We start from the raw sequence: 67,887 nt of genomic DNA, 5'->3' as shown, positions 1-67,887 counted from the left end.
CAGATGTCTCATTGGACAGCTCATATCCTACGTCAGTGGCTCGCTCTTGGTTTTACCTCTTTCAGCCACCATTAACCAGAAACTGCAGCGCCCCCTGTACTTTATTTGAATTGGGAATATTGCTTTAAGGAAAAAAAAGCGCCATAGATAACATAGCAATGCACTTTACTTCTCTCTTTCGCTTTTTCATTTTCCCTAAGATTTTAAAGATAGTAATATTCGACATAGTTGTGCTGCATTTCCCTCATAAAGCTATCTTCAAATTATCAAAGCTATCTCATAAAGCATAAAGCTATTGCGTGTCTAATAGAAGTTCACAGAAATCTCAAGAAAAATATGAGTTTAACAGACTTGAATGTCCTACTGATGATCTTTCCTCCTTACTTAAAAAAGAACTGAATGAAAAATCTTTAAAAAGAGCATTATATATTTTGACTTAATGTTGGCAATAAATATCGATTAAATATTACTTATGTTGGTGAGTTTAAACTTCATTGAGATAAATGTAGTATCTTATGCATACTTATATATTGGCTTGTTTCGTATTTATCAGTATTTTTGTTTTAGAGCTTACTTTAACTTTACACAGAGTAAAGTTAAAAAAATTATACAATTCATTGCTGCATAGTTTTAGCCAAAAATATATCACTTATGTAGTATTTTCACTGTTTTTAATGTACATATATATGCGTCAATAAATTATTTTTCTTTAAACAGGTATCAGTTTATTTATTGCATTTTAAAGATAATTACTGATTTGTAATCAAAGCAGAAATTAAAATTTTCTGAATGATTGAAGTTTAACCAAGATCTGAAGATCCAAGATCATATTCTGGAGGAAAAAAACAGGTCTGATAATTTAAAAAAAAAAAAAAATACAATGGGTTATTTTGCATAGATCATTACAGATGTGCCTATGTATATGCTCTATGGAGTTAACAAACTTGTACTGCTTACAAATATTCCGATTAAGGTTCATATTTTTTTTTCTCCTGAACCCCTAGAATGATGCTTATAGATATAGTGCAATGCATAAATATGCATACCCCTTAAAATGTGTGTTACATATATGTATAATTTTATATTACTCGCAGCATATAACGTATACAGTTTGCATAAATATATACGTTCCGGACAGAAAATAAAATTTTAGCACCGGAGTTAAGCACCATGTTGCTTTCTTGTAGATTGATAGCTTTCTGAGCTTAGTGGTGATTAAATGGCTCTAATTCCTTTAATTCAAAATTAAATTCAAAAATACTAACTTATTCAACTTTTTATGCTTATTTACACATTCTTTGGACGTTGAGCGTCAATATTTTGTTCAGAAAAAAATTAAAAAATGTTTGAAAAATTTAGTAATGGTAATGGATTGTTTCTTTATTGTTCTGGAAGAACTTGCCACCAAGTTATTCTTTTTAGCCCCAGGGCTACCTATCGCATGGCATTTGTCAGACCCTGAATACATATGTATATATGGAGTAAGACATTTGCATCCAACTCCCACCTTTCGGAAGAAAATTGAAATGCCTTTGTGATAAATTTATGCTATAAGTGTATTTTACTGCTAAAATTTTACCAAGACAAGTAAACAAAACACTTATAACAATAGATACATTTAATTTTATTATACAATTTTCTCTAACTCGCTCACACACACTCACTTTACAAAGTCACATTTAAAGGAATAAATTAAAAAAAAAAAAAAAAAGAAAAGAAAAAATGATCATCACAATAAATCATTGGAAGATGCTGGAACAAACTAAACGCGTATGAAACTTAATCGAGCAAATACTTGCATAACACCAAAACTAGTAATCCTTGTGCTTGGTAAAACTCGGTATAAAAATATAGCAATCAAATTTTCATGGCTGGAATATAAAACCATTGTAAAAAGCAACATTAACAACAACAATACATAAAATTAATGAAACTTTCTCAGTACTCACACTTAATTACTCTTAATGCCATTTACAAATGTTACCAAATGTTTAGAAAATTACTTTTGATCATTGATTTCATCAAGAACACAAAATATAATTAGAAGGAGGAGGTACATTCAACCTGGCTCAGATTTATACATTTTGGGCCCTTCCCCCCTGCAGTTCAATCTGTAGGGCCACTCCCCAGAGGCCAGCAGTGTACATTTGCAACGTTAATAAGTCTTAGTGCTAGGTTTTTTTTTTCAATTTCTTGGGGCGTTGGGATCCTTAAGGACGTACCCCACCGCCACCCCCACTGCTGTGTCTGCGGGTACACTGATCCGGGCCTGCTTTTAACAGTTTTGGGGCAGGTTGTTCCTTAAAAAAATGTAACAAACTCTTTGTAAATAACGTTTGTTACTGAAAACTGACTACAAATTAGCGCATGCATTTAATATATATATATATATAAAACGTGTTTTTTCTTAATAATCAAATTTTTAGCTGTCTAACGAATGTTTTCTTTCTACTGGACTGAGAGCACTTTCACCTCACAAGGAGGGAATCCACGCTGTGAAATGCTTTGGGAAATTTTTGTTTTTAACTCAAATAGAGATCTTAAAAGACAAATAAAAGGCAAGCTAGTGCAATATATACAAAAAGCCTGAAAATACGCAAAAAGGGAAAGAATAATTAAAATAAATAAGTAAAAAAATAAATAAATGAAAAATGTGTGAAAACATATTTTGCACTAAAACCATATATGTATATATATATATATATATTTAATTAAATGAATGACGCAGAATGTTTCCAAAAGTATACATAACTGCCTGCTCAAGTAATTTTTCTATAAGGAAATGTTGATCGTTCATCATCATTCTATGAACTCAGCAGTATCTCATTAAAGTTTATCTTCAAGAAGCTGTCAGAACATAAACTTCGTTACATTAAGAGTACAATGTTGGCTTGCTTGCATGTTGCAATTTTGCTTTTAAAAATGGAAGAAAGTAAAATATTTTTAAACTGTTAAAAGTGAAATTGTTTCCAAAAATTTTAGAAGAGGCTGAAATTCAAACTAAAGTCTGATGAATCCATTTCTGAGCTATAAAAAATTGCAGAATCAATGTTAGGTTGATTGAGTCCAAGTCGCTCCAGAAAAATAAAGTTTCATACTTGCAGAAGAAACAAAATGAACATTAAATGTATAAGAAATTTGATAAACTTCATTAAAAACCATGGGAGAATGAATCGAAAAGAATAAAATCTTAGAAATTTAGAATGGCCTCTAACAGGGATTTAGTGATATTTTTGTGTCTCAAATGAGTGTACATTAAACATTGTGCGATCGTCTGTCTATCAAGAATATTTAGTAGGAGAAGTATCTTAATGGCTACCTAAAGAAAATCTCCATACTACTAGCCTATACTTTAAGTCCAGAAGGATATATTTTCTTTATTTTTCAAAAGGGGGGAAACCAGTTTAGACCGGCCAAAAAATCCACTTTTTAATGTCATAACATGTTATTAAAACTATATTCAAGAATATGTTGCCAAAATTTGAGTGAAAAATTCCTATCAGTTTCGACGCTATGAGCACTTTAAGTGACTGTGGAGATTCGAAAACTTTCACAGCATTTTTTTTCAAAACGCGTTTTTCTCTAAACAACTTTTCTTTAAAATTGGTGTGCATTGGAGTTCAAAGCGTTTCTGACCAATCGTTCTGAAAATTTGTGTGAATATTCTTTATTCAATTATACTTTATATGCACATAACTTTTTGATTATATTATTAATAAAAATATTTTTCTTAATGCAAGAAGTGTGAAAAAAATGGTAGAAAAAACATACCATTGTAATCAAACACCTCAACAACTTTTTAAATCACAATCAGGTTTATATTCTTTGGAAATATGTTGTTTATGAGAAAGAAAAATTGTAATAATTACAGGCAAAACTTGTGGCTTCTGTAATGCACACCAGTAACAAGCTCTGATGGTGACCAACCATGGACAACAGCTTCTAACTCTACTAATTCTGGCGGAAGTGAGTTCAAAAAATTAAAAGGTGTTCTTCAAAAGATGAATAAAATATCCTCAAAATTTAAAGAAATTCTGATTTTTTTCTTGTTAAAGAAAATCACGAAAAACACTAAAATTTCGTCCTCTTAAACTGGTTTCCTCCCTCAAATTTAACAAAATTCAACTATAATGTGTTGCACATAAAGCTGTAACCATTTCACTAAATATATTTTTACTGTGCAATAATAATGAAAAAACATAAATCTAGTAAAAAGGCAAGCCAAACTTCTGATACAGCCATTCCATGGATACTTAAGAATCTTATGTATTAGTATTCTGTGCATCCTCCCTTTTAATTCTAAATACCTAAATACTGCTGCAGAATTGAACTGCAACCTTTTTTCTTTACTCTCCAAGATAAAAAAAAAATCCACCAACTTTAAATTAAGCAGTCAGTGAAGATGAAAGTTTTTTAAAAAAGATTATACTTCTTTTGTTTTCGATTACATCTGTTTATCTGAAAGAATATTTGTCAAGTATTCAACCATGAAAGAATTTGTATGCATTAGGTCGTAACTGAAAAAGTATTGATGCAAATTTACCATGTAGGTAGTAACAGTATCAATGTAAACTCCTTATACTTAAACTAGTAATTGAAAGTATGTGATTGATTTTAGATTAATATTTATGAGCAACAACAATGTAGTATACCAAATTGTTGTGCTTTATCTAGAATGCACAACACATACTGAACACAAATTATAACTCAAGTTTTCATTCGCCCTACTTTTTGTTTTGTACCAGTTTATTTCACTGAATAAAGACTTAATACTTCTTCATGCAGAATTAAGAATTAAAAGTGCAGATTACACTTCTAATTCAGGGGTACCCATCTTCTTTCCATGGGCAATGGTGCACTCCTCCCCCTCCCCCCAAATACCATAAAGACTCCCCAGATTGAGAGCGTCCAGAAACAGACAAGAAAAAAAAATCATGAAAACCCCCCTAAAAATTTTAATGGCTCAGTCTGCACCATGACCCCCCCCCCCCCCCCCCCCCAGTTAGGCACCCCTGTCAAATGTCAGGAAAAGAGAATTACTAATACTTAAATTGAACAGCCAAACTGATGAACATAAGTGATATTTTTGAAGATTGGTCATTTTTATGAGAATGAAAATGCTACGGTCTCTTTAAAATAGAATCTTTCCCCAAGTTTGAGTAAAATAATTTCATGGATGTTAAGAAAACGGACTAAATTGGACAGAATCATCCACACTATAAAAATACAAAAAGTTGTAAATTAAAAAAAAAAGAAAGAACATGCATTAATGCTGAACAAATGTATTTTGTTAACCAGTATAGTCGAATAATTACTGCAAATTAAAATACCCCCAGTTCCAATAAATTATTATATTTTACAATGCTTAATTATTTACACCAGTAACACAATCATTCCTCAATATTTAAAAAATGTTTTTGACCTTACTTTTTTCACTCATAATTTTGGAATTTGAAAAAAAAAAAAAAAAACTATCTTGTAGGAAAAGAAGGAATTTTCCTTTCAATTTTGCAAATGAATGATTCAAAATTAAGTGTTACAACTTAGATTTTAATGCTTAGAAAATGAATGCTTAGTCCCAAACTATTTCTTCACAATTTACCTATTCTACTTCTTTTGAATTCCTGCACACGCATATTAACCATTATTTCATCCGATTTCTTTGATATAAATGCATATTAATGTATAAACATAGCAAACTTTGAAAATATATGCATATTCAAGTTTTTTTTTTTTTTAACTTTAAGAAATCTAAAAACATATTTTATTTTTTACAAATATATATATATATATATATATATATATATATATATATATATATATATATATATATATATATATATATATATATATATATATATATATTTGATGGGAATGAGTCATTCTTTTGAGTTGCAAAACTATAAGGCCATTCTTCAGAATAGTTATTCGAATGTTTCTTTGTAAATATTTTTAAGGCAATGAAAGTATACTCAAGAAGATTTCAATTTCCGATCATGGACAAGATTTGACTACAGATAAAAAAATTAAAATAAAAAAAGTCGCCACACAACGAATTTAAATGCTTCAAATATTGTTCAATAACATCTAAAGTTCAAAGGATATTAAGTAACAAGTGGTAATGTCTTACTGAAGAATACTTTGAAGAATGTATTGTGATTCATTAGAATAAAAGTAATTAATGTGCATACACCATTTTGTGGGCAAATAATTGTTTTAATATTTTATCCGTAAGAACAAAGTGCGAAAATAGAAAGCTCAATTGTCTCTCTTTCAGAGATGAAAAACTTTTCTCTATGCAAATTTTAAAAAAAATGAGTGCATGTTTTAGGAATTTTTTGCATATTTGCATGCATATTTCAATGATTTTTTATCTTATATAATCCAGTTTTTCTTTTTTTTTTCATAACAATATAAAGGTTACATCGATAGTGTTACTAAGTTGAAGTTTTAGACTTAGTGATTTTGACCTGAGGACAATGACATGCGATGGATTTAAGTTATTTTTTAGCTCTTTGATGGTACAAATGCTATTTGATTTAAAAAAAACTTCACACCTAGTGTCCAAAATAACTTTTACAGGTAGGATTTGAATCTGTTGAAAAATTAAAAGTAATAATAATTAGTTTTTAAAAAGGCAGCTTTGTCTTTTGTTATAGCAAGGCAATTTCAAGTTTCAAACAGATATTTTGAATCTATGGATACTTGCAAACATAACAGTGTGTTATATAACATAAAAGCATTGCAAAAAATTGGTGTATATATGTGTGTGTGTATTATAAGCACACTGTATAAATATAGATCCATTTGTCAACAGGAGAAAAAAGTTTAGAAGTTTATACATTTAGACTTTAGTTAACTATACAGTTTATAGACCTTTAATAATTTTTAGAAAGTCCCAATTCATAGAATTTAGAATTATAGTTAAAGGTTTTAGTGTTGGTATCCATACAATGTTTGAATGGTAAATACTAATCCCAAACCTACCAACAATACGATATCAAAGAAAGGAGAAAAAAAGATATTGCATACCAATTAAAGGTATATTGGCATAGTCAGTGGTGTCACTACGGGGCATGGGGGGGGTGGGGTGGCAGGGGTGGTCCGCCCGGGTATCACCTGTCTAGGGGGTGACACCTTATGTGGAATTGCAGGTTTTGAAAAAATATGAAGCTAAAATGCATTTTCAAGACTACAAATTTAAAAATTTTCTGGGGGTAACCCCCCAAACCCTCCATTTTTATTTATTTATTTACTTTTTTTTGTACATTAGCCCACTAAAAATTTTGTTATAACACAAATAAAGTTGTTTCTGAAGAATTTCACGTTTACATTTTTTTTTTTTTTTTTGTGTTTATTGGGGGGGAGGGGGGGGTGACACCAAAAATTACCGCAATGGGTGTCACCCATGCTAGGTATGCCACTGGCATAGTTAATTGGAGATTTTAATGTAAGGGCAATTGGTGAACAATAATCATTCACTTAGCAGAGGGTTGCAAATACTTCCATTATTTATTTCAGATTTTAACAATGCTTCTCATTCAGGCAAAAGAAAGCCGAGGACAACAAGAGTTACAAAAATACTTCTCAAAACATTAACCTTGAAACACAGCTAACTGCACACACTAACGTTACATTTAAAGAACAAAAAGTTGGTTTTGTAAAAATAACTTTTTAATGAAAGTGTTCTTTGAAGTACACACAGAAACAAGATTTGATCATAAAACAGCATTTACACATGCAGATGGTTTCAATGTCAATTTTGGTACAACTGATTCAATTACATAATGATGTTACATTAAACAGATTGAATAATTAAAATTATATAAGTGATTGTCTCTGAGGCATTTTAAATTAGAATATGCAAGTGCTAAGTTAAGTCCACATATTATTTTGATACCACTAATTACAGAAACATACATTACGTACTCCAAGCAACTCCCACCCTCCTCCTGTTCAATTCTGCAAAAGAAGTGGAAAAGCATTAAAGTCATAAGAATTTTCTCATACCATATACCACATCACTCCATTATACGTGGAAAACTGATGCACAAGGTTTTAATAAATTAATTAATAATATTTAATTTTAAAATGTATTTCATAAAAAATTTAAAAATGATGTTTTTGTTTGAACCTTTAAATGGCATCATTTGTTTGATTTTGTCATAGAAAAGGCTTCGTCATAAAATGTAACTAAAAGTTTAAATGCAACTTTTGCAAAATAAACCACATGCCGAAGAGTACAACATTTAAATATTTTGACAATATTTTAATGCATTTACAACCGGATGTATAAAGGCTGCACCTTTCTCTTACTAGTGATTTGAAAATAAGATTCTATGTGGACTTCATTTTGCATATCATAAACATGTAAAAGCAACATACAATCATAACTTTTTCCATCTCAATTTGATAAAAGAAAATAATATTAATAGTAATTGTTCAAAATACATGAATAGATTATATGCATAAAACATCATACTAGGAAAGCGTCAGATTCAAAAAGTTTTTGATATGTTAAAATTTTCTATTGATGCATTTCCATCTTACACCTAAATAGATACAACTAATTAATATTAAACATTAAATACTAATTACAGAGCTAAACATTAATATGTAATTCATAAAATTATTTACAAAACAAAATATTTATAGTTGAAACATATAAAAAATAATTTCTCCGTTAGTAACAAAAATTTTGATTGAAATTTAAAAATTGCACAGTTATTAACCCAATGGCTCACAAAAGAGTATTTTACAATTTTATTTAATAGACATACCCATGGGTGTAGCCAGAGGGGGGGGCAGGGAGGGACAACTGCCCCTCCCTAGAAGAGGGGCTTATCCTCATGTTCGTCCCTAATGTCACAAAAGATAATTTAAAAATACGTTTTTAGGACTTGAATTTCAAAAAATTTCTGGTGCAACTGCGTTTTCCCTTTTATCTGGCCATTAATAGCATTTTTTTTGGGGGGGGGGGGGGGGTGGCTTTAATTTCAAGCTATTTCCCTGGTCCAGTCCTAGAGGGGGAAAAGAGAGCAAACTAAAAACCATTGCCTTAGTGTGCTTGCCCCTCTCAAACAGGAATCCTGGCTATGCCCATGGACATGCCTTTAATAGAAGCAGCTGAATAAATATTTCTACAGCTACAAATGGATATTTTTTAAAGAAAATATTTCTTTTGCTTTTAACCTTGTAATCACTCTGCTCACAATTCATATTTTATGAGCCATTTGAATCTTTTATACATCAGTTACAGGCTATTGGATGAAGATACTTGTCAATATCCAGAGTTTCTGTTTCAACACTAGTTCTGTATCTTGTAAGTTAGGTCATAATTTTGAAATTTGTCAGCCAGAAGTATAAAACAGAAAAAAAGTTGTAACATGCATTTTAGCAAACTCTTTGATTTATATGATAAGTAAAAAAATATTACTTTTACAAGATTAGTGACTAGAAAATACACAGTCATTCATGAATACATACCATATAAATGACAAAAACACTTTCTAATTTAAAATTTGGTCGCTAATTTTTAATTTTTCTAAAAACTTATAACTTTTAGATGAATATTCAACATCAAAATTTACTCCTTTTTAATAGTTCCTAAAAGGAAACCTACTTGAGATAATGTTAATTGTTTGAAAAATAACATAATCTTGGAAACACAAATTTGAGCATAATTAAACAAAGTTTAAGCATAATTAAACTTTCAGATTTTTTGCATAAAATCTGTAGCAATTACGTGAGTGAAAAGTTATGAGAATTCAGTCCTAGTTGTAAAATGATTAGCAGATGGATAATAGCACTGTCCATTAGGAGTTAGAAAAACAAGTTGTGCTAAAATTTAAATAAATTTCAAAAACATTAGAAATCACCTGAATGTTGTTTTCTTAATTGCAAACATATTTTGCAAAACAATATGAGAACATGTTCATACTTTTACTCAAAGAATTTCATCGGCAAAATATTAGTTCAAAGTGGCAAGTTATTGGGCTAATACTTATACCGATAATGTTTTTAAAAAAAAAGAACAAACAGAAAACATTACAAAATCAAAACACTATTTTAAATTATTTGGATTTTAATGTATAACATTTCTTAAACCGTCTTTTGATGAATTAGAGAAATAGTTTTGTACAAATTCTACATTTTAAATTAAAATTTTATTTAGGAACAGAAAAAATGGCAAAAACTTTTCAACAAGCTATATTCTACACCAGTTGTTAGAAGCATTATTCATTTTTTGATCATATATTTCTAACAACAAGTTCTGAAAAGCAATTGAAATGAGTTAAATAAGCTGAACACTTCATAAACAAGCAAATTTATCCATTTGCCTTTGATAGCCCAAAGGAAATTTATAAAATAGTTGCATGAAAAGATAATACTTTCAATCACATCAAAACCCTTTTATACTATACCCAGCCATGATTGTTCACAAAGAAAAAAAAATGCCACACAGCATTTTTGAACAAAACCTTGATAGATTCTTTACACACATCTTTTATACAAGGACAAAAGTTTTCCTTTTATATAGTTTTTTTCCACACATAACAACACAGAGTTTCTAGGCACTCGAAAAGGTGTGCATAAAACCAAAGCTGATGCTTCAGTCAAAAGTTTTGGAAATGTGATGTATAACCAGTCACAACATCAAAGGTCCAAGGGGGAAAGACATTTTTTCACCTTTACTTAGGAGCTACAACAACGCCCTCTACTTCCTTAGCATTGTCAGCATTGTCTTGATTTTCCTGGAGGAAAAAAAAAATGAGAATACATTTCAGTTACACAAAAAAAAAAAAAAAGATATTCTAAGTAAAATAAGTATTTAACATACTATATCCAACATTTATCCATAACTAAAAACCTAAACTCGGAACACAGTTTTTTTTTTTTTTTTTGAACCTCAAAGCAGAAAGTGATTACCGTCAAATATTATACAAACCCGGACTTAAAAAAAGAAAAACTGAGAAAATTCCTTGGTTGCCAGTGGCTGGCGTTATAAATTTCAGAAGTTGTCACTTTTTTTTTTGAAATAGTGGTCATTTTTGGCACCCTCAGACCCAAACAATATTTTTAAAAATTTATTGAAGTTAACATGGATAAAAACTTTATTTAATGTATACAATATATATTGATAAGTTGAAATATTAAGACTGCATCTTGATTTTGGGGATAAATGTTTTTCCAATAACTTGATGCCTTTTGCACATTTTAAGGGTTGTTCCTTTATTTTTTGAGGTGGGGACTGCTGAAGCCAAGCAATGATATTCATAAAGATTTTTGACATTCATAAAGAACACGGAATTTTGCTTAAAAACTTTGAATAAATAAAAATAGGGAGAAATCTCATTTACTTGCCTATTAACAAAGCTTGGTAAGCATTAAAAATAAGAAAAATTCTACTTTCACATTGAATGTAAAAAAATCTCGCTTTTCAAATTGAAAGCATCAGAGGTATAAAAATGGCAAATAAAACACTTTATTAAAGTACAAGAATTATAGAATTGCATTTTAACAAATCTACATGATGAACATTACTAATTATTGCCAAATGATAAAATGTAGGTAAAAATGTGGAATTAGGAAAATAAAAGCGGAGATGAGGAAATAAAGCCTAATAAAAAATAACAAATTTTCAGTAATAACACGCAAAAAAAAACAGAATTCCAGCATATAGATAAAACACAATGCCCGCTGTCAGTAATCACTGAATAACAATTGAATAAACTTGATTGCACTCACTTGGTCATCAAAATCATTGTCTTGCAAAACATTTATATTCTTCATACCACCACCAGCAGCAACATTTAGTGGTTCATCATCATTATCACGGTCATCATCTTCTGTTAAAAGAAGTGAAAAGAAGGTAATTACAATACTTTTATTTAAAAAACAACTTTTTTTTTAACTTGGTAAACTGAACTCAACTTCAGAAAGTTCCAAAAACAGTTGTAAAATGGAAAAAAAGGAAACTTTTCAACAGAAAACACTAAAAGGACTAGTATATTGTGCTCCTCATGATACTTTATTTTAGATCTTTCAAAAAAAAAAGTTAAAATTAATCTGCACCAGTATCAACCAGGATACATAGTATAGAAGGAAACTTGCGTCATACCCTTTTGAGTAACCCAGGAGCCAAATGACACTCAGCACCAGTTCCAAGTCAAGTGGATTAAGTGTACCACTGTTCGTTCAATTCCTTTTTACTGCTTTCAATATTACTTTTCAATAATCATACTTACTGAATAAAATTTTATGATTGTGTGTCACTTCTGGAGTAATTCATGTCAAAAACAAATTAATATCAATTCTGAATGGGTTCCATAGCTACAGATATATTTCTATACATTTTTGGTTCATTTTCGGAAATATACCAGTCAGACTCAGAACGCAAAATGTTCTTTTTACAAAACCCCTCATGAAGCAACTGGAAACAAAACATAATCTCCCATTGGGATTAATTTGCATACCAATTATTCTTTCAATCCTTGAACTATTTTTTTAGATAGTGGTAAATGAATTTCAACAAGAAAAATGTTAACGTCGAACCACCTCTATGGAGAGTGGCAGCAAGACGTAAATGCTAACAGTTCCCATTTGGATCTAATCAGACACTAAGTTTTGTATGAATCACTGCATTGCTTTTAAGATGTATGGCAGTCACCCAAAAGGAGAAAAACATTCCTTTTTGTTACCCTGTTTTGAGCAACAGGTGTCAAAAACAAATCAGCCCTATTTTCTACCGAGTTTATCTATATACCTTTTTTGCTTAAACAGTTACACTATTTTTTGGACATAGCAGTCATACCTAACATAGAAGAAAGTTTCAGTGTAACATCATTTGGAATGATTTGCACCAAAAACTAAACTACCAGTTTCTGTACAGATCAACTAGTATAACAAACATCGTTCATCACAAGCATTACTTTTTAAGTTTCAAGGTCAACAAAAATATGTTCATCCCCAAATGAAAATACATACAAACAGAAACCTTTTTCAAAATTCAAAATGTGTTCAGTATACCTTGAAAATTTGCCATTATTCGAAAAATTTCCTGTTTTCAATACCTTTTTTCATTACCAAGGACATAAAAGAAAACGATGCAAAAATTCTGTAAAAGTTGTTTCTTTACTAGTATAGTGTTAATGCAGGGAAAGCACCCAGTTATGTTCCATTACATAGAAACGAAACTTAGGAGCAATGGCAAACTTACAGGTCCAAGAATCACTGGCAGCTGTTCAGAGGTGCAGCAAGCAATTTATTTTAGTATTTGCAAAAATTACTGATATAACTCAATATTGTCACACTTTTAAAAAGTGCAGGAAAATATACATACTTTAAGTACAACCGAGTCCCAAATTAAGCGAGGGATGCTTTCCAAGACCCCTCGTTAAAGTCAAAATTTCACGTTGTGGAAAAGGGTATGTGTAAAAAGTTTTATAAACATACCCAATTATTTCAGACACTTGTAAACACCACCTCAAACTGTTAAAACCATTTCTTAACTATATACATTACTGTTTCTTACATAAAAAAAAAATAATTTTTATGTGTATTTTAAATTAAAAAAAAAAAAACATTATTCAACATGAAATACTGCTACAATGCACAAAATCAATGATCAATGGGAAAGAAAGACATAAAATAAACCAGTAAGGTACATAAGAAAAACAAATGCATTATAGTTTTAATGTACAGTAGATCCAGTAATGATATCTGTAAGTTAAAAAAGTGAAGTGGAAGATGATTTATGCTGTGTGGCCCAAACCGTTATTCTTATATATTATTTACTACTTATTTATTTTATATTTACTTATTTATTACATACCAGTTCTTTCATAACGTTTTCATCTATGGCAACACCCCTCTTTCTGGTTTTTTAAATTCACAATACAAGAGCAACTTCCATTTTTCTAATTTTTGCATTTCCCTTAGATACTAATCAGTGAATTTTTACGGATTTCCTTTTCCTGACTTTTAATTTCACATATGGAAGATTCACTCATACTTAATTGTTGTGCTACCTTTGACGCATTTTATGGTCGTTAAAGTGCTTAATCTTTAGCTTTTCTTTAATTGTCATGAACTTCCTCTTTTTCTTTATATCTTCACAAGATGATACAGCGCTCTTAGGTGTCATTATCTTTCAACAAATTTCACATTTAGATTGATAAAACAAAAAGGAAAATGAGTAGTTATTTGAGCGATGCATCAGACTAGTACGGTGTGGGAACTTCCGCTCTCAGTGATGCTAAAGGGATGAAGGTCCATTCACGAAAAAAAAAATTAGTAGCCAATAACATAGCCGATACTTACACACCGCGATTCCCTCCCGAAACTTTTCGTGTTGCAGGTGAAGAATTCACGTTATGTCTAAAATTCATTACTGGTGAAAAAATTGCGTTACAGCCATTTTGCGTGAGTCAGATCGCGTTGTAGCGGGAGTCGACTGTACACTAAAGAAAAAGTCATAGCTGCCAACCTCAAGATACAAAAAATAGGAGCACTTAAGGGAAAAAATAGGAGCACTGAGGGCTAAAATAGGAGCATGAAATCGTGGGCTGCGCTAAACCTTCCTTCTGTACCATAAGTTTCCATAAATTCTAAGCACTTATAAAATGCTTTTCTAAATTTTCATGTTAGATTTTCAACAAAACTACAACCAAGTTTAAAACAAAATTATTTTACATTAAAAAAGCAACATTACATAGATACATATTGAAAAGTTTAAAAAAAACATGATTACTGTTTGATTTAATAAAACTGCAATCCTTTTTAAAAAATATGCTTTTATACATATCCTACATGCATAAGAACATATTGAAGATTTAAAAAAAAAACAATTATTTCTTATACTTGGAAGTAAAGCAACTTCATAGTAAAGGTCAAGACTCTGAAATTTTGAAAGTGGCCAGTGGCACTCGACTCCAAAAACTTAGTGGCCACCAATGTCATTAAGTTTTGAAATATAAACTGGAGTGGGGGAGGCAATTTTTACAACTTCCCTTAAAAAAAAAAAAAAAAAAAAAAAATAGATGAATAGGATTTAAAGAGAGATATTAAATACTTTTTTTTGCACATGGAAAATTTAAGTTAAAATAGGTTTCTGATTTATTTAAAAAAATAAAAAATAAATGAATGAATGAGAAGTTAGCAGGAACCTTAAATAAGATGAAATAGTTTCAGTTTATAGCAAAGCCTACAAGGCACTAAGGATCAAATAGATAAAATTTCCCCTTCAAGAAAATTATTTAAAAAAAAACATAACTTTTTGCCTTCTGTTATTTTTAATAGTTTGTATTGAGACAAACAACTAATTCTGTTTTCGGGAACTTAGGCTATTAATAGTCTTGTCTACTTCATGTTGCAAATGACAAAACATGGCAACAACGCGAAAAAGTCAAGACAATAGATTTTTGAGTTTGTTGCATTAAAAGTAATTATAAATAATTAATGAGCCTTAAAAAAACTAAAATTTAGACGAAATAGCGAGTTTTTAGCACATTAGAGTCTAAACCCCAATGAGGATAGAATAATATTCTGAAGAAAAAATTTTGCATTTTTCAAGAAAAAAATTTTGAATTTTCCGAAAAAAAAGCCTATTTTGCATTATTTTCAATAGTTTGCATTCCAATAAACAACTAATTCCAATTATGAAAACTTGGCCACTTAAGAGTCTTGTGTACTAAAATCTCGCAAATGACCAAATATGGCGACTAAGTCAAAAATTCAGATATAAAATTTTGAATTTATAGCATGAAAATAATTCAAAAATAAAAAATCCCCATGAAACTACAATTTAATTGCGAATTTTTAGCACATTCGTGTCCAAAGCAATAAGGATAAAATGAAATTTTAAATGGTATAACTGTTTTCATATTTCTCAATAAAATTATTTAAAATAACCAAAAAAAAAAAAACATTTTGCAGCACATTTTGCTTATTTTCATTAGTTTGCAGTTAAAAGAAACACCCAATTCTACTTTGTCTTTGAAAACGAAGGCGCTTAAGTATCGTCTGCTAACTTCCATCTTGTGAATGACCAAACATGGCGGCTACGTTTTACACGTAGCTGAAATGCTCGATGAAAAAACGACGATCTCCAATCGGCGCTCCCCCTCAGTGTTTATCCTGACACTAAGCTTCCAAAGCATCAAATTGTCTTCTCTTTTGTTGAGTTTGCGCACAATTCCTGCCTTCGAGAATAGGGAAATTTCTTCTTTTTCCTCAAAAATCGAAAAGTGTACAAGCAAAGTCAAAAAAACGGAGTTTTTTTGGAAAAAATCGGATTTTCGGAGTACGCAATAAAAATCGGAGAAACTCCGGGAAAAACGGAGCACTTGGCAGCTATGAAAAGTGCATTGTGAGCCCGAAAAATTAAAATGGCTAAATAACACTAAATCCTATATGGGTCCAAGTGTGTACTGAATTTTGTTCAATTTCTAGCATTATTTTTTTTGTTTGATGGTCTTAAAAGAAGGAGAAAAAAGAAAAGAAAGAAAATACACACACAACACACAAATTAATATTTTTTTTAAAATGGGCAAAAGTCCTCAAAACAAATAAATTTAAAAAAATTTAAACATTTTCACAAATTTATTACTATTTTCTAGATACTTTGCACAAAGAAAAAGTAATCACATCATGGATACTAAAAATCTATTCTAAAGAAAATAAAAAATATTAATCCCTCAGCTGCAAATATTGTCAAACTGTTTATATTGTACAAAAGGAAATACTATCTATATGGATTATAGATAAGAGAATGGGGGTTAAAGTGAAATGGCTAAAATAACTAATCTATTTCAAAATGAAAGAGTTGAAAATTTGTTTTGAAAACTACAGTACATATAAAAAAACAATGTATTTAAAAATAAAACTTTCATTGAGACATAATTTTTAAATTTTTTGCAGCAAAATTGTGCTTTAAAAAAAAAAAAGTGGAAATTTTTCACTTCTTTTTTTATAGGGTAAGTTGAAAAATGAGTTTTTCTTATGAAACATTTCATATTCAATTACTAAAAATATTTTTTATCAAATGATTAAGTAAATAAGAGAAAGAATGAACAAACGAAAATAAAATGAAAATTTTAAAAAATCAATGAATACATCAATTAGTTAATATATGAGAAATAATAAATGAGGGAATAAAGAGTAAACAAATAAATAAATAATTGAATTATTAAATGAAAGTGTATAAATTAAACTTAACAGAGGTAATTCAGCAAAAAATGATAACTTGAAATAATTTGTTTTTTAAAATATTAATATCAATTTAATAATTGGAGGCATGGAAAGCAGTCTATTACAATGTACCATTATATAGCTTGTTTCTAACTTAAAAAAATATTATTGTCTGATTTTGTTCAGATCCTGAGAATCATGCAAGCTGATGATCTTGTATTGAGAGTAATGGGGTTGTTTCCTTCAGGTCAAAAGTAGTACTTTTTGTCACTGAAATTTATAGAATAAGTAAAAAAAATATCATGGACTCAGAAAATATTTTCATTAATTAAATTTTTAAAATGTCCGATTCTTCAAACAAAGCATAGTCTTGATGTCGTCACAAATGATGCACTATGGCACATCTTTCTACCGCATTTCTATGTTATGATAATCAAGAAGCGAATTACAATTGCGCTCTACTCTTGCTATCAACCATATCGTTGCCAATACACGTGAGTAAAGATGCGAATTAAATATTTTGGACCGTGAATGGCAACACTGAATGGCATTTCATCATTTGTGATGTCATTGGCAGAAGAGTTAAACGATGAAAGAGCATGGATTTAAGTAATTTTTTAAAAATATTAAACTTAAAGAAATTATTTAAAAAATATGTTTTTAAGCATACTCTTTCAGAAAAAAAATACTTTTAAAATTTTCTAAACGACCCCATTTCAAGTTGAGTATCATGAGCAAAAGTAATTTCAAATAAATGAATAAACGATACAAAATGACTAAGCAATTGGCAACACAAAGGTATGTTGATTAAATAACATAGAACAAATGACTTGGGCAGAAAGTCTATGACTGATTTTTTTTTCAATGTCATATTTGGTCATGGCCATATTCAAAGGATGGGTTTTTATTGTTTAAAGCCCTTCTGAAAACAATTCCAAATAATACTTTTCACTATACTGTTTTTACTGAAAAAAACTATTACTAAAATTATTTTTTTATTTATTTACTTACATTCTTAAAATTTCATTTAAAAACTGAAATTATATGACTGAAGAATTGAACAAACTAAGTGCTTTGTCAGCAGCATTTATTTTTATTGTAGTTATTGGGGTCACCATTTCTTATGAAACAATACACCATTTTTCTTCATATTCTGAACACCTACCGCTAACAAAAACATCAAAGTCTTTAAATATGAAAGTGCCAAACTCTATATTTAACATATTTTATAAATGAAAAAAATATTTAAATTTAAGAAGTATTTCATTGAATTGTGTGTATACAATTCTTAGAATAATGCTTGATTGGATACTTATCTTTTGAGTTACTAAAAAGACATAACACTTTAACAGGAGTGAAGTTAAGCAATGTTCTCAGATTTTTTTTTTCTTCATTTGATAGATACATCAGTTTTTATATTTGCTCATACTGATGTCCTTGAAGCAGCACCCCCTTATTTAAATAACCTATTTTAGCAAAAAATAATATATGAATGAAATCAAATATTATTGTACACATAGGTTTCACAAGAAATGTGTTTGGTAAACCCTCCCTGAAACAAAAGTCTGGTTACGGCCCTGTAATTGGTGCAAATTCCATTTAACAAAGATCACCGTAAACAAGTAAAAGGAAGAAATTCTCACCTTCTTCGTAATTTTTATCATCCATTACATGGTGAGCATCTGCGCCCCTATGCAAAAATGATTCTCCATTCTTGAGATCCTGTATCTTATTATCAATAGCGCCTAAATCATGAGGAGGCATGTGCAAGGAATCTGGATTGTTAACTTCGCCGGGAGATTTATTCATCATGTCTTGCATTTGAGCATCTGCAAGATCATTATTTGCTTGAGCAGGAAGAGGCAAAACATTTTTCAACTTGCTTTCTTTTCCCATGTCTGGGACTTCAACTTGTTGCTTTGCATCACCGACTGCATACTGAAAGCATAAATTAAGTAATGAATTGTGATGTTATCCAACGTTAATAATATAATTAAAAGACATAACTGTAAAAATGTACTTTTCTATTATAATCACGACAAAAAATCTGCAATCAAATTTCAAATCTTAAATTACGGGGGATAGGGGAGGTACTTTTTTATTATAATCACGACAAACAATCTGCAATCAAATTCCAAATCTTAAATTGCAGGAGGTGGGGGGGGGGGGGGCAGAAAAAATATTTGGAATACAACTTTTTTGGCCAGGTGAGAATAAGAACTCATATGAAAAAAATAATAGAGGCATTGGTTTATTGCTTTAAGATGCAATATCTAACGTGTATATTTCCTTCAAATTCAATACCAAGCAAATGTAACGGTTTTGGGGCACAGCAAAAAGAGGTTTTGTATGTTAACCTGTGCAGAGCTTTCGATTTTAAGCCATATTGCCATTTTGTGTAGGAAATATACAGAGTGATCCAGAAGCGGGGGTAAGCCTATTTTATTTTCAACATGGTTAGTTATGGTTGAATGTTTGTTATACACAGTTACGTAAGTACCCCATAAACATCAATAAAACACCATCCGCGCAGGGCCTGATTACTGAATAGGCCAACTAGGTCGTGGCTAGGGCTGACTGAAATTACTTTCATGCAATAGCTGAAATTGGAAGGATTGACTACATAGGGGCCACAAAAAGATTTTTGGCATAGGGCCCTCTGATTTATTAATCGAGCCCTGAGACCATCGAGTAACACAGTTGAATTCTGCACAATATTCTCATAGATATTTTGCAGTAAAATATCTCTGAATCCCTGATGCTCACAAAATATCTGTAGGAACATGGCTCAGAATTCAGCTGTGTTTTACTGATATTCATGACTCTTAAGACTTCCAACTAACTGTATTTTACAAACAGTCAACCATAACTCACAATTTTTAAAATAAAAAGGGGTACATCTACTTCTGGACCACTCTGTACTTACATTTTTGGTCTGTTAACCCCCCCCCCCCAAAAAAAAAGAGAATATTTCGGTAACATTAGAGCAAGGGTTCATTTGGTTTGGTGAACTAAAAGAAGTAATACTGTTATTAAAGGCAGTTATTTGTTTATAAATCTTGTAAGAACAGATATATTTAATGCTTCTAAAATAAGTTAGAAAAAAGTTTTAGAAGCTGATTTTTAATCAAATACAGTGTTAAACCTATGATTTTATGTATATAAACTTTTTTAACATTTAGGAAGCAATTGTAATGTTATTAAAAAATTCTCACCCATACACAATAATACATTGTAAAAAGTCTATAGTTCTACCTGTGGACCATATTCTCCTCTTTCAGCAGCATGGTCATCTTTATCAATTGCATTGTCAGCAAAGTTATTTGGAGGCAAAACTTGAGGATGGTTCTCCAAGTCCCTTGCCAAAGCATTGTCCTTTTTCAGTCCAGTGTCCAATGTGTCGTGGGACAATTTTGTTTCATCATTCAAAGCTTCAATTTTGTTTTGAAGATCTTTTTCTTCAGCTTGGTCGGAGAGTGCCTTCTTGGGTGCTTTGTCATCTTTGTCCATTAGTTCCACAGCGGCATCAATCTCTTTATTTGCCTCGTCTTTTTCATCGAGAGGTTTCGGAAGAACGCCATCACCAGCAGCAGCATGGGCGGGGAGAACATTTGGCTTCTCCAAAACATTAGATTTTTCAGACTTGACGGGAAGAGATGTTCTGTTTTCTTTTTCTTTCTGCTCTTCAACCTGCTGAAGAAAAAATAAATTGTGAACTAAGGATGGAAAATGAGGTCAAATGGGAGTGAGGAATTATGAGAAATGGGCTTATAGTCAAGAGCTGACAAATTCTCTAAAATCTAGAAGCTGGGCGAAAAAGTTGGAAGCCAGCTCTTATTTTCCAAACTTAAACATTACACAGTAATTTCTTCACAACGCATCATTTTATCGTCATTTTTCTGAATTCCATAACAAATTTTGAATTATTCTTCAAACTTACAATTCAAAGCAAAAAAGAAACTGAAATTTAAAGTCATTAGGTTATGTGTCTCAACTTATGCAATTATTGAGGGAGTTGATGCAGGATAGATAATTATAAAGTTTTTTTGAAACTAATGTTGAAAACCAGCAGGGGCGCCGACTTGCAAAAATTATTGAGGGGGCTAGACGTCACCGGGGTTTAGAGGGTTATGTAATCCCACGGAGGTCCCCCCCCCCCCAAATAAAGGTCAGATTTTTGTACCTTGAAAATACCAATTTACATACTTTCTGGTGTGTTTAATTTAAACAAACAAATGTGACATGGCATTTTAGATGTAAAACAATCTAAAAATTGGTGTACAAATTTACTGGTTCAACTAGATTATGTCACTTGTCTTAGAAAGAGGCATTTTTTGTTCTTTTCTGGGGAGCCGTACAGTGCCGTAGCGAGGCATTGAAAAAGGTAGTGCACTTGACTTGCATGAAAGGACACTCCCAGAAATGCTGACTTAAAAAAAAAAAAAAAAAATTGTGTGTGTGTGGGGGGGGGGGGGGGGTCTTGCCGCGGGAATTTTTTTAATTTGATACCAAAAATGGTGAGCTTCAAAGTTTTTTTTAAGCATTTTAAAGTCATGTAATCAACGTTAGAACCCCGAAAACTCGACAAGCCTGACACATATTTTTTGGCTTTGAAAAAAGGAAAAAATAAATACAAACACGCACTGTATTATTGTAAAAAGATAATTAAATTTACGCATGTTTTTTTAAGACCCGTTGTTTTCTTCATTAGTGATATCTGCTGACATATTCAAGTGTAAACGCAGTCTCTCAATGTCTAGGTCATTTTTGAAAAACTCAGTTGATTTTTCAAATTTTGTTTCACCTTTGTTAAATAAAAGCAAGTACTCCTGTTCAACTGCAATGACCTATGTGAGTCCAGTTGATGTAAACCGCCCAATAATGCAAGATTGTACCCTTTCACAAACCTCAACGTATTGCCCTGAGCTTTGGGATTTTGAAAGTGTGCGGTGAGATGGCTTCGTTGTTTTCATACTTCTTTGGTATACGTCGATTCCGAGGAAGGAAGGATCATCATTTTGTGAAGGTTTTTCTTTTAAACACAATTCCCAGAAGTAATCAAAACTGTCACGCCTCCCATTTAATATACAAATCAAACCCTCATATATTTTTTCCAGATCAGCAACACTTAAAAGAGAGCGCTGCCCACCGGCAACAAACTTGAGACTTGACCAGTAAGTTCGCGCACTGGGACAAATTCTTAGTGTGCTTGCAGCACCGTAACACCATCGTTATTCACACCACTCATTTTCAGTTAACCGGCTTACTACCATAATAATTATTTGTTTTAACTCATTACTGAATGTATTTTACAAGGTAAACTATCTTCAAACAAGGAAAATAAAAGATAAATTTATGAGTTTAGAAAGCATAATATAACTAATAATTTTCTTGATTTATTGGGGGGGGGCTCTGCCCCCTCAAAAATATTTTTGAGGGGGCTCGAGCCCCCTCAGGCCCCATGGAGTCGGCGCCACTGAAAACCAGGGTTGATTCAAGTTTGATTCAAAGTACATTTAATAGAAATTCTGCTACTTCACATTTTTGTTTGAGCGAGCTTTGATGCACAAAATGAAATGTATCAATTTTTATTTTTTACCAGTGATGTGACACATCATTTCCTAATGTTTTCATTATCTTTTGCATTGGTTTTTGAAAAAATTCTTAAATGCTCAACACATTTCACTGTTTAAAGTTATTCAAACCTTCCATTCTAGTGAAAAACACATTTTAAACTTATCTGATACGGCCCTGCTTGTAACAATTTATATTATTTTGCTGCTAAACATAATTGTATATTTTTTGAGCAAACAAAAAAATGGTAAAGAAAAACAAACAAAAACTTTAAACCTAGATAAAAGCAACTCATTTTAGTTACATATGAGTCATGACATTATAAATACACAGTTGCTATTTTTCAGAAAAAAATTTCGTAAACAAGAAGCACTGTAAGCAAACTATTGAAGTCTTGGGAACGATAACAGAATTAAATGTGACATTTTACAATTAAAAGAAATGTTCTAATTTTGGAGCAACAAGCTACAAAAACAGAAAATATTTTAACCACTCAAAACATCTCCCTTCAAATGAATGGTATGAGAGATAATTATATTGATGTTTTATTGCTTGATAGTTCAAAACATATTAGCAGATAGAATAACTATGGAAAAAGAAAAAACTTATCATGGAAAGCAAAGAATATGGTAATGGTTTAATTAAAAATCTGGTTCCAATTGCTAAGTTTTTAAATAAAATAATTAGAACAGACAAATAATGGATTAAGCCGTAGTTTTTTAAAATTGAAATAAAAGATTGAATCATTTACTCAATCTGCATTAGTTTAAAAAACTTTTAAATCATCTAATATTTTACTTTTTTAATTAATGCTTAATTAAATTGCAGCAGTACTAATTACATTAATTGTTTACCTGTTTTTACTTCTTGTGATAAGTAATATTATAAAAACTACCAACTATTTTCTCGCAAAAGAATGGTTTATTTAATTATTTTGTTCAATGCACTACCACATTTCAATCCTAACTTAAATGTAAATAATAAATGTGTGGCAAATAAATAAATTAAAACAAAAACAAAAAAATTAATTTGAATTTTGACATCTTGAATTCAAATTATGTTTTTTGCAATCACGAGTGTGTGTGTGTCTGTAGGCGTGTGAGCTTGTGTGTGGGGTATGTGTGTTTGTGTGCAGGGGGTATGTGTATGTGTGTGTAGGCATGTGTGTTTGTGTCTGTGTGCAGGCATGAGTGTGTAGGTAGTTGTGTGTATGAGTGTTTGTGTGTGGGGGGGGCGGGGTATGTGTATGTGTGTGTAGGCATATGTGCTTGTGTCTGTGTGCATGCAAGAATATGTGGGTAGTTGTGTGTATGTGTGTTTATGTGTGTGTATGTGTAGGTGTCCGTATGTATGCGTGTGTGTATGTGTGCATGTTTAAGTATGTGTTTGTGTGTGTGTGTGTGTGTATGGGCGTGTGTGTAGGATATGAACGCAACCTGGAGATGGCTTTCGCTAGAAGAGCAGGGGGCATCGTGAGGAGCCGGTCGCCGATGATGCTGCGGAGGGTGCTGGCGGGAAAATAAAATGATAGCACATCAAAACAGTCAAATGAAAGCAATAAGCATTCGTGATTGCTCAAAAAGAAAACATTTTGGCTGAATTCAGAGAAATCTGCTGATTTCACTATTAATTAGCATGGTATGGTGTTGAAAATAGATGCTTTTAAAGCTTGATTTCAAATGAAAATTGCTTTAATTGGAAGTCTTTATGAATAAATTGTCACACACAATTTTCAGATAAACAAAATTATCTTATTCAAAACAGGAAAACATAAAATACAGAAATAATGAACTATTAACTAGATCTTAACAAACATTAAAATTACCATGGGCTCTTGAATAGGCAGCTGGCCTTGATCAGCTTTGTCATCAATTTTAATTTCATTTTCTTCTGCGTTCTTCTTTTCATCAACCTTTTTTTCATCCTTTTTTGATGGCTCAAGGATGTTAGGTGTATTTTTATGAGTTTTCAATGATTCCTGACAAGTGTTCAGTTCATTTTGTATTTGTTGCTGTTGTAACTGGCATAAATTTTTTTCACTCTACAAAGTCAATGAAAAAAAACCAGACATAAACTAAAAATATACACAAAAAACAATCTTCATGTAAAATTATAATTTTTGCCTATTTATGCATGAATGTTTCAATAAATTTTTAAGTGCACATCTTTCAGTGTGAAAGCAATCATATCTCAACTGCACTCAACTGCCTTGGATAAAATCTTCTGAAAGATTACAGAATTATATTTATAAATTATTTAAAAGTTTTTAAATTGAGAACTGATAAAAAAATTGCTGCTGCAATCTTCCATTATTTTTTGAAAATATAGTAAACAAGGAAGAAAATGCAATCTTTAACCATATTTAGGAAGCGAAAATGGCAAAAATTTAGTCAATTTTGAAAGATCCAACAACATATTATAATTTAGTTAAATTACTTATAATTTTATAAGTTAATGCTAAGAATAAAATATTGTAAAGTAACACTGAGATATAAACCAGTTTTTTATTTAATAGAAAAAAAATAACTGGTTTTTGGACACTTGTTAAAATTATGAAATAGTAAACATACACTGAAAATTATTAAAAATATGAAGTAGTTTGACAAAAGTCATTAATTTTACTAACTTAAACAACAATTCAAGCAGATTATTAACTTACAAGAATATTAGAGCAAACACAGTGAAGCACCATTTATCAATTATACGTTTTTTAAATTGGTCTCCACGGAGTCTGATACACATTAACCTATACCTATTATACGTTTTTTCATTAGTATGCTTTTTTCGTATAGTCCCTTAAAAACGTACAAAGGGTGCTTCACAGTACATACAACAAACACAAAAATTTATGAACCAATAGTTTTATTGCTTAGATATATACAGTAGAGCCATGTTTTAGGCGGAGGTTATGTTCTACGAAAATGCTGCGTATATTAAAAGTTGATAGTAGTATTAAATGGGGATTAGGTTCCCCCTAAAAAAAAATGTTTCATTCTAGTGACAGATAAATATATAATAAGTTTAAAGTATACTACAGTATGAGACCCCAATTTTGGAAGACCTGAAAAGTATTTTGAGTATTTCTTCCCTGTTAAAAATTTTTTATGAAAAACACTAAAATTTCAGCTTTCTAAACTTGTTTTCTCCCTTAAATTTTAGCAAAAGAAGTACAGGAGTCCTATTGCCCTCAGATCTCATTTGTGCATGTAAATGGGCAAAATTATATCTAAAGAGTTAAACTTTACATAGAATTGAAAAGAAGTGCAGCTCCCATGAGCTCATATGCAAATTATGAACCGACAAACATTATCTGAACTGAAAGTGCTATTCACTACAAGTTCCTTTAATTGAGTATGTAAACTATCCCTACATTTTTTACTTAAAAGGTCGCACAGCGTAAAAACTTTCACAATTAATTCAATTGAAACTTCTTCGTCTGACTTACCCTGTTGTACTATTGTAGAATATATTGCAGATCAACCAATGCCAGATTTAGTAAACTGGGTTTTTCTATTTACTAACTACAGAGTTTATTGAAGTTTGCTTTGTGACTGAAACTGAGCTGGAAAATTTACAGTGGAAGCTCGATTACCCTAAAATTACCGGAGGTAATTGAGACTACTAGTGCCTCAGATGTCTGAAATCTTGGTTAGTAGAAATTTCGTATAAAAGCTTATCAGGATCGCAAATTTTTGAAATACCATACCACAGACCATTTTTAAATGATGAAAATGAATATTAAAAACCAATGTTTTAAAGTTTTTAACTAAAACAAGAAAATGACTTGTAGTAAGTTTTAAAAAGCCAATTAAATATTTTTACAATGCCAAGTTAAAAATCGAATGATGCATTTAACAAAACACAAGTTTCCAGAAAATATTATTTTTATTTTCAAACTTCAAATTTATCATTTTAAGAAATTTACATTATTTAAAAGAAAAAAGTTTGTTACTTTTCTTTGTAAAACTCCCGAATTTCTGTCAATAGCTGCCTGATCAATGGCAAAAAAATGGTCGTCATTATCAGCTCAGTTAATAGCAACCTCGGTTAATTGAGGTTCTGCTGTACTTTTTTTAATTGCAAAGAGAACCCTGGATTATATGGTATACCGGAAAATTCGAATTTCCTGACAGGCTGGTCAACCTGTTTTATTTTCGGCATGCTGGCTAATGCAGGGTAATACAGCATAATATGTACAGTACGTTCAAAAAGTCTTTGACACATTTTAAAATTCATAGAAAAGCAACAAATTGTTGATATGAACATGAAGTTTGTGAATAATGCTTCACCCACTTATTTTCTTTTTTTGTGTGTGTGTTCATTTGTGTCAAATTGCGTAACAGTGCTAGCATTGAAGATCTGAAAATGAAATGACTTCAGTAAGCTTAACTGCTCCGCACTCCATGCTGGCTAGAACTAAGAACTTGAGTACCGTTTAGATGTGGTTTGAGTAACAATTGGTGCACCTATTCAACTGTAGTAATGAAAGGTATTGCTTTCTGATTAATAAAATGATTAACATGGCACATTATGTTTCTTTGCCTAGCTGTGACAGTACAGCTCCACCTTCAAATGCACTTTGGAAGTGTTTTTCCCTTTTTTTTATGATGTCATAAAAAATTTGTGAACCTGTGAAGTATTCTTGTGCAAAATATAAATTCATACGACAATTAGCTGCTTTTCTATGATTTTTTCAAATGCGTCAAGAACTTTTCGGACTCCCTGAATACATAATGGCTGCAATATCACATTCTAAAATGTATTTTACAAAACATCAATACTTACTGCATGTTGTTCTAATTTCCAAACAAATGCATTATTTGACATCTCCAACTTATCTTTTTCATTCAAAAGTTCACTAATGTGAGCTGTAAAAAAAATTCTGAATAAGCTAAAGCAAAAATAGTTGAGCTTAAAAGAAATACCATGATAATTTCTTCAGGAAAACAATTTTAAAAGCTTTAATGATCCTCTTTCTGCACTTAGCTTCTTTGAAGCTTATTGCTGAAGAATCGTTCACCAATTAGCTTTTTTCACTTATTAATTTTCACTGCCTTAAAACTATTAAAATTTGTTTGTGATAGGAACTCGACATAAAAAAATCATATACAGTAAAACCTCCCGAACTGGCCATCCTTGTTTAACAGCCACCCCTGTCAATGGCCAATTTTCCACAGCACAGAACTTTCTATGCCAGGGTCTCCAAACTTTTTGTATGAAAGGCAATTTTGGAAAATTTCTTGAGAGGTGCGAGCCAATACCCAAAACAGAGGTAGTTCATCATACAAAATGTAGCTCAGAATCACAGACAAATTTGTGAAGTAAAACCAATTGAAACATGAAAAATTATTTTTTTAAAGGTAAAAATCAATTTGGAAAAATAAAAGTGATTCATGTAAAACTGAAATCCTTTCTTTATATGATTGAGGCTAATTAGCAGAAGATATTATCCCTGCATTTATTATAACTACTATTTTTGCAATGATTAACAGAAAAGTTGTTAACAGAATACAATAGAGTTCATTGACTTTTTCTTTCGGAAGCTTGGTAATAAGTCAGGTAAATTTTGTGAATGGTTTTGGCTTCAACTAACAAGGATACAACTCGATAGAAGTTTTCAAAAGTTCTCAACAGAAGATAAAATATAGGAAGGCTTGAAAATCACTGTCAAAACAAATTTATTAATGTCTAAGCAGTAAAATAGCACAGTAGTGAAAAATGAAAGAGAAGGGACGGTAAATGGATTTCAAAAGAATAAAAAATCAGGGTGGGGCTTAGAAGCATAGTAATATATAAAATGCTTAAATTTCACTCCTTATATGTAAAAGTTTGCAATTATGTGTCATTAATCAAGATCAACTATATTCGGAGCTTATAAAGCTCGTACATAAAATACATGAAATTTGATACTGAATTTTGTGATTACATGAGACGGAACACAGAATGATCCAAAACTAAGAATATTCACTAAAATCTTTAGAATATGGCACATAAAATACAGAAATCCAATGGAAATTTGAGACGAACAAAACAAGCACTTTTATCCCATAAGAATCATTAATCAATTTGTAATCTTACTCTGTAACTTTTCTATTTCAGCATCCTTTTGGCTTTGTACAGTCTTTAACTGTTCTTTTAAAGCATTTTCCGCCTGTGTTTTGTCATCTTCCAACTCTGCATAATTTGTTTTCAACTGCGAAACCTGAGCCTCAAGTTTTTGATCCTTGTCCTGAAAATGCAGAAAAAAAAAAAAAAAAAAATTAAAGAAATATTGGCGAAAAATATATCTCACAAAATTCATTTATATATTTATTTTAAAAAGCAGCTGTTTGGGCTTTTTATTGAAACTTAAAAAACCAGATTTCAGAAAATGAGAGCTTTTCAAAAAGATACTTTAAAAAAAATATTACTAAATAAGAATATGGAATGAGAAAAATAATTTAGTTATAGCAAAAAAAAGAATTAAATATATATATATATATATATATATATGAACAAATGTATTTGCATTTGATGATGACAGGGCAGGTACACTATTTGCACTTTTAAGACCTTTCTAGGACTCATCACGACATAAATCAAGGATGTGAAGCGACTGAAATAAGTTGAACTAAATTAAACACAAGACAAGTTAAAAAAGAGCATTTAAAACTATTTAATTTTCAGTTCACTAACAAATAAATAAACCTTCTGCTGCCCAAAAATTATTCCCTGTAGAAAAAAAATACTTAGATGCCCAGAATCTTAACTAAAATATTTAAATGCAAATATAGACTTGCACCAGTACCAATAACATAAATATGAAGCACTAAAATATTGCAACACTAAAGTCACACTGGTCAAAAAAAAAAGAAATAATGCCCCTATAGGGAAACATAATAATAAATTAAGATGAGAAATGAGAATCACAGTGGAATGCAGAGAGTTAACTTTATATGTAATACTGCAAAAATCTTAAATAGCAAGCTTAATGTAATTATGTGCCAAGACAGGAAAAAAAAAAAAAGAACTGAAACCTTAGTATAAAATAATAAATATTTTTAGCAGTAGAACATTTTTGTCAGCCAATATAAATATTTTATTTATTCTCAGCAACTACAATTTTTAAAGACACATAAAATATTAAATTTAAATACTTTTAAGCTAGAGTGTTTTAAATTAAAAACGCTTTTAATATTTATATATTTGTATTGACTTTTGCTGTTTTCTCCACGAAGAACTTTCTACATCAAATGCTTTACTACACCACTTATGGGAATCAGAAAATCATATACTTTCCCGATGATTTTGCATATTATCTCAATTTCCAAAGACTTTCAAGAGCTTGAAAATAATAATATTAATAATAATTCCAGGACTTTCAAGTGTTTCCAAGTTGCATACACACCCAGTGAAGAATAAACAAATATTTGGTTTCATTAATAAAATATTAGGCATTTTAAAAAATAATCTTTAAAAAGTTCTACTTGATTTCAAAAAGGGAATGTGAGCATTACTTTTTCTTCTTGCAGCTTGAATTCTAACTCATGAACTTGTCTGTCGTACACTAAATAAAAATAATAATAATAATAATAATCACTACGTTAAAAACACATAAGTATACACAACTAAATTTTTCTGAAAAATAAAAAAAGCTCAAAATTGCTGTATAAACCATGATATACAGCATTTACAATGACTGTAAACAGTACAAAGAAATCAGGCAGATACTTCTAATACATGACACTAAAGTTACTTAGTACTTAGTTAAGTAACTGAGTGAAGGTTGTAGGCTGTAATTGGCAAAAAAATATTTGGGGGAATGCTCCTTTTGACAGGGTAGATGTCATAGTTGACGGATGTTTATTAAGCTAAATAAAATCAGTTTAGATGGTTTCTGTGGGGATCTTTAATTTAAAAAGCATGCTTTTATCAACTAAAACAGAGAGAGAGAGAGATAAGTGTTTTGGAACCAAATTTACATTAAGCTTGTATTATTTTTACAATAACCAAATACTTCATTGAAAGGCATACCCCCGCATTCCCTTCCAACTACAGCACTACCACCAACCATCTCTATGTTTCTTGTTCTTAACTTCTCAATCAAGATAATTCTGTAAACGTTGTTACTCTGCCAGCACAGTGTCAATGCAAAGAATACAACTTGCACTCGCTATTATTTTGTGAATTAAGTTGAATGTTGGTGGAAGATAAAATATTTGGATTAATTACCCTATTTGTGGAACATAACTATTATGGATAGGCCGAAGATTGATAAGAGGAAAATTCATTTAATGCAATTTAATTTACACAATAGAATAATAGTGTTAAATTGAATATAAACCCAGTGAAATCCCGTTACAATGAACTTCAAGGAAACCCAAATTTTGTTTGTTCTAATGGGGATTTCGTAGTAACGGAATTCACGTAATGTATTCAACATTAAATCAGGATTGAAAGTGTATTTTGTTGAAATGGAAATTTTGTTGAATTGCTATTGGTTGTCACAGAATTTCACTGTACATAATTATGTCAATAAGTTTAAACAAATAACATTTTAAAAAGTATTTTTAAAAAATATAACAATCATAAACCTGCTTAAATTGAAATTCAATTTTGTAGTGTCTGACTTAAATGTAAGTAAAAAGTCACAACACAATTTCAAGGTGGTTTCTTCAATGCTTTCACGCCCCTGGATCTAGTAGTTGATTTCAGGCCAAGAGCAATTTTGTACATCATGGAAGTAAAATGCAGAGGAGTTACACTTCATTGATAAGTATGATACTAACATAAAAGTTTAACTTATTCAAAAGTAAACAATAATATTTTTCCCATAACATTCGGGAAAAAAAAGAAGAAATCTATCAAATGCTCACTTTGTAAAATTCAAAAAGAAAGTACCATCATCTTGATAATATTAAGAAACAACAATCAAGTTAAAAGTTTTATACATCTAACAATAACAAACATGCTCAAAGGATGAATTATTTCAAGACAATTTAGAATAAACATTTTTAAAAAACACAATAAATACTTTATGATTGCATTCATTTAAAGTCAATTTAAAAAATATTTTAATTAAAAATAAATATAATTTCCTTATGTGTCTTAGAAACCAAAAACAAAAAATAACTAAGTCCTAAATCCCCCCTTCCCAAATAAATAAATAAATAAAAATATAAATAAGAGAAAGAAGAAGTCAAATTAAAACGAGAGCTCTCCAACAGACAGTGAACAAATTACAGAGAAAATAAATGCTGAATGTCTAGACACTAACCTTGAAACCAAACTAAATGTAGACTACACGTTACAAAGGTTTAAAATTTCACAGGCATAAGCAAACAGCTTGCAGTTGTCAAATGTGAAAGCACCTTTAATTATTTAATCTCTCAATTTAATTTAATTTTGGGTGCATCAATAAAACTTTTAGTAATACAATGGAACCTTGTTACTAGAAGTTTTGAACTTAAGACAGGTGGACCATAATAGTTATTTCATGTTAACCGGATTTCATCTTATCTAATAAGTTATTAAATCATTACCTTCTTTAGTCTGCTTATGATCTGTTTTCTCTTGTTGTAGTGATTTTTCTAATCGATTTTTATGTTCATACACAACTGAAAAAAAAAAGGACAGTTAAATATAGTGTCTGCATAAGTTTCTGAAAAAATTATAATCAATGAATTGCAAGCAAAAAAAAAAAAAAAAAAAGATTGCATGAATTGAATAAATCATACAAACAAAGTCAATACAAATTAATAATCTGATTAGGCAACATTATCTGTTCTTAAAATCTTCTTTGTTTTAGAAGTAGCTGATCTAATAGTAGTAGATAAATATTATTAGAAATATTTATCTACATTTAATACCAGCAAAAATCCCTAATGCGATATGTATATCCATACCAAATGGTTAATTTTACATGTTTTAGTCTGAGAGGGAAACCGTCAAAGCGTAACCAACAAAAACTAATTTTTATGCCATTACTTGCATAAGAGTGTTTAACTTGTTGTAATACAAATCTTATTAAAAAAATTGTCATATTATGATTTAATATTTGAAAACATAAAAAGTATTTTTAATGGTTACAAGTGTATGAAAAACTGTTTGAATGTACATGAACATTCATGCAAATTCAATATTTTAAGATGATAAAAAAAGTATCAGATAAAAGTATATGTAAGGAAAGAGCTCAAAATAAATATATAAGAACAAAACTGACACTTCATTGACTTTAAGAAACGATGGATAATAAATGCTGCTGTAGAGAACTTTTTTTCTGTCCTTTTCTACATAAAAAGTAAGAAAAAAGTTAGAAATATCTCTTCAGTGAAAAGACATTTCACAAATGATTATATAAAATGCAAGCGTAAACGTTTCTGAAATAAATAATTAACTGTTGTTACCTTGAAGCTGTGCTGATAAAGAATCTCTTTGTTGTTGACATTTTTCATTGATGCCTTCTAATTCTTTTAAACTAGAATGTGTACTACTTAGCATAAATACAATAAAGCAAAGGACCCCAAGAACAGCAACATATACAAATAATTTTCCTCGAGAATTCCTCATTATCACAATAAAAACAGGATCTAAGAAAATTGAAAAAGAAATAAGATAAATGAAGAAAAATATATTAAGTTTTGTCATTCAAAAAAGTAAGACACACCTTGAAACAATTGCAACAACAATGCCTACATTAAAGTAACAGAAACATCAATAAGAAGCTTCAAAAATGATAAGAGTCCATATCAATTATTTTTTCAGTTTTATCCAAAAAATTTCACGATCCCTAATTATATTCGAAAAGATTTTCAAAGATGAAAAAAAAAATCATTATTATATACAAAATTAACTTCCTTTTCAAAGTAGTGTGAGCAGGGGTTTGCTGATATACATGATACATATCCGATATTTTCAATTTATTCCCTTGAAATGTGACATTTGCAATACAAAATTATGCACATCAATACTATTCTTTTATTATTAAAAATAACCTAAAAGTATATCATGGTTTAATATCTCATTAATATAATGCAGTAATATGACATTCTGCTGCAGGCAGGTTAATTGCAATATCTGCATAAATCTGCTTTTGAGACATTTGAAGAAATGCATTTTGGATCCAATAATAAAAATAGGGAAATGTTGGAATAAGACTGTTTCAAGCTTATGTTTCAGCGTAAACCAAATAAGCAAGCTTGTACAACACCTAGCACACCTAGTGCACACTGCCACATCTGCAAAAACTACTTTTCGAGAAAAATCAATTTAAATGTAATGCACCTTAGCTTAAACTCTTATAGTATGACACACTGACACAACTCAAAAATAAGGGAAAAAGACTTTATTTGTGGTTGTTTTGCATTTTAATAGCACTAAATAAAAATGCACCAGGACATGTTTATAACTCAAAATTGACAATTTTTGACTTCTGGTGGTGTTGTATTGACAAAAATGCAAAAAAAAAAAAAAAAAACCTAAACGGATATAGTCAGTTTTTCACAGAGCATATGAATATAATTGTCAATCGGCAGTATAATAGTCAGTACCAATATTGGTTGTGCTATTGTTTAATTTTAAAACATTAAACTATTACATCTTGAAAATGATTCTAAATATCATTCATATGAAAATACCATTTAAACTACAAAAAATTTTGCATGAAATATTTAGACTGAAAGGAACATTAGTTTTAATTTCATACATTTTGATATCATAAAATAAACAACAGTGGTTTGAGGATGCATTTGCTGTAAAAAAAGTCGTTATGTGGAGTTGATTGAAAATTTTTGATTTAGATCAAGATCAGGGTCGGATCTGTGTACCCGCAGAGTGGGGGATGGGCACGGCCTTAAAGGGCCAAATGGCCCAAGGAATTGGAAAAAAAAAGTAGCACTAATAGTAGTACACGTGTATGAGTAGGATATTAACGCAACTTGGAGACGGTTTTCGCTAGAGGAGCAGCATCGGGAGGGACTGGTCGACGGTGGTGCTGCAGAGGGAGGCGGGGAGGGGGGGGGGGGAAATAAAATCATAGGAACATCAAAACCATCAAGTGAGAACAATAATCAAAATGATTGCTTAAAAAAAAAAATTCAAAAATTAAGTCATGAAAATTTTGTTATGAAACAGTGTAATGGGGGGGGGGGTATTCAACTTCCCGGGTCCCTTCCAAAAGAATTTTCAGTATCCGCCCCTGCTAACATGAACAAATTGAATCAAAATAGCATAAAATAAGTACTTAAGTACAAAAAATGCAAATGCAATATAAAAGCAACAAATTTCAGTTCAAAATAAGTTGCACTGCACTAGATTTTTATGCTGTACTAGTTTTCAGTTGTTGTGTGAGTCATGCAATGAATTAATCATACATTAAATGTCAATTCTTAAAATAGTATTTTATTGTAAAGGTAAACTTTTTACTTAAACAACATGGAAAAATAAGATAAAAATAACTACATTTTCAGAAATACAAACAAGGCAAAAAGATAACAGATGATTTTAAACATCTTGTTATTTTTTTTAAAAATTGATACATACTAGATGTAGGTAAAGATTCTGATTCTCCCATATGAGATTTCATCAAAACAAGCTTTCAAGCATCTGGAAATGATACTACTATGCCAAACATTTCGAAACCTAGATGATGAAGAAAATACTATGATTAAGCCAATAGCAACAATGTTTTCATAGGTAAAATAATTTTGTCGAACTTGCTCAACCCATATCAATTCAGTACTAAAAGTTAGGTTAATGATCAAAATTAATGTTCAATAATATCAGTAGATGTAGACTACAAAAATTTTAAAGAAGTCAAACATATCTTTGATCTCGAGAAAAGCTTTTTTCTATGATCAAAACTCACCTATGATCATACATTGTAATTTGGGGATGTCTATAACTGATGTATATAACTTTCCAACAATCCCCTCCCCCCTATGTTTGTCACAAAGTGTCTACTTTGCAATTTCTCATTCTCCTGTCACATGTCACAGAGTATTTCAAAAAATTCCTTATTTCACACTTTTTGTCACAATTTCACGAGCCCTTCTCTGCACAAAAAGGTACCGGAGCAGAATTTCAAAACCTTTGCATAAGAAGTTTCACTTCAACAAATTATCTTTCTTCTTATAATATAGATCATAACCTCAACTAAGGCTTGATTACGGTTATTGAAACAACTTACTTTAACTTCATTTCCAGCAACTAAATTGCACATTCTCGGAATTTGATTTCGTTAGTTTTAGTAATTAAGATAAGTTTCAGCTGACAGTAAGACATTTAGCACACGATCAGGCATTCTTATCGTTTAAACTTTTAAATCCATCCATTTTAACTAATAATTTCATACCATTTTAATAAAAGACATAAATGCAAGCGTCTACACAATTTGATGAAATGTGCTGATGAAAATCACGATTTTAGTAATCTGAACAACTCTTTTTGACACCGGTTGAGTCAAATTTATTAATGATTTCCAATGATAATTTTACCCAGTCTAGAACTCGTATTCTTTCTGAAACTTTAGAACATAATAGAAAGCGATCGAAAATATAATTAAATAAAAATAGAGTGCACGGATAAATATTATGATTAAAATAAGATTTACCGAAGTTTCAATCATACAGCATCAGCATTAGACACGTACGGTAACAGTAAACAATCTGAGCAAGCTGAAATAATAAACACGGTGGCGGTTTAAAGGGATAGACTGACAGAAATAGAAGTTTAGATGTTGATATTGGCTTGAATGTTGGTGAATATTGTTGATGATTTGAATTATTCGACTGTAGTACTTTCGGGGAGTCTTTTCATTCTTTTCATCTTCTGAAGGACTTATTTTCTACGAAAGCATTACCTACATCATTTCACAACTTCATTAAAAGGTTTAATTGTAGCTTGAGAAAAAAATTTTTGGTTAAATTGAAAATTACTCAATATTTTAAACCAAATTGGCTTTCTTACAATCATGTTTTCGTTTCATTATTAACAAATGTCTTCCCCCATCACAGTCCATTGTTGTATCATTAACTGCTACTTCAACTTTTGTTTCTACTGCTCGTTTTGTTTCCGTCGGCTCGTAGTTTTAATAAACAAAGTACGTTTCTATAAATCGACTTTCTTTTTCCCAAAAAGGCTTTAAAGTCTTCTTAATTGCCCTTAATAGACAGGTAAGGCTTATTATTTTTTGGTATTCGTTGTATTTTTACGCGCCAAAGTTCGAAATCTGAAAATAAATTTTTTTCTTAAAGCATGACTACACTGGATGATAAGTTATTAGGTGAAAAAACTCATTACTATTGTAGCAGTAGCAGTGAGGATGAAGGAGAAGAAGAATCTAACAAAGTTTCTCAAATTGCGAGCCCAACATTCATTCCTTCTCAGGAATTGAACGAATGGGATGGTTCTGCTGCAAATACTGGCCCTAAAGGAGTCATTAAAGATTGGCAAAGGTACAAACAGTTAGAAACGGAGAAGCGTGAGGAACAAGATCAAGAAAAACTGGCATTAATGAAAAAACTCTCTCTAACTTGTCAATCTGTTAAAGATGAAGAAAAATTACAACGCCAGGAAGAAGACTTGGAGAAAGAATTAGCTGAGCTGTTCGATGATAAAATATTAGAAGAATTTAAACTCATGCATATGCAACAGATGATAAACCAGCATTGTAAACCTTCAAAATATGGCAGTGTATTTGAGATCAACAGCGGACAAGAATATTTGGATGCTATTGATCAAGCTGAGAAATCAACAACTGTTATTATGTACATATACAGCGAGCGAGAAAAAATTAATAAACTGATGCATCAAAGTGTGCAGATTCTTGCAATAGATTATCCTGAAGTAAAATTTTGCTGTGTAGAAGTGTCTGTCGCGGGGTTAAGCAGACACTTTGAAAGGAAAGGTGTTCCTGCTATTCTTGTGTACAAAGGTGGTGTTCTTATGGGGAATTTTGTTCGTATTACTGATGAATTGGGTGATGAATTTGTTACTTCAGATTTAGAAAATTACCTCTTGGAACATGGTATGTTGCCTGACCACAGTCTATTGTTCTCATCCTTAAGGAAAGCTGCAAATGACGATAAAAATGATGACTCAGATTCTGATTAGTTTTTGAGTTTGAAAAATTGTGATGTATTATGCATCACATTTTTGAAGGAGCAAGTTTGATATCTTTTTCATACCTTTAACTTATAATCTTTTCATTATAGGGAGGTAGGGTACGTTGGACCGTGGGGCATGTTGGACCGGTCTCAATTATTTTAATGTTATTAATATTTTTTATTTTATTTTATGACCAACAAATAGCACCTATGGTCCTACAAATCCTATAATGAAATCATGTGGTACAGTTAAATTGATTTATTCCAGAAAGTGTTATTTCAGTAGTCCTGAGTAATTTTCAGAAAACTTTATTTTTATTAATGGTTTTCCTCAAGATTGCGGGAAAAAATTGAACTACTTTCTTAAAGTAAGCACTTTAGTACGATATAATTGGCATTTTTTCCATTTTTTGTTAAAAAGAAAAAAATTATGACATCACTTTTTCAGACTAAGAAGGTGTGGTAGGTTGGTCCACTCTTTGTAGGGCACGTTGGACTCAACAAATCTGCCCCACATAATTTTAAAACTTTTTTGCTCGTAAATCTTAATAATTATAACAACATTCTATGATTTTTCATTTGATTTTTAAAAAATAATTGCATACTAATGGTGAGTGCTTATTGCTGTTTTTAAATAAATATGATTTATCGAAAAATCAATTTAATAGTTTATAATTGCTCTCGAAACTTAATATTTTTCACTCTGCACACAACAGAGAATAAGGTAGTTACAAAGTTTAATAGTATTTAGCATTAAAATTGTAACAAATGTTGTTTGAGTTATGTGGTCCAACATGCCCAACCAGTCAGACCAACGTACCCCACCCATAGGGCAAGTTGGTCCACTTTACGAGGTTCCGTTAAAAAGTTAATATATAAAAAAAAGTTTATCAATTCAACACTTCCAAAATGAACTGTGGTGTTGAGAAGTGTTTAGTGAAACCGATTGTAGGAAATCGAACTAATCATTAAATTTTTTGATGAGATAAAAAATAATAAGTAAAAAAGCAGACCAACGTGCCCCACTTCTCATTATATCTTTTTTTTTTTTTTTTTTTGTCGCATTTTAGGCTGGTTTATCATGTAACTGAGTTTTGAGAAATATATTTTGAAATGATGATTTAAGATGTTTATAACATATATAGGGACAGTCAGGGCTCAACAGACCATGGGGCACATTGGACTGGTATACAATTAGTATGTTAAGTCTTACAATCACATGGTACAGTTATACTTACTTGCAACTTAAGTTGATAGTGATGTCACAACGCGTGGAAGAAAAAAACAAGTTAACAGATAAAACGTCATACTTACTAGTGAATAAGAGGAGGTTGCTACCTGTCTATCAGCTGCTATTGGCTGGCGGGTTTGATTCAAGTAAGTAAAATGCTCTGTGCTGCTTCGCTGGTAAAATTGAAAGTATTTAACAATTGACAGAAATTATGACAAAAAAATGTTTCGTATGCATTAGTTTAACTAACTAATCCGATTTCTAAAGAAGAGCGTAATTTCGCCCTGATATCGGACAAGGCGCCAGGAACTATTTCCTTCGCTTGGCCTCAGCTCATTTCTCCAGCTTGCTGTCGAGTATAGGTTGAACAACTTTTATTTCAAAAACAAATTTTCTTGATGTTTTGGCAGTGCTAAGTGACTTTCATATGTCTGCAACTTAATTTGTTTTGATGGTTTTCATGAAAAATGGAATCATAAATTGAATTTCTCTCCTTACACAAGTTTTTTTAGTTCGTAGTTATTTGTAGATTCTTTATTTTTTGGTTGTAAAGAAAGAAGTTTTGACAGCATTATTTCAGACCTAGAACCCAGGGTACATTGGTCCATTTTTAGAAAACCCACAAAAAAAAAAAAAAAAAAGAAAACTTTTAGAAGAATTAGGAAGTCAATATTCTACTATTATAGCAACAGTAAGTTGATGAAGACCCAAGTTATGCTAATTCTTCAGAAACTGTAGATGATTCTGGCATAAATAGTGCTAAGTTGGTCAGTTTAACATTTTAATATGTTATATTGATCTTTGAAATTTGTTTTTTAAATTCTAATCACAAAACTAAAAAGTTAGTAACGATATTGCACGATGTTTACTATTAAAATTGTAACAAGTTGCTTTTGTAATGTAGAGCATTGTACCCCCGGGTCCGGGCACTTCACAAAGTCTTGTTAAAAGATTAATTTTTAAAAAAGTTAATGAATTGAACATTTTCAAAAAAAAAAAAAAAAAAGACAAAGGATGATGAAAAATAATAAAAATCATGGCAGAAAAGTGCACCAGTGTTCCCCCTCTCCCTTGTTGTAATCTGTACAATTTCTATGCTACCTTTTTAGTAGTATTGATTCAAATTTCCGGTACAATTGCAATAATCTGTAGAAATGTTTATAATATCCAATCATATTTTGTTTCTCATTTTTTTTTTCCAATATGTTTTAACCCTCTGACAGTTCTGGGTCATGAGTAAGATGTGTGAATTTCTCCCTCATTAAAAATTTTTTGGAAGTAACTTGCCATTTAAATCAATTTCCCTACCTTCTGTCAATGCCTAGCTACCACCCCGAGCCTCTGACCACTTGACAACGAATATTTAGCATCAGGAAAATAAGTGTCAAATGCTTTTGAAACATATAGGGCTTGATAAGACATTCAAAACCATAAGTGAATCAAGAACAGAGTAAAGACCAGGGTGAGATGAGATGGTAAATTATCCCCAAATTTAAGATCCCTCCTGAAAAACATTAAGTTAAAATATATGTTACATTGTTAACTAGGGTTTGAAAAAACTCCCCCCCTCCCCCCCTTTAAAATATCCTGTTTTTTTCTCAGGATATTTATTGGGAGTTTTTCTAGAAACTTTTTAATCTTGATTTTGATTTTAATTATGTTACCCAACCACTGTTTGGCTATTTTTACATTCCTTAGATTTTTCAATCATGCATTTTTCTCCTCTAAATTAAATGTAATAGTCACATAATAAGTCTTGCATATAGAAATAAAGGGTATGTGATATAAATATTAAAGTATGGTTACATTCAAAAACTGTGTATCACTTAGGTTGGCTACTTTTAGCCAATTTCATGTAACTACTGCAATCCAACTTTTTCATTTATAACAACCTTTCATCAAAGAGTTGTTAACCTGTTGCAGAGTATCAAAGAATATTTTTCACATCAATTCAAAACAATCATTAGAATTGAATGAAATGTGTATTCTTTGTTCCAGGCTTCCCTAGTCCTTTTTATAAAATTAACTGATGAAACCCATAGGATAATTTTAGGTTTTAACACTTATAAAGAAAATAAAAATAAATACATCTTCATTTATATTCCAAGTTTATCCACAAATAGCTTTAAGAAACGCCTACATTAAAGAGAGCTAAATTCTCCAAAGAAGAAAGTGGTAGTTTTAGGTCTTGGTATAACAATATTTACTTTGCTTCTGAAGTAAATATTTTCAAATAGAGTAAATTTTCTAAACAACCACTTTATCAAGATAGTGGGTTTTTTGGAGCTGAGCCCAGCCTGTGGAACCCTATTGTTATTGCCGTTTTCATTCACCCCTCAGTGATGTGGGGGGGGGGCATTTTCTGTTTTGGCTTCACCAAGCAACAGCAACCCTACCTTAAGTTTAGAGAAGAATATATAGGAATGCCTCATTTCCATAAAATGCATTAAAAACTGAAAAGTAAAAAAACTCATAGAGCCTTGCTCTCTCTCTCTTTTTTTTTTTTTGTGGGTACAGTAATGTACACACACAACCTGCATTTTCCTACATCATAAACATTCATTATGAATAAATAATGTTACTGTTTCTAAATGACTCATTTATGTCATTAACTCAACTGTGTAAACAGTCCACTGGCTTCAGGAAATGTTGTTTTCCACCCTGAGCCAAGCAGCCTCAGTGTTTGTACCAAAAAGCCCAGTAATTTTTTGTGGAGAATTTTTTTTATTGAAGCAAATATGGCTCACTTGTATTTCATTCCATATGTATTTTTCTACTCCTCTCCTCTTTGTTCCATCCTTATTTTTTATTTAATTAGGTGTTTTAAGTTGCTGAGTGAACATTTAAATTTTTGTATATTTGTGCTAAAATTCAAATGTGTAAGCAATGGAGACTCTGCCAAGCTTTATGTGTAAAGGGCCACTACAATTTTTTGTAAGAGAGACAAAGTAACAGGATTATTTCTCTTTTTTAACATTTTGTCTTTTATACAGATTGTTCCATTTTAACCTGCAAGACCTATATTTTCGCAACCGTTAATCTTTGATGTATACTTCCAGCTGTAAAAATGTTCAAAATCAAATGCAGAGTTAAGATATTGAAAGTTTGAAATAAAAATAAGTCAAAAAATTCGAAATTTAACTTTTTATATCGGCCCCAGATCCACTAACTGATGTTTAGGGAAATAATCTCCGTTGAAAAATAATAGCAACACAAAAAGTTTGAAATTAGTACGACCAATAGTCATCAAGATATGAAACATAGCATTTTGAGACTTGCAGACATGCACCACTTTTCATTTGCCGTCAATAACACCTTTTGAGAGAAAATATAGCTGTTAACAAGTGTTTAAAATTATATGTGTGCATAGAGTGGTTTTTCAAATTGTTGGAGATTTTGTTATGTGTTTTTGCGTGTCATGGCATAACATTTGCTTTACTTTTTAATAGCAATAAAAAATTATAAATACCTTGGTTTTTCTTATTTTGATGACCTGTCATTCTTCTGAAAGGGTGATAAGTTCCAATCTCATCTTCTGTATGGTCCCTTAAAACTTTGAACTAGAATATCTCCTTGACTTTTGGTCGCACAAATGTCCAGTTTTTTTGTGATAGTAATAGTTTTCAATGTTGATTATTTCTCTAAATATTAGTTAGGGGACTTAGAGCCGGTATAAAAAGTTAAATTTTGTGTTTTTTGGCAAATTTTTATTTTTGCTTTAAATTTTCAATATCTTAAACCTGCATCTGATTTTGAAAATTTTTGCAATTAGAAGTATACATCTGGGGATAACGGTTGCGAAAATAAAGGTCTTGCAGGTTAAAACGAAACACTATGTATATCCGGACATTTTTATATTTCATGCTTAATATTTTTTCCTCTACAACTTGCTTTCATTCCACTCAAGTAACCTAAATAGTCTGAAATTTAAGAAGAAGTTTAATATAACTGCCTACAAATTCGAATAATTTGTGTGAAATATGCTGCAATGAAAAATAAAAAAGCCTCCTGTCCTATATCACTATCAACAGCAAAAAAGCAGTAAAGTAATACCCTAGTGGAGTGCCACTATAAACTAATGTGGTGGCTAAAACATCATGATTACTAATAAATAAGTCACTTTCATACTCATGCGTAACATAAGCATTGCCACATAAGCAACAAAATCAAGTCATGCTACAGAATAAATTTAGGGATGTAAAAAACTTAATGAAAAAAAGATTGAAACTATCTGCAATTTATGTTATGTAAGTTTTCTGAGAATTGAGTTGGGATGCTCCTCTATATTACCTGTGTCTCCCCCCGCCCCCACCCTCTAGTTTTAGGTTTGACAGTATTGGTTGCATTCTGTTCTTAATTGTGTACTAAATATGGTGAAACTTTATTAAGCTATCAGTTACACTGTGTCTGTATCTTGTGCTGAAATTTAGAGTTTTGGGCAGTAACCTTGCCAAACAAATTGTCTTTGTCCATTTGTTTCTGAGAAATTAATTTTTTTTATTTATTTAGAAAAAGGAAAATGAATTAATTGCATGAGTTATAAATTCTTAATGCGAGCAATATTTTTGTATATCTGGTTTCAAGGTATATTTTGCTGAAAGATATTTATTAGTAACTAAGCATCATAAGTATATTTACAAAATTCTGAAAGTAAATAAAATAGAGAATAATGAAATTAAAAATTTTTAGAAACCAGATGATTTATCTTTTTGAACAACCAAGCTCACAAAAACTTCTGTACACCTTAGATTATTAATTACAAATTTTTATTCAAACCAATGATTTATCATTCATTAAGTCTTGTTTCATCAAACATTTGTTTTTTATTTTTTCCTGTTAAAATTTAAACGCAATTTATACAACTATCCATTTTGAACAACACTTTTTTAGGTAGATCTTTTTATATTCAACAATGGACTTTTTGTATTTTACAGAATAAAAATAAATGTACAAATTGTAAATGTAGTCTTTTTTATTTTTCACACCCTGTGATTAGGTGAAAAAAGTAATTGTGATAAATTTGATTTTTTGTTTTGTGTAACATCCTTTTGTACTCCAATGCAATTATAGTGCTGTTAACATTGCTTTTTTAATTCTTTGACATTTTTAACTGTTTTCTACTTTAACATATTTGCCACTCAATAGATAAAAAACATTTAAAAACCTTGCTTGTAGAGTGGTAATTTATGCTGATTTTCAAAACTTGGGAAATTAAATAAAGCATTTATAATCATATCAAACCAGTTTTATTTTTGAATATCTCTTTGTATTTCATTGTAATTACATCAGTTAATATAGTATAACAAATCACTCTTTTTTATTTTCAAACTTTTTTTTTTTGTCAGTGTAGGTACAACATATAGTTAAGTTACTAATATAGAGCACATGATGTTATGAACTGTAAACCTAACCCTAATATGCTTCCATAAAAATTTAGAAATGCATCATTTACAAAATGAATAGCATTTTCTTTGTTAAATGACAATTGAATGCTGAATAATATACAGTAGAGCTCTAGTTACTCGAATCAGTTGGGATTAAACCTCATTTATATATAATTAAAAATTAATATTTTTGGATTTTTCTGAAAAAGGGATCTATTTTAATCTATTAATGTATGTATATTGAAAATGAGAGGGACAGAAAAAATATTTTTAAGGAAAAAGACGTTTATAGTAATCCATTTTCTAGTTGAAATTTTTATCTTTTTTGGAATGCTTTTTATTTTATTTTAAAAGTTTAATTTTATTTGACTCTAGGGTAAATATTTCAGAATTACCAAGTGTTGTTTTTAGCCTAAGAAAGCTTCAATGGAATTAATCTTTAAGGCTGAAAAATTATGATTTGCTGCCGCTCCTTGTAGTATCATTAATTAAACTATTTCATGCGTAAGTATTTTTCTTCCTTTCTTAAGTTTTTGCAATATTCATCTTACTTTAGAGAAAAAAAAAATTGAATGTTCAAATGTATAATAATTTCATATGAGAGTTTCTTTAAAATTAGTATTAACTGTTATTACAGTCGAACTCGGCTACAACAAGCTTTGATTTACATGGAAATCAGAAATGTTTGGTTGGTGCAATGTTAAGTCTATGGGAGCATAGCTTTTAATGAGCAAACCCCTCTCAAAGCTAGCAATATTTTAATGATGCATAAAATCTCCATTGACTTCAAATTTAGCTTTTCCTTACTTGGAAAATTCTTTTAATATTCTGATGTCGACTAAAAATTAGTGATGAATCATAAATCCTGAAAAGAAGTGATGGAACCTCCATAAATTAAGAAACCCTTTTTGCATCATTTATGGATTAGAGAAGCATTTAAAAATATGTATTTGTTAGCACCAATGTTAACACTTTCATAATTCCAAGGTAATATCTCGGAAGTGATAATACTTATGAGGATTTTGTAGCTCAAATTCAAATCAATGCAAGTTAAAAAAATAATTAAAATGTGGATAAGATAAATGAAGAATTTGAAGTTGAACAATCCTCATTATGCTCAATAGGTTTTGACGTGGTGAGAAACTTCAAGCTTTTTTGGAAGCCAGGGTTGCAAATGACAAGGTTTTTCAAGCCTTTGTGCTGTTTGTTTTCCTTGAAAATAATAAGAAAATAAGACAGCTCACAGCAGAAAAACCAACTTCTTTAGTACTATAAAGAAATAATGTTTTTCTAAAAAACAAAGCAGTTATACTGTATGAATTTTTATGATTTTTTCATTAACTTGTTTTTTATAATCACTCTGATATAACAGCAAATGTTGGCTTGCCCTTGCTATAAGTAAGTTCAACTGTATAATTTCAGAGCCTGCACTAGGCATTTCTAGTTGTTAGCCAGTAAATTAGCCAAATTTCAAAAGTCCAGTTTTAACTAATGCTTTTTCTGTATTAATATAAATGTGGGCAAATCCATGAGTAACTGACTGACATTTTTAGAGCAAAACAGTATTTTGCAACATTCAACGCAAAATATACGCTGGGAAAACGATCTGTTCTCCTGGATTATATTTTTTAAGCTGAATTTAATGATCTACTTGAACTCTCTAAATACATTTTGATTGATTTTTAAAAACACGCTGACAGACTGACATTATTAAAAGAACCATGTCAGTTTTGCTTTGAACATTACAAAATACTTACTGTTTTGCTGTTAACATCAGTTACCAGTGGCGGCGCGAGAGAAAGAGTAGACGTCGGCGATGCAGTTTTGCGAGGCCCTTTTAATCATAAAATATTCTCAGACAAATAATTGAATTCATGGAATTAATTTTTCTACTAACTATTGGCACATAGGGTTCCCAATTCACTTAATTACTAGGACAAAAACATTTCATGATTAGTAGCGCAGTCAAAAAGAAGTGTTTTTGGTGGTGGGGGGGGAGGCGGCACATAGACGGAGAACAAAATTACGTGATAGAAAGGAGGGTCCGGGGTTTTAAAAAATTTTTGAAATTTATAGTTTAAAATCGCCATTTTAGGCTTTCTTTGCTGATGTTAAGGGAAAAAAATGTACAGGGGGTCTCGGTGGAAATTTCTAGAAATTGAAGCCTTAAAAACACAATTATAGACCATATTTATTGACTTTAGGGTCAGAGACTGTCCCAGATCAATAATTTCTTAATAAAAAAAAGAACAAAATCAATCTCCTGCAAATTTTCGAAATTAAAATTAAAAAAACGGAATTTTAGAGAAAACTTTGAAGATGTTACGGGAAGGAAGGAAGTTCTTCACTCGAAAATTTTTGCAAAATTATGGTCCTAAAAACTTTAGAAATATTTTATATTCAGGAGCCATTCCACTTACACGTTTTGTTAATGTAGTTCAAATAGCCTAATTGCTTATGATATTAAAGAAAGGCGGCATGGGGACCCTTGGCCGAATATTTTCTGAAATTCAAGGCTTAAAAATGCGATTGTAGGGCCATTTTTTGTAATATTAGGCTCGGTAATTTTTGAAATTCGAGCTAAAACAAAGGCAATTTTAAACGATTTTCGATGTTGAGTATTTGGGGGCTTTAAGCTGGAAATATCGCGAAATTTAAGATCTGGAAACAAAATTTCAGTAGCTCCATAATGCTTTCTGTGTGTGTGTGTGTTTGTGGAGGGGGGGGGGGAGTTCGGAGGAGCAGCATTTTAAATATTTTCTTACTTTTAATTGGGCGTAACATTTGCTAAGGCTGGGTTCTGTGCAGTCTCCCCTGCACACACTATTTTGATTACTTTTGCGTCTGTTGTATTTAATAAGATCTTCAATCAAAAATATGGAAATATCTTAAAACTTCTGAGAATTTACTTCTAAAATTTTGCGAGGCCCTATCTGCGCGAGGCCGTCGGCAGTTGCCGACGTAGCCGAGCGCCGCTACTGTCAGTTACCTGTGGAATTGCCCATATATACGTATATTTTTTTCCAGTGGAAGTTCCGGAAAAATTTCCGCTCACCAATCCTTTAGCTTAACCGGACTTTTTTTCACCGAATTTACGATTTTATCGCATTTGCCGAGGTGGCGAATGCTTATCACGGGCACTGCGATTTCTTTAATTTTTAAGAGATGAACAGTAATGCTACAAATGTAGAAGCAAGAACAAAATACACTTTCTATGAATTCCGAATGAACAACTTTTATTTTTTAAAAAGTGATTATTACACTGATATTGATTTTATTTATTTTTCTTCCATTTTTCTGAAAGATGTAGAATAAAAACAATGCATGATTTTTTAAATTTTATATTGTTTTGTTATTGTCTTGATTAAAATTTTTGTATTTCATTCTTATTAGAGAATCATGCAAAATATTGTGTAATAATGAAAGAAATTTAAATAGATAGCAATCGAACGAATATATTGAGGCATTTTTTATTTATTTATTTATTTATTTTGAAGCATCAGAAAGTCTTGTTATCGCACACAAAAAGATTCAAGTTTTCCAGGCGTCATTGTATGTCATGGGTTAAAATTATCGTTTCAAGTTTCTTAAGTATACTTTATTTTATTGATGCGTTAAGGAAGTTAAAAGTTTTTCAATTATTTGTCTTTTATTTGATCCTAATTAAAGTGAAAGCTATCTACACAAATACAAAGTTCATTTTATGAAAAGGTGCTTCATTTTGAGCAGTTAAAACAATTCATCCATGTTAAGAATTCAGGTGTTTAATATACAGTACAATCCCGTTACAACGATCTGTTTCAACGAAATAAATTTTTAGCCCCCATTTAAGTTTCATCACATTGCTTGAATTCAATTACAATAAAATTCCTGTTAGAGCGAACAAAACTTGTGGTCCCTTGAAGTTCATTGTGACGGGATTTCACTGATAATGTGCATTGAAATTACCTACTCGAAACTTATTTCTAAATTGAGTTTTAATATACGATTATTGAATTGTAATACTTATGTTTCCCTTAGGCTTTTAATATGGCAGAAAATAAAGTTATCCGGTATGAAAAGATATCCTTTCTTGGCGAAGGACAGTTTGCTACTGTGTATAAGGCAAGAGATGTCACGAATGATATGATTGTTGCCGTCAAGAAAATTAAAGTTGGAAGTAGAACAGAAGCTAAAGATGGTATCAATCGTACTGCTATACGAGAAATTAAATTCTTACGCGATCTCAAACACCCGAATGTCATTGGCCTGTTGGATGTTTTCGGCAGTAAATCAAATGTATCTCTTGTGTTTGACTTCATGGACACTGACCTCGAAATCATAATTAAAGATTCTCAAATTGTATTGACGCCTAGTCACATTAAAGCTTACATCATCATGACGCTTCAAGGACTGGAATATCTGCATGCTAACTGGATTTTGCATCGCGATCTTAAGCCTAATAATTTACTCATCAACAGTGAAGGAATCCTGAAAATTGGCGATTTTGGCTTAGCCAAAAACTACGGCTCACCTAATAAAGTATATTCTCACCAAGTAGTCACTCGTTGGTACAGATCGCCAGAGTTAATATTTGGTGCTCGGATTTATTCCACTGGCGTTGATATGTGGGCTGTTGGCTGCATTCTGGCAGAGCTTCTTCTTAGGGCACCATTTCTTCCAGGAGAGACAGATCTTGATCAACTTAATCAAATTTTCAAAGTTCTTGGATCCCCGTCTGAGGAAGATTGGCCTCACGTATCTACATTACCACATTTTGTTCAGTTTAAGCCTATGCCTGCCATACCATTCCGCGACATATTCACTGCTGCAGGGGATGATTTGATCAGAGTTCTCGAGAGGATGTTGGCTTTGAACCCTCTTAAACGCTGCACTTGTAAAGAAGCTTTGAAAATGGCATATTTTAGTAACAGGCCTGCACCAACACCTTGTTCGCAGTTGCCAATGCCGAGCGGAAATACTCTTTTAAGTGATGACATAGGTCCGAGTAACACATTAAAGAGGAAAATGGCCGCTGAATCGGACTCTACCTCATTTGCAAAAAGACTGAGTTTTCAAGAAATGTTTTAAAAATGAAGCTGTTGTCAAAAACATTTTTCTATCAATGTTTTTTCAACCAAGTTTTCAAAATATAATTTGTTACTTTCATTGTGTTTTGAATGATATTGTAATAAAATACGTTATTTTCATATACATGTTGTTTTTATAATGAAAGTGGTTAAAAAAAATTCGAAAAAAAAAATTCCCAATGCATTTTAAAATAATGATTCTGTTTCCCAAATGATTCTGTCGAGAATTCCTCCTTTAAAATTTTGTCAGATCTTGATTTGCATGATATAGCTCAAAATTTCTAAAGAGTTTGCATTGATTGCAATTCAAAAGTTTTTACTTCTAAATATTAATTAAAACCATTAGATCTTTTTTTAAAGTTTGAATTTTCAATAAGCAATATAAGAGTAATCGTTTGTTTTTGCTTTTATTTCAAAAGAAATCATATAATTTTTAGATTCATTTAAAAAGCCCCAAATTTAAAAATCAAGTCTGGAATTGCATGGGGATTTTTCTAGAAAAAGTGGGGGAAAATATTTTTAAACTCGTTTTGAGCGAGAAAAGGGTAAATAATTCACTATTTAGATGTATATTTTTAAAAAATTAACTTCACTATTGGTGTTAGACCTGTAAAGCAGTAGAAAACTGTTCTAGTTTTTGAGAAGTAAAAAATGCAATTTAATTAAAAGTACTAATAAAAATAATAAGAGTTTAACGCAAGTGATCTTTTCACCAGAAAAAAATAGGTCCACAGCAGTGTTGGGCAAATTTTAATTTCATGGGCAATTAAAGATTAACAGTTGATTAATTGGTAAGAGTAACCACAACAACTAACGGTTGATTAATTGTTATTGTGGAAAATTACAATTAACAATTTCTTAATTGTTAACTGTAGTAGTAACATATAACAATTGATTAATTATTAATTATAGTTTTTCTACAGTTAACAATTGTCAATTGTTTTGTGAATTTTAATTAAAACTTAACTCTTGTACTGTACAGGCGACAGATCTACCTGGGACGTTGTTGCTCGACGGGTACTATATTACTGTCTAACTATTTAAATACACATCTTAGCAACAAATAAAAGATCAATGCAAATAAATCATCAGTACCTTTAATGAAACTTACTGAAGCCACAAATACAACAGTAACTTGATCACGAGTAATAAATTATCTACTGTAGCATATCACTTTTCTCAGAACATCATATGACTCCAGCAAAATTTCCTCAAAAAAAGTATTTCAATTAAAAATTCAAAAAAATTTTTTTTTCCGTACCAATAAAAGTCCAAAGAACATTGGAGACAAATTACAGAGTTGTATCTTAATTACACGATTTAAAAAAGAAAATTTAAAGCAGAGCGGTCGCTAAATAAGACTTCACGTCCCAGAGTTATGTCCTTGTTTCGCACCTCCCCTGTTACGAGTTAAACTAAAACAATAATTTACACCAACTTAAAACACTTAATGGAAACCCAGACATTAACGCGGCGAGCAAGCAATCAGCACTGAACGAAAATACGAAATCGAACAATACTTTGGGCTCTGTACCCTGCGCTGTACTTTTTGATACATTAAGTTAATTGTTAGTTTTAATTGCTTCATAAAACAATTTAAAAAATTAACTACAAATTATTTTAATGGGATTCGATTGTTTCCTTCAGTCAAAAGTAGTACTTTTTGTCACTGAAATTGATAGAATAAGCAAAGAAAATAACATGGACCCCGAAAATTCTTTCATTTTCCCAACAGTTATTTTTTAATTAATTTTTTAAATGTCCGATTTTGCAAACAAGGCGTGCTCTTGATGACGTGACAAATGGTTAGGCGCATTTTGTACCGCGTTTCCACGTTATGATAATCAAGAAGCGAATTAAAATTGTGCTCTACGCTTGCTATCAACCATATCGTTACCAATACACGTGAGTAAAGATGCGAATTAAATATTTTGATCTGTGAATGGCAACACAGAATGGCATTTCATCATTTGTGATGTCATCGGAAAGAAATGTTAATAATAAAAACGCACAGATTTAAGCAATTTTTTAAAAATATTAAACAAATTATTCAAAAAATGGTTAGATCCTATGTTTTTAAGCATGTTCTTTCAGAAAAAAATACTTTTAAAATTTTGGAAACGACCCCATTGGGAGAAACGATTTACGTACAATAATCCAATTAACTGAATTGCAAAGTATAATTAATATTTTAATTACGATTAATTTAATTGCAATTACTTTTTAAATCCATTTACAAGGTAATTGAAAAAATAATTGATTAAAGCCCAACACTGGTCCACAACACTGTTGGGCTACTGTGGTTACTGGATAGCTCCTTCTATTTACTGATGAAGAGGTTCGTTTGGTTAGCCACGAAACAGCTGCTTGATTATTTGAACTGTCTTTTTTATTTTCTTTTAATTGCGTTGCATCATCTTACTTCTCAAGTATAGTTGTTCCGATTTATCATCATCTCATTTATCAACGCTGTACAGCCTCCGAAACTGCAGCAAATTTTTTTTCAAGAACAAGCAAGAACTAGTATTTTCAGCAAAAATTGGTGATATCCTGAAAAATATGCGCAACCTCTCTCAAAGTCATTTTTCATCAAATATTTTAAAGTCGTTTTTCATCAAATATTTTTGAGTTGGATTGTATCGCAATTTTTAATTTAGCGATCATAATAATCCGTGCCATACCCATTGTAAGTTAGGTGTATCCCCTCCCCCCGCCCCTCCCCCCCAAAAAAAAGAACGGAAATAAAGATGTAATATTTTTAGGGGAACTTTTCTTAATTCAATTGTGAAACAATATCGATTGAAATCTAATCGCAAGAAAATAGGAATGCAGGATAAATTTTGTACCTCATAGCCAGACTAACGTACGAGTAAGTACATTGAATGAAGAACCCTGTTCCGCGTCGAACCATATGAACGTAATTCTGAAAGAAAAGTAATTTGTACTAATTTGACAGTACATGAAATACACCGCCAACTCGGTCATTCCAGCCGAGGACTGCAGTTTCGTGCTTATTAGCACTCATCAGTCCGGCATAGGAAAGTGACTAAGCTGGAGGTGGAAAACCTCTTAAGGAAGCCAAGAGTGCCAAACAAACTGGTAGCTAATACAGAAATAGCACAGCCCAGACGAGTGACCGAAGCAATGGTTCGGTTCAACTCGAAGATTGAAGGCAAGGCATGGTAATTTCATTAAGTTGAGTGCTAATAAACACGAAACTGCAGTCCTCGGCTGGAATGACTGAGTTAGCGGTGTATTTCATGTATTTCTGCCTTAGCCCTGGCTATAGGGCGGTAACTTACTGAAATTAATTTACCAGTGTTAAAAGAGCGTAAGTCCAATCCTTTCTAATGCACCAAGCTATCGTTTTCTCCTGCTCTCCTGTCAAGATGCGATTCTGTGACTTAACGTTAGTCTGGCTTTGAAGTACAGAATTTTGAAGTTGATCACGAATTTAAGACCATGATAGCGATTCTAAAACGTTATTCTGTTTGCAATTTCATGAAAATAACTTTTGAAAAAAGTCAATAACACATATATTCAGAAGAAATTAGAAAAAAAAGAACAAAACTCACTTGTTGGTTCTAGAATTCCAAATGGCTAAGTAAGATCAGAAGGTAATACTACTTACTAATAATACTATTTACTTTAAAATAGTGCCAGATTAATACTACTTAGGCTTCTTAAAAATAATACCAAGTTCAATCATTATTTATTATGCCTTAGAAATTTCTGTAAGAAAGTGAACAATATGAACCATAGACTGCCTGAAATATAAATAAAAATCAATTTTTCCGTGGTTCTCCAGGTTCTATTCCTATAATTCGCTTTATGTGAAAGAAAAGTTTATTGGATATTTTATACTGTTGCAATTCAGGAGGATTTTAAATCACATTTTAACACCTGAAATATTCTCATTCTGAAACAAAATGCTTTTAACCCCTCTTAAATTACTCATGTACAAACCAATGATACTTGATGCATTCAGTTAAATGTAGCATTAATATTTAAAATAATTAATTGGTGGTAATTATTAAAATTGATGCAAAAAATTCGTGTCGGGCATGATTCGTACTATTTTCGCGAGAATATATTACAAATGGGTTCTGTGTGGAACCCTTTTCCAGAACCTTGAAAAAGTAACAAAGTTAGTACCGTCCTGAAATCAAGCTTTTGAGAGAGGACAGAGAAGAGTTGAATTCTGAATTTCCTAATTTTACCAAATGATAATGTACGACAACGCATACAAACCTGCGTCTAAACAGAAATACTAGTCATCATCCTCATATATATAATAGCCGATGATCGAGTAACGCTCGTGTTTCAACAGAAACTCGCGCCACGGCTGATAATTTGATAATGTGTTTTGGTAATGTTCAACATATTCAGAGAAAGGCTTAATTGTGAAAGGACTGAACTCGATCGTCACCACACTAGAGTCAATGCCTCCTGTGAACAGCGTAAAAGATAGAGCGGATGATACATCTTCTAGTTTTAGAAGGGCGTCACCATTAGAATTTGAGGACTCAAATTAGGAGAACTGCGTTTACGAATATGGAGAAAAATAATCAATAATACGAACACCTGCATAGTAAAAAGTGCTGATGATGGGGGGGTTCAGGGGCCTTCCCCCGGAAAATTTTTAAAGTTATAGCTTCAACAACGTAATGTTAGACTTATTAGATGATCTTGGCGATGTTTGTGGGAGGATTAATTTGGAGAATTCTTCCCAAACCTTTTCAAAATCAGAGTTCTAAAACGTATGTGTAAGTTATGTTTGGAAACACTGGTGGGGGCAGGAGAAGAGAAGGGGTTCAGGAATTCTTTCTAGGCAAAAATACTCAATTGAAGTTTCCAAAGTGCCTATTTAGGTGATAGTTGACGCTCTTTGGGGGGAAGGCGATGTTTTTTGAAAGTCTAATATTCGTGTAGATGATGGGGGATTCGGGGGCACTCCCTTGGGAAATTTTTGAAATTATAGCTTCAAAAAAGTACTGTTATATTATTTTTAGATGATCTTGGGTGATATTTGCGAGAGGGGATATTTTGAGAATTCCCCAAAACTTGTTCAAAATCAGAGCTTTACAACGTATGTGTAAGCAATGTTTGGAAACACTAGGGAGAAAGGAGAGGGTTCAGGAATTCTTTCTAGGCAAAATCTCTATTGAAGTTCTCAAAGCGCCAATTTAGGTGACAATTGAGTCTTTGGGGGGAGGGTGATGTTTTTTGAAATTGAAGTTCTTCAACAAGTTTGTTACCGATAAATCTCCCCCCCCCCCCACAAGTAAGTTTCTGAAAGTCTTATGTGCAATAACGGTTGTGTGTGTATGTAATGGGGAACTTTTCACGGAATATCGCGTGAAAAGAGAATGTATAATTTCAATGAACGTCTTTAAACTATCTTTGACAATGTTAATGATAACAAAGATCCGCCCCCCCCCTTTCGGGAATTTTTTTAAATTAGTTGTCTTAAAAATGCATTCTAGATGATCTTAGGTAATGTCAGGGAAAGAGGCTTGAGAGTGTTGTTCTCCAGGAATTTTTTCGTAATTGAAATCTAAAGAAATGGATTGTAGGTCTTCTTTAATTACGTAAAAGGGGACCGTCAATTCTTGGAAATTGAAGCTAAAAAATGTTGTTTTCGTCGACTTTCAATGACGTGAGGGGGAGGAGTTTTCGGAAGATAATGTGGAATTAAGAACCATAAAATGAAATTTAAGACGACCTTTATTGATGATGGCGAGCGTGTTGGGCACGAAAATTTTTCGAAGTTAGCTTTTAAAACGCAGTTTTTGACGATCTTTGGTAATGTTAGTGGGTGAAGCTGTTCAGGGACCTTCCTTCGGTAATTTTTCGAAATTGGAATTTTAAACCACAGTCGTAGATGATATTCACTGATGCTACCAATTGTTCGAGGGCTCTTCTTAGAAATCTTTTCGGAATTGAATCCCTAAAAATGAAATTTCAGACCATCCTCGGTGATACAAGGAGTAGGAGAGATTCGATGACCTCTGAAAATTTTCTAAATTGTAGTCCTAAAAACAAAATTTTAAATGATCCTTAAAGATGGGGTGGAGGCGCTTCTGCAGGATTTGGTTGATCACTCACTCTCCTGGAAGCTTTTCGAATTTGAAGTCCTAAATGCAAGTTGTAGGACATCTTTGGTAACGATAGGCAATAGGAGATGGGACTGGGCTCCGATTTGGAAACTTCCCCTGCAATCTTTCAAAATAAAAGTTTTAAAACGCGTTTTTAATCTACCTTGGAGGTGTAAAATGAAGAGTAAGGCTCGAGGATCTCTCTCCCTTCCGCATTCTTTGCTGAGTCTCTATCATTTTATTAAATTATTGATGCAAATGTTATAGAAAAACCTCCCCGAAGTATTTCTTTTCCAAAACCATTTTAGTTTTTTAGTTTTTTTCATCGTGAAATTTCCAACCTGTTGTTTGAATTTGTTTGAATTTTTTTAAATAATCTTTTAACATTATGGACTGATGTAGTTCTTTTCAGTGACACCGTAGGTCTTCTCCCAACTTTATTTTACTTTAAATATCCACCAGCTAGAATAGCTTGATAAAGTTTTATTTTATTTTCGATTTATGCATTCAAACGCTTAGTATTCATTACATTATTTTAAATCTCCCCTACTGCACTTTAATTTTTTTTTCTGTTTAAAACATGCCCCTATGAAACCGCCATAATTATTTATCTATTCATTTATTGTATTAAGTTGAAACTTGCATAGGTTTGTACTATGTACTGAATACTTTTTTCATTGAAAAAAAAATTCTTAATTTGTCAGAATGTCTCGAAATATTTCAGCTGCTTTTACGTATTTAGGTAAATTATAATAAATAACCGTGGATGTTCCTAGATAATTATTCAAAGGTTTAATTGTTTAATATTCAAGGGTTGCATTTTCTTTCAAAATTTTGCTGAAAAAATACTTTTTGTTACAGGAATTCCACTTGGTTTTATGTTACTACTATTTTTTTAAAAAATACTGAGAACGTTTTCTTTCTTTCTTTCTTTTTTTTTTTTTTTATTTTGTTCATACCGAAAGTAAAATTGGCAGCTTCGGTTCTACGCCTCCCCTGGCGACGGCCCTGCCTTTACATGTTCATTGTCTCCTACAGACTATTATTACAGGCAGCTGTTAATATCTTATAAGGGGTCCTGGACAGTTATGCAACAAAGTTATCTTATCGGCCGACCGATGAATTTACAGACACACAGTAAAATATCTGCTCACAGCATAAGTTTGCGGAGTTTTTTGTTTTTTAAATTTTGGTAACCATTACTTTTCTAGCAGCGATTTTCTTATAAGTCGTTCAGAAATATACCGGGTTATTATGATATTTTTAGAGATATTTAAATGTTTTTTTTTAATTAGGAAAAAAGGAAAGAAAAGAAATATCAGATTTTTTTTTTCGTACTATTCAATTGAAAGATTCAATGCGGCCCCAACAGAGGCGGCCCACCGGGCATTTGCCCGGCTGCCCGCCGGCCCCATCCGCCACTGCCTGTGAACTGAAAAGTGACGTCATCATGGATCGGCCGATAATCAACCATATTGCATAAAGTAAGGAAATCTCGCTAGCATTTTAAAAATTTCATTTCATTTATGAATCTAGTTGCTCTACATTCTGAAAAATGAAGTATTAATTTTTTTAGAAATAAAAATAAGGTTAAAAATTTTCTTTTCTCTACTTTTCACAGAATTATAAAAAGTCAATTTTGTTAATTTTTGAAGTAGAGTAATAAGGGTACATTGGCGGTATAATGGATTTATCGCTATTGAAAGTTAAGGATTTGCTCACTGGCGACATTTTACGACTGCATTGCAACCGCAATATATTTATCACTATGTTTAGTCCAAGTTACATAGAAAATATACCTTTTTGTGAATAATATAGCTTTTTTTTGCCTTTGTAAGTTACTTCTAAATTAAAAAAAAATCAAATTAAATAGATTGAAAGCTCCATTAAATATAAAATATTCCTGCAAATAAATAAATTAATCCATTTAAGTATAAAATAATTCGCCAAAAGAAGAAACCAAGCCATTTAATAACATTAAAAAGTTACATTAAAATATAAAAGAATTTCCCAATTAAATTAATTGGAAGGTAATTTTCCGAATTTAATCTTGGCGATCATTTTTCATTTTATTTATTGCCACCATGTTGAATAAAAGTTACTAACAAATATGAAACTGCGTGTTTGGTAGTATCATGTATTTTTTAGTACACTTTTAAAGAAACAAAACGTTAAATGAGAATAAAAAGTTTCTGAAATTAGAAAAATAGCCCCCCTTCCTACCCCCATGTAATTAAAATAACCCTTTAAAAAGCAAAATAATCCGCAAAACGGAAAAACGGGATTAAAACTATATTCGCCAATTAAATTAAACAATACTGTTAATGCTCAATCAAGTTATTTCTTCAGTGCAACTTTCGCTTATTAACCTTATTCAACGCAATCAGACTCGCCATTTGGTAGGTAATGAAGGGGGGGGGGGGATCAATTTCCCCCTATGGAATGTCAAAATCAGTAAAACCTGTGAAGTTGACCACCTGTTTAAGTTAACCGCTATTTTCAGGAACAGAATTTGATCTATATCAGCGGTTCCCAACCTTTTTCTCTTTGCGAACCCCTTGGAACAGGCAAAAAAGTTCGCGAACCCCCTGATGTTGAAATTAGTAACATGTAAGAAACAACAAAAAAACAGCATGTTTGCTTTCCATTTTTTGCAGCATTTGATTGCAATGAACAAAAATATAATTGTAAAATATCATTAAGTGCAAACATTAATAAAAAGTTAAAACTACATCTACAAGAAAAATTATAAACAAGAAGTTTTATAAACCAACTATTTTTTTAAGCATACTTTAAATTGGGGGAAAAAATCCTTAATGCGATATTTGTGGCTGTTTGACGGAACAAAGAAACTGAAAGTTTGGTTCAATGTCTGACAGTTTGAGTCTTAAATCAGGCTCTGCATTCAATCTGCTTCGGTATTTATCTTTGAGATAAGTATAGGAGGAAAATCCTTTCTCGCACAGATATGTTGTACAAAATGGTAATAAAATTCGAATTGCTTTAATGGACAAAACGGTATAGTCATTTCTTACACTGAGCCAGAAGTCAATTAACGAGAGCTCTTTAAAGGTAGTTTTCAATGAATTATCACAGGATAACTCGATGAGCATTTCCTTTTCAGGTAATGTCAGGGTGTTCTCTAAGCATGGATTTCCTTCAAAAGGATTGCGTATCCAGTTGTTTGAGAGAGGGACGTTACGCCTATTAGGAAAATACTCGTCAAAAGTTAGTTCAAGATGTTGCAGATGTCCACATACATTTCTTTTAACGCTTTCATCAAGTTTCATTGAGTTTTCTGATAAAAAACTACTAAGAGAAGTGAAACAAGAAAACTTACCCATTTCCAGGCATTGGATCCAGAAATTCAATTTTTTTACCATAGCTTCAATTTTATCATATAGAACGAAAATATTAACAACTGCACCTTGCAAGGATAGATTTAATTCATTTAATTTTGAAAAGATGTCAGCTAAATATGCAAGCCTTTGCATCCAAAGAGGATCGAATATGCAAGTGGAGAAGTGAAATGGATGATCAACAAAAAATGCTTGGACTTCTGACTTCAATTCAAATAGGCGTGTAAAAATTTTGCCACGGGAAAGCCATCTAACTTCTGTGTGAAGAAGTAAAGTAACATGAAGGCTTCTCAATTCCTCACAAAGCGCGTGAAATAGACGGCAGTTTGTGGCACGTGATTTTATGAAATTTACAATTTTTACCGCATCATTCAAAGTAGCGGATAATTCTGCGGGAATACGCTTACATGCTACTGCTTGTCTATGAAAGCAGCAATGAGTCCATTCTCGTTAATCTTCTTTACTCGCACCACAAAGCCAACAAATTTTCCTGTCATTGATTTTGCACCATCCGTGCACACACCCAAACAAAGACCAATCTATTCCATTTTCTTCAAGGTAACTATTGACCAGTTCGAAAATTGCTTCTCCAGTTGTGTTGGTTTTAAAAGGTTTTGCAAATAGTACATCTTCTTTAATTGTATCGTTAAAAATATACCTAACATAGACAAGTAATATTGCAGCGTTTGCTACATCAGTCGACTCATCAAACTGGATCGCAAAATTATTCTCTTTTATTCTATTCACAAGTTCTTTCTCCACATTACTTGCCAAATCAGTAATTCTGCGTGATACTGTGTTGTTTGATAGCGGAACCAGGTCAATTTTTTTGCTGACTTTTCTCCCAGCATACACTTAGCAATATCTTTAGCACACGGTCCAATTAAATTTTCTGCAATTGTATGTGGCTGTCCAGATCTTGCAATTCTATAACTGACTCGATATGAAGCTTCAAGGGCCATTTTACTATCTTCGTTGGATTCTAACAGGAACGTAGAGACGCTACACTTTTTATTATATTCCAATTTTCTTTTAAAATATTCGATAGGTTTGTCCTTGTGTGTCGGATGCTTTGTTTCGAGGTGTCTTCTCAGAAGTGACGGTTTCAAACTGCTGTTCGCTAGAACTTCGTTGCAGAGAAGACAAAGCGGTCAAGGTTCAGACTCTTCTCCAGTAAAATAAAAGCCCATTTGTAAACAGTCACTGTCATTTTTTCGCTTTTTTCCTTTTTTCTCCCCTAGTTCACTTTTCTGTTTAGTCGGGGGAGGCGGCAGTTCATTACAGCTATCTATTTCAATATCCTGTGTTGATTCGAAAGTTACTGCTGATGTTGAGGGTTGATCGATTGACTGCTTGTCCATTTGTCGCTCAACCAAACTACCAGCTTTCAACCATCGATCCATAACAGCAGAAAGTTATTAAGTCATAAAAATTACCAACACGATTATAACTTCACAAACAGAGTAGCAAGTTCACGTAGCAAAACTAATTGCAAACAAAATCACTTGTTTTCAGGCATCTCTAAAGTATCTCTAAATACGTCTGTTAACAACTATTTCCCCAGAACTATGAGCATGCTGATGTTATATATTTTTGAAAACGAACAGATGGGTAAAATCCAGTAATAAATTTTAAGTTTGGAGCCTTTTGCTGTCATGACTGCTATTCGATGACTGAATTCGACAGAAATTCCCGAGTTATATTTCAACCAGATTAGAAATAATACCCGTATGATGCATTGTTTGAGAATTCTTTATTTTTTTCGACACATGTATATTATGTATATTGTTTGATTGACTCCACGCAATGGTGCCTTTTTAAGGTCATCGTGATCCCCGCCACAGCTTAATACAACGTTTCTGCATGGCGCCTCGCAATAAAGAAGGAAGGATATCTCTTTTTGTTGTCTATCGAAAAAAAAATGAGAAAATTTCTTTTTAACCAAGATTATAAAACCGCTGAAAGATTTTTTTTTTTTTTTTGAGCTTAATACAAGAGTCTGGAGCGTTTTCAAATTAAAAAAAATTTAGTAACTATGTGTGCAAATTGAATATTTTATAATTTTTTACCAAACTAGGAAAAATCCGCCATTGCACCGAAATTTTCGCGAACCCCCTTCCTGCACCTCGCGAACCCCAGGGGGTTCGCGAACCACCGGTTGGGAACATCTGATCTATATCATATAATTCAACCTCTATAAGTTGAACACCTGTTTAAGTTGACCACATAACCGCAAGTGGTTAACTTACACAGGTTTCACTAGGAACTATATTGTAAGACTACAAGAAGAGAAGAGAAATGCTACTACTACCACCAGGTCAATTCAATTATACATGTAAAACAAAAACTACGAATAGAAAATTTGATAAACAAGTTCTAAACAGCAAGTCCTCCCACAGAAGGTAATAAAAAATTCTAAAACTGTAATAAATTAAAACAGTACGTGATTATTATTCTCTTTTGTAGAGCTTGTAGATAAAATTTATTGGTATAATGTTGAATGACAAAAAAAAAAGATTGTCCATTAAAATACATTTCACAGAATAGAATACAATATACAGTTTATTAAAAATCAAAAAATTTATACAAATCTTTTTTACAAAGTGATAAAATATGAGCAAAAGTTAAAATGACACATAATAAAGCTTTATACATTAAAGTGAAGTTCTATTGTTCAGAATGGAATGTAATACATAAAATCATTTGCATTTGCATGTGTTAAACTTATTCTAATTTTTTCTTTCATTTAATGTGTCATACAAATAGTGTAATAACTAAACATTTATGACAAAACATTACGTTAAATAATATTAATTTCGTAGCATGTTACATTTCAATAGGTTCAAACAACAATACTGAAGTAGTATTATTAATCAACATTGAATTTTTATATAGGGAATTTTATATCTTCGGTTATTGCTGCTTGAGCTAAAATTTTTGCCGTTTTCGAAATCAAAACATCGACCAAAACTAACCATAACCATTGTTGCTTTCCATACAATAGGATAGAGAAAAAATATTTTTTCATGCTCCTCATTATAAGACATCATTTTTACAATTTTTTTATATAAGTTTTTTATCTTTAGCCACTAAAAGTTTTCAACTCAGAACATACCTGTATGTACCTCCATAAGGGAAATGAAAATTTATTGTAGAGAACAATTACAAATATAACACAATGAATACCTCCCACATTTATATATGTCTAATACTTAAAATTTATTTAGGTAAGTAGGAAAAAAACCAAGATCTGTGAGTATTTGATTGTGAAAAGAATTCGTAAATGAAAATATTTCAATGACTTTTGGAATAATTGAAAAAGCTCATCTCGATTTATCTCTTGTTTCCCAATGCTTTTGTCATTTATCTAAAGATACCTTCTTAATTAATTTTAAAATAATACTTGACTACTTTAAGAATTTCAATTACTGTAGAGCAATACTAAAAAGGCCGTTTAAAAAATACAATAATCCACCGAAGCAACAAGTCAAATAAATAACTCGAACAATTCCGTTAAAATACTTAAATAACTACATTAAATGGCTTTTGAAGCTTCTATAAAATTATTCCTTAAGGGTCTGCAACTTTCGCTCCTTAGCTTTATTAGTCACAACAATAATGTTGACTAGAGCAAGGGAAAAAAATCAAAATCATATTCACTAAGCGACAGCATTGTGAGTTGGCATGCCAATTCCCTTTGATTTAAACATTTTAGAAATATTTCTTCTAGAGGGTAGGACACCAGCTTTTGTATTATGATGTAATTGTACAAGACTGCATTTGTAACATCTGGATGAGTATAAGTCATTCCCCCATTGTCAAGCTTTTTTATTAAATTGTGGGAGGTATCCAACGGCAAATTTTCATCGATAGTCAGTTTGTCTGAGCACGAATCACATTTGAGCTTTTTTATAAGTGGAAAATGCGCAATACCTACCTAAGTATAAAATAACAGGTACAATTGAGGTACAATTTTTTATGTCATCGTCATATACGTTAACTTGCGGTAAAAGATTATCAATAAGATGAGAAATATTAGATATATACATTTCATCTGGAAATTCAACATCGAAATCATCAATTACAATATTGCTAAACTTATTGGAGACATAAGACAAACCCATTGTGTTCTGCAACCTTAATTTAGTTTCTGATTCGTAAAGTTATCTTATTGATATATGGTATTGAGCCCCAGATAATTGGCGATATTTACTAAATCTAGCCTCCAACGGGTCACTTAGTACAGATCCTGGAAGAAAATAGTTTTTTTTCAAACTTTGAATGCAGTGGGAGCCCAGTTTTTACAAAGCATAAGTTAAGTGAGCCAGAGCAAAATGCGTCTCTTTGGACAATTTCCAATAAGTACTATCAGATTTCTCCCATCGAATTAGCCAATCCAGAAGTTTTCTTAGAAACCTCACATTTTCGTCATCATCAGTAAAATACAATGGTTCTTTCTGAGGATCAGTGAATCTCTTACCTTTAAATGGGGTTTTAACATTTATGATGTTCCACCAATTTGTGATTATATCAGTGAACTTTGCAGTTCCTTCATAATTAGGAAGGTTATGTTTTTCTCCTAATTCCCTAAGAGCAGCAGCAACAAAATTGTTAAATATTTACAAGGGTAATTTTACATTTTGCTTTTCTAAGCTTGTGGGATATAAAGCTATCACTGATAGGCTTTTACAAAATGTAAGTAAATTTCCCACTTCCAGCTCTCTCAATTTTCGGAGAGTTCCAAAAGAGGCACTGTACATTTTGGGAGGATCTGGCATTCAAAAGGCATTCAAAATCGGGGAAATAAAAACTCTGGTTGTTACACTTTTGTGCTAGCCAGTTGTTACGGATACACTTGAGGATATGTACACAGTCAACTACAAAAAACAGAGGTTGAATTTCACTGCTACTTATCAAGTACTTTTCAGGACTAGGATGAGCATACACAATTTGAATCTGTTGAGGTATGCTAAAGTAGCTCATTGCTTTGCTATTTATGCTATCATTATCAGCGACAACAAGCAAGACATTAAACCCAATAGTGCTTAAAGCTATCATTAACTTTCTTAAAATTAAATGGAGGGAAACAGCATTAAATTTTGATACTGGTAAAACAAGTGAAACATCTTGATAAGGTGAGAAAAGGCTATTAATCATAAACACTTGTGCTGAAGAAGCGAGACAGGCGGAAACGGATGCCATGCCAACAACATTATTACCTTTATAATCCAGGTAACTTTTTAAGTGAATTTCATCCACTATTAAAGATACATCTTTATCATTTTTTTTTAAAGAAGAAAATTTGGCTTTAGAAATATACCTTAAGAAATGGGCCCCAGATACTTCCTTTGCCGGATTTAGGTTAAATGTGCTGCATAGACTGTCCAAAGTTGAAGGATGAGGCAAAATAAAAAAACCATGAGACCGTATAAATCTATATGCGTGAGGGGAGACAGAAAAAAATAGACAGAAAAACACAAGAATCTGTCGTTCATATTTTCGTCTTGTAATAGGTAAATAGAGGTTTTGCAACTGATTGATTATAAAAGATACTATGTAGCTCTGTTCGTCATTAGCAGTTGCATACAACTTATGTACACACGATACAATATGATTCAAAAAGGGATGATCATCATCCGTATGTTGAAGTCCCAGTCTCTCTAACCCTCCCCCCCCCCCCCCCCCCCAGTAATTCAGAAATTACTTTGACGCTTTTACATGTCATTGGCAGAAGGTGTTTTCCGATTCTCTTTACTTCTGAACAGACAAAAATGCAGTTACTTTCAAATCAGTGGTTACAACAATTGAATGAGTAACAGAAGGTGCAGAGGTTTTCTTTATAAGAGCAACGATAATATCGTAATCGTATCTTAAGATACACCAATTTTTATTTAAGTGTATTTGAACTTTTATAGCAAGATCATCCAGAGTTGATATAAAATCTTTTGCATCAATTTCCTTCACTTTTAAACTTTCTGAAGTAGCAAGAGAAAGTTGCCGGTTCTCCTGAATTTCTCTTCTGTCTTCGATACGTATTCTATACTTTTATCTTTTGATAAATAAGAAGGTGCTCCGGGTATTTTTGATGGTACTGAACCTGACCTTAGGCGAGGAATACTCAAAGGTGCGGACAGTAAAACTCCAGTAGATGGATTAAAGTACTTTGTTTCTCTTTCTATCTCTTCAGCATTAAAATGCAGCTCACACACCTAGAAAAGTGAATTGAATGAGACTGAGAAATTGTAGTTAAATCATAATGGTGCAAAATTAATATTAGTTTCAAAGCAGCTAAGTTGAAGTCGTATATTGGCGACCATAAGGTAACTTTTTTGTTGCTAATTTGACGATATACCACCAAATGAGAATTGGCACCGAAATTGAAATTGAATTGGGGAGAGGAATTGGCGCCAAAAATGAAACGTCGAATTCAGTATCAGAATTGGCGATATTTAGTGAGTTAATGTTAAACGGGTGCTCATTGTCAAAAACTCCAGATACTACTCCTCTAAAACTACTACCAGAGACGTATTGAGGTCTTTCAATGAAATTTAAAATATATTTAACTAGTATGTTGTGGCCATCACGAAACTTTCTTCTATATTTTTCCTTTTTCTGATCCCTCCCCATGCTTGACGAGGAAGCAATATTCCTAACAAAAACAAAATTACACATGCAAAAACTTGGCGACCTTCCGAATGTCTGAATTATTATAAAAACAAAACAAAGAGCGAAAATTGAAAGTTACTTTAAAAGCCTTACTTGAATTAATTACAAATATTTTATTTACTAACAAACATAAGATGACACCAGTTAAAAATTTTAAATCATTGAGATAATATCATAGACTAATAATAAGAGTAGACCGAGTTTTCCCAGACTTGCTGATGAAAAAATTGGTTCATGGATACATCATGTGACTGGTGGAAGGCTTGGCGAAAACTTTGGCAGCATGGTTGCTAGATGGCAACATTATCTATAGTTTGGCACTCGACAGGTATTTTAAGACGTAATGTGTTTCCATTATAATTTTTTTTTCCATCATAATTTTTTTTTTCCAGGTGCAGAGATTGAACTGTTTTTCTTTTAGTTATGCATTATTTTGACATTAGTAATTAGTTTTTTATCACAGTTTTCAGTAACTTTTATTTCATTTGGAACTGCCACGTCAGCGTTGACGTGAACGTAATGGCGTAAACGTTTTGCTTTAACGCAAAAATGTACTAATCGGTATCTTAAATTGAAATTGTAGGTAAAAATCTTACCGTTTGCCGATTCTTTTTGGGCGCTTGCATCTTTAATTGCATAGAGAGTTATTAAAATTGAATAAAGAAAATGCACAATACTATCTAAACGAAAAACTCACTATATTAACAAAGTATTTACAACTTAGAATAACAAATTTAAAAATCGGACTCCGTAAAAGATCATTCTTCCGTGTTCCATCAATTCTATTTATTTTATTTCTCGCGGACATTGATCGTCTGCTACGATCAACGCCCGCTGTTGCTAGGATATCCACCAGTCACATGGTTTGGTTTATGAGCAGCAAAAGGGTTGCCATAGCTCGGTCTATTCTTATTATTAGTCTATGGATAATATTTCCGATCATTTCCATACAATTAAAATCACGAGAAATACGCAGACGACAATCTATTACGATTTATCTTTCTTATTGTTGCATTAATAAAACTATTTTTATTCGCAAAAAAAAAAAAAAAAAAAAAATCAACACCTCTTGGAGCGATTGGAGTCAAAATTCAACCAAAGCCTGTTTACGTATGGATTCACATATATTCCAAATTTCAACCAGAACGTAGCATTACTTCTTGAGATAGAGCACTCACAGTGGAAAAAAAGAACGGGCGATTGCGCTACCCCCCTTTTTAGCTGTTGACACCAAAATAAAATCAGCTCTTATACACACTAAGGGCTACTTGTCAAAAAATTTTTGTTTGATTCCGTTCGTTATTTCTTGAGATACAGCAGTCACAATTGACGACAAAAAACGTTCTATAACTCAACCCCCGTTTGAGCTATTGACACCAAAATTGAATCAACACCTGCTCCTGTTAGGGGCAACATATGGACCAAATTTTGTTTGATTCCGCCAGTTACTTCCTGAGGAATAGCAAGCACGCGTAACTCAAAAAACGTCCCATTGCTCCACCCCCTTGGAGGAATTCGCGTCAAAAACCAATGGGCACAAGTTCACATAGGGGCACATATGTGTACCAAATTTCGTTCAATTTCATGCGGTAGTTTTTGCTGTACAGCGGCCACAAAAAACTGGTCACACACAGACGTGACACACATACACACACACACACACACACACACACACACACACACACACACACACACACACAGACAGACATTTTCCAAAAATAGTCGAAATGGACTCAGCACACCTCAAAACGTTCGAATCCGTCGAAATTCGAAAATTGCACGAATCCAATACTTTCTTCTATATATTAGATATAGAAGAAAGTAAAAATCAACAAACCATTCATATGTAATGTTATAAACATTCCAATTTCTTTTCCCAACCATATTCCACAATACTAATTTTTGATTAAAAAACGAATCCTGAAAGTCATGTAATTGAAATTTTTAATTCGTGAAAAGTTTGAAATGTCTCTGGGTATTACAATAGTTTTGCTGGTGCTTGGCGACTTGTTTACTTTTTGAATTAGAATAAACCGAAAAATATTGTTTAAGTTGCCACAATATTAGCTCCACATGTTTTGATTTTACAATATAACTAGAGGAAGCGACAGACGTTGTTCTGTTCAAACTTTATAAATTGAAAAGTTAAAAAATTTCAATAAACCATCAAGTGTTTGAACCGTTCTGTTGAAGAAAAGAAAATAAGTTTAAAAAAAATTGTTTTAAGATGCTA

The 67,887-nt window shown here is 31.6% G+C and overlaps 2 protein-coding genes across 3 annotated transcripts; one reads left to right on the top strand and one right to left on the bottom strand.

Moving 5' to 3' along the window:
- Positions 1 to 7,333: 7,333 nt before the first annotated feature.
- On the bottom strand, positions 7,334 to 36,430 carry LOC129233795 (Golgi integral membrane protein 4-like). Of its 2 annotated transcripts, none has more exons than XM_054867770.1 (12): positions 36,353 to 36,430; positions 35,284 to 35,382; positions 33,150 to 33,332; positions 32,286 to 32,360; positions 30,261 to 30,310; positions 28,843 to 28,993; positions 27,550 to 27,632; positions 24,590 to 24,805; positions 20,446 to 20,883; positions 18,834 to 19,128; positions 11,749 to 11,849; positions 7,334 to 10,754 (listed from the first exon to the last, which is right to left on the bottom strand). In XM_054867770.1, exons 2-12 carry the CDS (start codon positions 35,324 to 35,326, stop codon positions 10,692 to 10,694), a joined length of 1,698 nt encoding a protein of 565 aa, XP_054723745.1. In that variant the 5' UTR covers positions 35,327 to 35,382; positions 36,353 to 36,430; the 3' UTR covers positions 7,334 to 10,691. The 2 variants fall into 2 exon arrangements, with proteins under 2 accessions (XP_054723745.1, XP_054723746.1); XM_054867771.1 differs by having other exon boundaries at positions 20,446 to 20,880.
- A 385-nt stretch (positions 36,431 to 36,815) lies between these two features.
- LOC129233796 (phosducin-like protein) lies at positions 36,816 to 37,854 on the top strand. Its single transcript, XM_054867772.1, has 2 exons — positions 36,816 to 36,914; positions 36,996 to 37,854. Exon 2 carries the CDS (start codon positions 36,997 to 36,999, stop codon positions 37,852 to 37,854), a length of 858 nt encoding a protein of 285 aa, XP_054723747.1. The 5' UTR covers positions 36,816 to 36,914; position 36,996.
- The last annotated feature ends 30,033 nt before the right edge of the window (positions 37,855 to 67,887 follow it).

The sequence above is a fragment of the Uloborus diversus genome, unplaced genomic scaffold (genome assembly GCF_026930045.1).
Source record: "Uloborus diversus isolate 005 unplaced genomic scaffold, Udiv.v.3.1 scaffold_735, whole genome shotgun sequence".
Classification (NCBI taxonomy): Eukaryota; Metazoa; Arthropoda; class Arachnida; order Araneae; family Uloboridae; genus Uloborus; species Uloborus diversus.
Note: the sequence above shows the minus strand (reverse complement) of the source record. Positions and strands in the feature narration are given on the sequence as shown.

Coding starts and splice junctions, on each gene's coding strand:
- LOC129233795 (XM_054867770.1), bottom strand. CDS start 35,326: ATGAAATCTCATATGGGAGAATCAGAATCTTTACCTACATCTA. Junction 32,361..33,149: donor TTTATCAGCACAGCTTCAAG/GTAACAACAGTT, acceptor TTTTTTTTTCAG/TTGTGTATGAACATAAAAAT. Junction 11,850..18,833: donor TGATAAAAATTACGAAGAAG/GTGAGAATTTCT, acceptor TTCTTTTAACAG/AAGATGATGACCGTGATAAT.
- LOC129233796 (XM_054867772.1), top strand. CDS start 36,997: ATGACTACACTGGATGATAAGTTATTAGGTGAAAAAACTCATTACTAT.